This window comes from Barbatula barbatula (genome assembly GCF_947034865.1).
Source record: "Barbatula barbatula genome assembly, chromosome: 2".
NCBI classification, from domain to species: domain Eukaryota; kingdom Metazoa; phylum Chordata; class Actinopteri; order Cypriniformes; family Nemacheilidae; genus Barbatula; species Barbatula barbatula.
In genome coordinates, this window is record NC_136767.1 from 30,423,681 (window position 1) to 30,495,769 (window position 72,089).

Sequence of the window (72,089 nt, forward strand, 5' to 3'; positions counted from 1 at the left end):
GCGTATTCTCCTCCCCTCGCAGTGACAAAGATTGTTGCATTATACACCAGGGAATGTTATTCTAACTGTCAACGTCTGTGACACCCAGACAGAAAGTAAGAGTCCCCGGCATGGAGGAGAGAGCGTGGCGGAGGTCCTGCGGGCTCACGGGGTCAAATTCGTCTTTACGTTGGTGGGAGGACACATCTCGCCCATCCTGGTGGCCTGTGAGAAACTGGGCATCCGCATCGTCGATGCCGTGGCGAGACTTTCCGGTAAGAACAAATCTAAGAAAGCAAGAGAGTCCTTCGTGTTGCATGAGGATGTTAGATGGTGATAATCTAGTGTTTTGCCCCTGTAGGCACAGTGGGTGTGGCTGCAGTCACGGCCGGACCTGGACTGACCAACACTGTCACTGCGGTGAAGAACGCTCAGATGGCCGAATCTCCTCTGCTTCTCATCGGTGGTCCAGCTGCTACTCTACTGCAGGTCAGAAAGTTACTTCAAGGTTCACTTTACATACTCTCTGCTCAGCCTGGCGTGCTGGAACACCTCTGCCTTATCTGTTCCTCATATCGCTATTGGTGTGAGATTATATCAGGTAACTGTCCGTCACAGAGGTAACCCCCTGACCGCAACAGTGAGGCTCTGAAAGTAGAAATCATTTTATGAATTTAATTCTAAAACTTGAATATAATGTAATGGAAATTTTCTAGTCTAGCTTCTTGATGTGTCTATCTATATGTTTATGAAGTTTCTATCTATGTTTTCTTCTCTATGTTATCATGTTTTTCTCTATACGCGTCATACCACTCTGCCTTTGCCCTCGAGCAGAGGCCAAGATGTTCTGTTTGGAATAACGGGCATCACTTCTCGGAAACCAGCTCGGGATTCTGGCTAGGGGGCAAAGGGAGGGGGTTTTCACGTTTTAATATATAAACTCTGGGTGCAGGAGGAAAGAGTGCCTTTTCTCTGCACATGCTCATTGCTTATGATGCAGATTAAACGACAATAAAATACTTTGCAAAGTACCTGATGTCTCTGTATATTGCGTTTGTCAAAATTGACTCACCTTGATTAAGGAATAAGAAAATTCCACAACAATTTGGCGACGAGGTATGGGATCACAAGGCTGACGGAGAACGGACTAGAGTTGACTGATCATCCTGGACATAGCAAATCCAGCTCTAACCCCATACAGGGACGAGAGAACTCTACTCCGGACCCCAAGCTGACGTGATCCCAAAAGAACTCAGTGCAAGGCACAAAAAGGAAAAGTGGTGAGTCAGATAGATTTCTGAATAGTCTGGGAAGAAAGGGGAGACTACTTAGCGCTAAACAGTCTGAGGGGAGACTACTCAGAATCAAGATAGATTCTAAACAGTCTGGTTAAAGAGGGGAGACTACTCAGAATCAAGATAGATTCTAAACAGTCTGGAGGACTGCTTAAGACAGTTAAAGAGGGGAGACTACTCAGAATTATGGATAAACCAACATACAGAGAAATGAGGAAAAGGTGGGGAACGGGAAGTTTACAAGGTGTACCCTATTTAATAGAAAAAGCTAACTTTCCAGAAAACGGTACATTTAGTACCACAAAATTAGAGAAAATAAGAGAACACATGGGGAAAAAAGACATATTTAAAATGTCTACAAAAGAAAGGGAAAAATATGACGAAGCGTGTAAATGTTTAGAGTTATGGGAGAGGGAAGCTAATAGACGTGACTATGTTTTTAAAGAAATGGCATTGGAAGAACTGCCACCACCGAAAACTCCATTGTACCCTGTTTTGCTTGAATATAATGATTTAACCCCTCTGTCTTCTTTACCCCCATCTATGACTGAGTACAAACACCAACCGGAGGATGATTGTGTCCCTCCTCACCGACATCTGAACCCGATCGAGGCAGCTCCAGTGCCCCCACCAGTGTCTCCACCAGCACAAGTGCCGTCTCCACCACAGCCCGTGGTGCGTCAAAAGCAAGAAAGAGTGCATCCAGCACCGACAAACAAAGAACTTTTGACATTTTGCAAAGAATTCTCACCCTCAATGAAAGAATTAGAGAGACTGTTGAAAGTCAAACGGAAACCATCTGACCTGAGAAAGTTACAGGGTAAATGACCTGTGGAGGAAGTGTTTAAAGAACATTCTGGACTTCAACCTGATGCAGACGGACCGGACATTGGTCCGTTCGAAGGACATCTCAGATCCGCTTTTCTGCGGAACCTCAGAGAAGAGCTGAGACGAAAAGTGGAAAAATCATGCATCGAGCCAGATCGCGCGAGAATGAGCGAGATCATCCGTCATGCTGTAAACGCCGAAAGACAAACAGGCAAGAAAGAGCTTCAGAAGAAAAACACCCAAGATAAAGAACTCCACATGGCTCTAATGAATATCGGAGGAGAACACGGAAGAATAGGAAGATGGCGAGGGAGAGGAGGTTTTAAACCCTCTAGCACCTATGATCCAGAGAAATGTTTCAATTGTGGAAGAACGGGGCACTGGCGGAACGACTGTCCGAAGCCTCTGAGACCAATGGGGTCAGAGAAAAGGTAGATGGAAGTGAGGAGGTGAGGCATCATTCCGAGGGTGGTGAGTATGATTTCCCTTAGAATATGCAATGAAGAAATGCTTTTTCCTACTGTATGCAATGAAGATCTGCTTAGCTCACATTCCATGATGAATGAAACCGCTTTCTGAACTTTGCTAAAATGCACAATGCTTGTGTGCAACAAACCGCTTGAATTTTTGATAGATTCAGGGGCAACAAATAGCCTACTGTGATTCACAAGAAGTGTTTAAATTTGCCAGAGTCTAAACTAGCTGTGTTTTCCCTAAATGCTAGTGGCTCTAATGTAAAATAATTGGATGTCAAAAGGGTGCAATGTGAGTTGGGGAGTGTCAAATTTCAACACAGGTTTCTCATGTCTGACTGCTGCCCGATTCATTTGCTGGGCAGAGTCATAATGTGTATGATGACAGATTGAGCATGATATCAACACGACCCGAGTGCAGCGCTCGTACAGCTGTACGATGTAATATTGAATTATGTAAGTATGATGTAGAAAGTATTGCCTCACAGAGCCTCATGACGTTGATTACAATGGTGTGGGGAGCTGTGGGTGTTTTGCTGACAAATATGCGCACGCCATAGAATGGGTTAAAAGGGATGACGTGCAATATTCAAATTTGTTGCATGCCCATCGTGAAAATCATGCCTGTCTGTCAGCAACAAGGGGACTTGAAGTGTTTTCACACACAAAAAGATTAATGAAGAGTATTTACATACCAGAAATTTTGGGAAAGGTGCCCGTACAACTGTTGATAACAGGAAAATATTATGTTTGGTTGATTAGGAACTGTGAACCTGTTGTGTGATAAAGCCCAAGGGTAATTTTCGTCCACGCAAACAGCAATTCCCCCTCAAAACAGAAGCCTCAAACCAGAAGCCCTCAATGGCATAAGGCCAATATTTAATGAGTTTAAAAAGATTAAAAAAATAAAGGCATAGTTGTGCCATGCCCAAATTCACCTGTGCGCACACCTTTGTTTCCAGTTAAAAAGATCAGAGAAAAGGGAGCACCCGTTGAATGGCGGTTCGTACAAGATTTGCAAGCAGTTAATGCCGCAGTACAGCCACGAGCACCAAACGTACCCAACCCGTATACCATTCTCAGCCAAATTCCGCCTGAGACGAAATGGTATACGGTGATTGATTTGTCAAACGCGTTTTTCAGTGTGCCGGTAAACCCAGACTCACAATACTGGTTCGCCTTTTTATTTTGATGGCAGGCCATATACATTCACACGTCTATGCCAAGGGTACTGCGAATCACCGACCATTTACAACGGGGCACTGCGACAATCACTGGAGCCATTCCATCTCCCGAAGGGGGTGGCATTGCTTCAGTATGTGGATGACATTCTTTTATGTGCACCCACCAAAGCACAATGTGAAGAACACGGTACGACTGCTCACTCATTTGGCACACGAAGGACACAAAGTGAATATCTCCAAAGTCCAGCTGGCAAAACAATTTGTTCGTTTTTGGGTCACGAAATTACTGACCGCGGCAGACAGCTGTCCGCAAAGCGTGTCTGCAATTACAGACATCGCAAGTCCAAAAGCAAAGAAGCAATTGATATAATTTTTAGGGACCATTTCTCTGCTCAGACAGCAGAGCTCATTGCACTCACACGCGCATGCGAATTAGCAAAGAATAAAAATGTAGACATTCACACAGATAGTAGATATGCATTTGGTGTAACTCATGATTTTGGCACACTGTGGAAACACAGAAACTTTTTAAAAGCTGATGGTAAAAACATTCTTAATCAGACACCGGTTGCTGATATGCTATCTGCCATTCTTATCCCATCAGCCATTGTTGTGTGTGACTGACACACACACTTTTGTATCTGAAACTATTTTTTGCAGGAAGCCGACAAGCTGACCTTGCAGCAAAGCAAGCAACATCAGAGACAGACAGATTGTCTCCAGAAATCACTAACAAAACTTTTTCTCTTGCAGAGATGCAAACATTTTGCAGAACCAGCTGAGCGTGCATTCTGGAAGGAGTGCTCATGTAAATACACAGACAATGTTTGGGGGGGCCCAAATGGCCTCACCTGTTTGCCAAAACATTTTTTCCCTGCTTTTGCAATTTTGACACATGGTCTAGACCACGTGTCAAAAGGGGGGATGTTACAAGCAATGTGTTTTTGTGTTTTTTGCTCTCAAAATTTTTGTGCAGGTCAAAAGAGCAGTAGCAAATGGAGCTGACAAATCATTACACAGCTTCCAGGAAGTCGTGGGAAAGACACACCTCCCACTGCAAAAAGGTCCAAGGAGGGGCAACTCCATCCACAATGGCTCTTCGCAATGGTCGTGCTGACCAAGGGAATCAACTGTTCCAGTCGGGGACGCATCGAACCCCGAGAAATTAGAGATTATAGAATTTTTTTTGTGCAACACTATATTCCAAGTTTAATAAAATAGTATGGGGAGGGACAGTGTTACCCTAATTCTGCTAGGTACTGGGGAACAAATATGTATTTGTGTAGAGGTACGTGTACCTCAGGTGATGTTGTGGATAAGGCAACGAAATTTGAAAATGTGGGCCATTATGTCCCCTGGGACGGCTAAATAAAAAGGAAAGAGAGAAAGTTTTAGACTAGCTGTAACTCAGAAAAATTTTAGTTATGAGGGAAAGGGCGTTGCTCATCTTACGGGTCAAAGTATAAAGATTTTGGTTATCATATATGATAAAAGGGGGGAATGTAATGGACATTTTCTAGTCTAGCTTCTTGATGTGTCTATCTATATGTTTATGAAGTTTCTATCTATGTTTTCTTCTCTATGTTATCATGTTTTTCTCTATACGCGTCATACCACTCTGCCTTTGCCCTCGAGCAGAGGCCAAGATGTTCTGTTTGGAATAACGGGCATCACTTCTCGGAAACCAGCTCGGGATTCTGGCTAGGGGGCAAAGGGAGGGGGTTTTCACGTTTTAATATATAAACTCTGGGTGCAGGAGGAAAGAGTGCCTTTTCTCTGCACATGCTCATTGCTTATGATGCAGATTAAACGACAATAAAATACTTTGCAAAGTACCTGATGTCTCTGTATATTGCGTTTGTCAAAATTGACTCACCTTGATTAAGGAATAAGAAAATTCCACAACAATAACATTTCATGCGCAAGTTGTGAGTTTAATATTGAGTCTGTCAACAACTGTGTGTATAAGAATGCTTAACATGCTTTCTCTGCACTCATGAGATTGTGGTAGTGATGAAATTACAGGGTTTTATCTCCATGTATCTCTGACACAGTAAACTGGATGTGTATTCATCACCTCACCTCAAGGCTTATCTTAACTCTCCTGGTTCCTCCCGCCCAGTACAAGTGTACACACAGAGAGCAAATAAGTCAGCAATTACTTTTATATTATTATTGAACCGCTCTACCCGGGATCTTACGAAGCATGTTGAAGAGAAGAAACGCACTAGAAAGAAAATAACAAAGCAAATGATCTCATTTCAGTATGAACAGAAGAACAGGTGTACAGGGATGAAGCTTCAGGAACGGAGCTAAAGAAGAAACTTCAATGTTTGCTTCATTTTTTCTTAAGAATAAAATGACATGCTTTGTTTCTACTTGCCCGGTCAAGAGCTTACAGTATACTTATCTATCAAACCTTTCAGTGTAACAAGCACATCGCATTCTCATGTATATATTAACACGAAGTGTTGAGTGACATTAATGATCAATTATTGTGGAGGGATTCTTTCGCTCATAATTTAATATAGAGGAGTCTCTGACACCATTGTTTGCGCATAATATTTCCTTCTGGAAGACGTATGATGCCAAACAATAAGCTATTAAAAGTAAACTGTTAGCTAGCATTATGATGTTGTGAACACTTATTCTTGTATTATAAAGTCGTTACTTTATATTTGTCGGAATACTTGTGACATTCAATGTTTCGACTTGCTCTGAACAAGAATGTCATTATATCATCATCATTATATTCAAATGAAATTCCGCACTGCTAAAATAATTTTTATTTTTGACGAAAAAGGGTTTAAGCATAAAATAAATAAGTCTATTTATCACAAAAATCTATTTATCACATATAAAAAGAGAATAGTTACTTTCACACTAAATGCTAATGATTTGTAAAAAAAAAAATTCGGCCAATGGTCAATAATCTTTTTTACATATTTAAAGCACAATAAAATGTAAATGCTCCCCTAATTATTTTATATATTTTAATAAGTAAAATTCTGAATTTGTACATATTGTGTTACGCTGAATGACAATGTAACAGTATTTCAACCAAATTGTGACTTTATTGTCCAAGAAACTTTACGTTGTAAGTAAAAAGACATTTTACTTGCATTTAATGTGCTTTCTATGGACACAAAATCACTTTATCAATTTATGTCGACCCATGTATAAAACATCTGTGAAGCTATTCTAACTTCTGTTGATCTTTATGGCAAGAACATAAAACTCCTTTTTTTAAATAAAATTAGGATGTGGATATAAATATGTGAGTATTGTCCTCCTAAGAATGTGTTGTCAATCTGATCCCATAAATTCTCATTGGTGCTGAAAAGTTGCAGACATAGTATATCTTACTGTAAAATACATTTGATATGAACATTCTGTTGAGTCGTGTGTGTAACGTAGAAGAGATCCTAGCTTAAGACATTAATTGTTTATGTTAATACAGCGAACAGTAATATTTTAAGTGTGTGTCATATGTGATGGTTTTGTGATCTGTTATAAATATGAAAATCTACAATTTGTACAAGAATAACCCACCACTCTTCCTCTTGACATTCGATTTTTGTGTTTTTTAGGGTAGAGGAGCCCTGCAGGATATTGACCAGATGTCTCTCTTTAAACCCCTCTGTAAGTTCTGTGCTTCAGTGAGAACAGTGAGAGAAATCGTTCCTACTGTGAGAAAAGCATTGGCCGTGGCACAGTCTGGCACACCAGGTTATGCTGCGAATTACCATTTTTTCATTTAATCATTTATCATTTTTGTGAGTGATTGAAACATGTCACTTTTAAGTTAAGATATAGTGAATCACACTTTTTAGAGAGTACATGACCTGACTCTGTGTGCATAAGTACAGTTTGATGTGTATAACAATTTCACAGGCCCAGTGTTTATCGAGCTTCCCATAGACACGCTGTACCCTTTCCATGTGGTGGAAAAAGAGTTTGCCCCTAAAAACACTCCCAAAGGTCTTATGGGCAAAATCACTGCACGGTAAAACATTTCTCACTTTTTATTTCCTCCAATTTTCTTACGCTTTATTTCATTATTAAAGGAAAGGCAATCACTTTTACGTTGAAAGTGTTTTTGTTTGTTATCCGCCAGGTATCTTAAAAATCACTTATCTAACTTATTTGCTGGAGCTTGGGAAAACCGTGATCCCTCCCCACTTCCCGTTCACATCCCGCAGGCCACAGAGGATGAGGTGAGACCTGTCAATCATTTAATGGCCATTTGAGATGTATTATTAATTGCTTTTATGGTTGCGTCACATTAGATCTCATTTGATTCTCATCATCTTTGAATTGAACCATAACAGGGCAGAATGAAATGATCTAGAAAGCTGTGACTTTTACTTCAGACACGGCAGATTAGATCTTATTTGCATGACTCGGTATTCAAGTTGTTTCATTCATTTCCAGATTCAAAGATGTGTGGAACTGGTGAGCCGAGCCAAGAAACCCGTCATACTGTTGGGCAGCCAAGCAACCTTGCCGCCTACACCTGCAGATGATGTCAGGTCATTTAGCCATTCTGTCTTTACCCAGTTTGTGTCATACTCGTTCATGGAGTAGTTCATCAATCCCCTTCTGGATATTAAACCTATTGTCTTTGTGGTGCCAGTCTAGATATTTAAAGACAACCCTCCTTCATTAAACAGTAAACATTAAACATTTAATATTGACATATACTGGTTGACACCTTTACATTTTTTTAAATCATATCGTGAAAAAACCCGTTCTGCTACTTTAGACCTGCTTACTATTTATTTTTCTTTGCAATAAAGGGCATTAGAAGTATAAAATAACACTCAAAAAAAATCCTCTCAAAAAATTATATTCTCATGTGGTTCAAAACTTCTGGTTCATTTTTATGTGGAAAAGAAAATATGTTGAGAAATCATTTTGGGGCCAAGTCAATGGGGCGGTGTTGTTTGGCTACCAACAAATATCTTCTTTTGTATTCTGCAGAACAAATATTTATTTTTCTTACAAAAAAAGAGTTTAAATCTTGGTGTGAACTATCCCTTTAGGTCCGTAGTTCTCGAACGTTTTCCTTGTTGTACAGTGCATTTTCGACCCTCCCCAAAATAAAGTCGCATAATCCTAAACTAGAATTTTAAGAAACCAAAAACATATTCAGTTATACAATGCTGAAACATAAATAATTTTGGTTATTTTTCTAGTGTTTGATTGCGTGAAAAGTATGATACAAATTCCGTGTCCCCCTGGATCAATCTTGGGGCCCCCAGTTCGAGAACCACTGCTTTAGGTCCAAAGGGTTTTTATGCTCCATATGCAACCAACACAGTTACTGTATGTATTGAATAAATTGATCATATAGAATAATGCTTTAGTTGTGTAAGCATGAGCCAAAAACGGCAACAATTATTGATTTATAGCACCCGGACATGTAACTCATGGTTGAAGTTTGAACTCTCTTTTTGGATGTGTGTCTTACAGAAAGGCCCTAGAGTCTTTAGGCATTCCTTGCTTCCTGGGTGGGATGTCTCGGGGCATGCTGGGAAAGAACAGTCTACTGCACATCAGACAGAACAGGAGAGATGCCTTGAAAGATGCTGATCTTGTGCTGCTGGCAGGTGAGTAACAGCGCCATCTAGTGTCTTTTTATTTTCTATGGTTTTATACTGTTCGGAATGCTTAGAAAACTAAGCTATTCTTTTTCTAGATGTCAATACATGATTTGTTTTGGTTTGTAGGCACAGTGTGTGACTTCAGATTGGGTTATGGAAGGGTGCTGAACCGACGGAGTAAAATCATTGCAGTTAACAGAGACAGAAGTCAGCTATTGAAGAACTCGGACATGTTCTGGAAACCAACAGTGGCCATTCAAGGTGAAGAAGTGCAGTTTAATTTCTTTCCTGAATACATAATGTATAATACATTAATGAAAATAAAATTCTCTGTACTATAGTATTAACTATAGTATCTAACTAGTTTTAATTCATTAACTGTAATAGGCCTATACTTAATTGAACACCCTATACCGGAGTATCTTGACATTTTACTACAGTTTACTATAGTAAATATTATAGTATACTCTACTACAGTATTTTATCATTTGGGCACATCATTTACATTACACACTTACAATCTTGTGATCAATGTTTTGTAAAGAGACTGTACTTTATTGTGTATATTATATGTATATAAAATGTGTGGTCTTAAAGCACATGGGACATCTTTTGGGACCTTTTGAAGTTTAAAAAGCTCTGCACTAAATAAACTAGAATCAAAATCCATCTGTAGTGGACATGAAATGGTAAATGCGTCACATGATTTGGGAGGGGTCGTGAGATATGTAGGAAGTGGTTATCGGGCACCTGCTCACCTGTTGTGGGTCAGGAGGGGGTGAATGGGGAGTAAGTGTACTCTTTGTTGACCAGCAATTTATTTTTGCAACATGTTTGTGGAGTAATAATTGGAGTATTGGAAAGCTTTCTGTTTTTTGTATGTATGATGTCCTTTTTGATGCGTCACAAATACAGCACTCCCAGTTTAGCCGCTCAGCGGATTACAGCTACATCATATTTGTATAATTTAAGTTATAACCTGTGTATACATACAGTACATATACACTACTAAAAAAGGGGTTCTACACTGACAATTTGTTTTCCAAATGTTTCAGGCGATGCTGGCTCTTTCCTCCTGCGTCTCTCTAAAGCCCTCAAGGGACACAGATGCCCAGAGGAATGGCCTCAAAGTCTGAAAGAAGGAGATTACGTCAAAGAGAAAACTAAGAGGTGAACTTTCCCCACCTTTTCTATTCTTGCTTGCATGTCAGCTTTGTCTCAGGAGACTGAATGTGTAAACCTATGACCTATAACTCCCTTTAGTTTCATCTCGCTGCCTATTTGTTTATCTCAGAGCCAAAGCAGATGAGAAGACAGAGATGCATCTGAATCCTCTGAATGTTCTGCACCGGGTGGATGAGCTTTTGAATGAGGACAGCATCATAGTGGCCGCCGGGGGAGATTTTGTCGGCAGTGCTGCTTATATCATGAGGCCGCGGGGCCCGCTGCGCTGGCTAGGCCCAGTTTAGCAGGACTATCGATATTTTTTGACCTGTTTGTGAACATCTAAAGCACCGTTTTGAAGGAATTGATGATTCTGTTTTCTGCTATTCACTCCAGGAGCTTTTGGGACTCTGGGTGTTGGAGGAGGTTTTGCTCTGGGGGCCAAGCTCTGTCGACCTGACTCTGAGGTAAGACTGTAAAGAAGTTAAATTGTATTGAATGCTTTGATATTGATCTCTGTTTGACCAGAGGACCTAGCTGACCTGACTGTAGTGACATTTGCCCCAGTTATTGAAACAGCTTTTCCCACGTGGTGCGATGTGTGTGTTACAGGTTTGGATCATTTACGGTGATGGTTCCCTTGGATACAGTGTAGCTGAATTTGATACCTTTACACGCCACAAGGTGGGGAAAACACGGCCAAACCTCACATATAAATCCCTTTTATGTACTGGGGACAAAGTAGTTTACATATCTATTTAAAAGACAGGACAGGGCGTAATAGGGTTTTGGATTACATTTGATTTATTTACAAATGAATTAAAAAATCATAACATTTTTAACCCTTTCCATATGCGATCAACAGCAGATGAAGCATGTTATGTGATTGTCCCCATAGACTTATATTGTAAGTGCATAATGCATAAATGCAGTATATAAGCCAGAACGATTGTAAATGAGCTGTTTTTTCACGTCATGTCAGACACCAGTGATCGCTCTGGTCGGAAATGATGCCTGCTGGAGTCAGATCTCCAGAGAACAAGTGCCTTTGCTCGGGAGCAATGTAGCCTGTGGTCTCGCCTTCACAGGTGAGATGGTTTACTCTAATAATATTTTCAAAATGTTGTCATAAATGTAGGATTTAGCACGAGTTTGAAGTTTACAGTACACCTCCCGAGTCTTCAAAAAAATATGTGGATCAAGATGTTTTTCAGAAAAAGGATATTGTTGCATGTATGTTCTTTGACCTGTGATGTCATATTACTAACCAGGGAAATTATTTACTTGAATGTTGTTGTACCGTACAGTTCAACTACGTGTAAAATCGCTTTAAAAGAGAAGTCTGGGTCACAGTTATTTACCATTTTTGTTATTTAGTAATTTATTGTTGAGTCTTCCGTAGCACCTGTGACATTATAGGATTGCATAGTGTCCAGCAGTTGTACACTCAAGGAATACAGCAGCACTGACATTTGACTTTCTTCTATACATGTATTTGGATACAAAAGTATGAATTCGTTTTTTTCTTGTTTTCTGCTTGCAGATTATCACATCGTAGCTGATGGCTATGGGGGCAAGGGTTACCTGGTTGGGCGACAGGATGAGTCACAACTTGATGACATCATTAAAAAGGCACAGAAGGAAAGAAGAGAGCGAAAAGCCATTCTGTTAAACGTTCTGATTGGGAAAACCAACTTCAGGGAGGGCTCTATCTCCGTCTAAACAGCGACACTGTGCACGATCCTGCCTAGAAACCCAAAGTTCTCTTTTATGTTTTACATTTCAATTTTATGTTTTAATTTTAAAGCCTAATTAATTTATATGCGGTGCACATTTCAGTACATTTACAGACTGACTTGTTAAAACAAAAAGAAGTTAAGTTATTGGAATGGAAGCAGAGTATCAAATGTGTGCAACAACATACCAGATTGCAGCGGTGTTGTAACTAGGACAGTTTTTAAAGTTAAATTGGGTGAAACTCAGAAAAAGGACATGTTGTGGTCATCTTTCTCTCCACCAGAAATAAGACAATATTTCGCTCAAAGAGAGCTGATGTTTAATACATTTTTACATTGTGACATTATTTTATAAGTAAGCACATACATTTACCCAATGTCTCAGTGTTGTATTGGGGAAATAAGGCTTATTTTTTTCTTGTAATACTTAATTTGACAAGTACCATGTTGTAGAATTTGTTGTACTGGCTTTAATTTATGCTTATTTTATTTATATTACGTACTGTATTACAGTATGAGAATCACCATTTAGAATAATGAGAATTATTGAAACCTCCTATACAGGACCCATAACAATGAATTTTTTTGATTAATGTACTTAAAGTAGGTCACAATGTCACAATCGCAAAAAATTTTTATTTAAGAAAAATATAAGTTGTATACGGTGGCCTGGACATGTTTTTTTTCTTGAAGTTCACCCATTTCCTTAAGGAGCAGCAGTGCCTTAGTGTGTCGCTTTGGAAGATCAGAAATGTTGTGGTCCTTTCAATATTTATTTCATGTTTTCCAAGCACATTAATATATGACAATGAAGGACTGATCTGTGTGTTAGTGTGGCTGCTTGTGTGATATATGCAATAGTGTTGAATCTTTTTCATTCAACGGTGTGCCTGAAACTGAAGACCATGACTTTGCAGTTACAGTTATTGTGCATGCTTACTGTATGACGGAATCAGTGGATCATCAAATTGAAGTTTAGAAACATGTTAGTTTTAATCTAAGTATTACCGTAAAATATATTTATAAGAACCTCTGGAAATAAGTAGTCTGTATTTTTTCAATCTGAGACCTTTCTATATCACAGTTCTTTTCCTCAGGTTTGTGATTCACAGAATCATTTAGGTATTGTCATATAATTCATCAAGATGTTTTGATTGCAATAAAATCACGAAAGACTCATAAACATCATTGAGAACAGCATCTTATTTCACGCCTTCTGATATTCAGAAGCTTCTGGGGCTTGTGAGTGGGCTCCCAGTGGAGAAGATGATTCTGGTAAAGGTTGCTGGACAACCTGGTCTCCTTGGTCCGGCCTCAAGCTGAGTCTCTGGAGCATTTGAAGAAGCCGCTTTAGGACCAAAGGCCTTAACCAGGATCGCTTTAAAGCTGATTTAGGTCATAACCACCAAATGTGGATTTATAATCCCGCTTACTTTCTCCTTCCTCCATAGCATTACACTACTGCAAAGGTATTTTCATCTTCAAATAATGTCAAATTAAAAGATAAGATGGCCAAAACTGTGACTTGAGCACTAAAGGGCAAACCACTAAATGTTTCCATATGTTAACACTAGTATTGACAAGAACCAACGAAGCCCAAAAAATCAGAGACAAGTGTGTGAACGTTTCTTAGTTTTAATTAATAAGCACTCCATCTTCTTCACACTTGATCTTCATTTTCATCCTCCGCAGCACCTTCTGTAAAGCACACAAACAAAACACTTTAGCAGAGAGTTAATGCACACATAATACACCAACATAAGCTGAACTTCTGAGCTTTGTTTTGAGCATTGCTAAATGGACTGTAACGTCACTCGCATTGTTTTTTCAGCATAAAGACTTTTTTTAAAGCCACTACACCCAGTCTGACTGCTTTGAAAAGGCTTCGTACGCTCGATATCTGAAAGGTGCTGATGAGCCGCTTCCCGCAGATCAGCGATCACATCAGGAAAGCTCCTCTCAAGTTCCTGCAGCTTGTCCACAGACAAGGAAAAAAGTGTGCAGGAACTTAAGGCACGAAGTTGAGCAGGCTGCTGTCCTCCCAAGAGCAAACTGATCTCTGCAAAGACATAACAGAGAAATCCAAATAGAAAAAACATTCAATATATAAGCAAGAAACTTAACTACAAGCCAAATACGTCATAACACTTTAATAGAGTACGGCATTTCTCCATCAAATGATGAAAACAAGTAGATCTACAGTAAGTCAACATAAAAAGTAGACTGGCGGTACAGTATATACTGTATGTATATTTTCTTTTAAATATACCAATGGCACACTTAAAGGTTTTTCGGTCGTTTTCCAAGTTGTCCGAATTATGTCTGAATTCTTTCACACATTCTACCAGCTTCCTGTCAAAAGTAGGAAGTTCTTGGTAAAAATGATATGATGTGTGTCTCTGTAAAGTTCAAACTGAATTAAAGCAAGTTTCTCATACACCACCTCCAAAGTACTCTCCAGACAAGAGCTCCTGCTGGAAAGACTTGATCTCCTCGTGTACCCGTCCACGCTCGATGAAGAACATCCTGTCAGCAGGACCGTTCCGTTGGATGATGATGTCGCCTGTCTGGAAGATTTCGCACTCCAGCTTCATCAGAACGGCCTCGATCAGCGTGACATCGCCACTAGCAAACAGCCATCCCTTCATCAAGTTTGGGCACATGACTTTCATAACATCCTACAGTACGAAACATGAATGTCTTTTAGCTTTGAGCTCATGAATATGCTAATTTGCTCCTACACATGAACAAAATAAACGTTTAGAAGGTATACACATTTACACTCTTTTGATCGGTCAGTGACAACATTTGACAAAATGGTATAACTGCACACATCAGTTCATATTTTAAAAAATCTAACTTTCTCAATTTGACAAACCTTTTTTAGCGATTCTTGCAGGAGGCCAAGACAGCTCCTTTTCTGTTGCCATCTGTAGCCTGCAATGGCACGCTTGCGCAATGCCTTGGGCAGATGTTCGAAGTTTTTCAGCTACAGATGTAACATATCAAATATGCCATTATATTATCTGACGTACCTTCAGTTCATTTAATAAAAATGAGCAAATGTTACAAAAGAGCACCTCTTTTACGTTCGCATTGCTAGCTGCAAATGTTGCTATCTGCCATGCAACAAGTGCAATAAACATCGATCGGCCAATCACAATACTTATGATGGCGGCCCATTGTTCTTCAATACCTACAAATCAGAGAACCACATCCATGCAAACGCCATTATTGCATCTTTTTACATCCTTTTTGAGTGCTGCTTGCTTTTACTAGGTTGTGGTAAGTTTTATTGTTAAGGATTTGGTCAAAGCCCTGAGTTCGTCTAAATGCAAGCATCGCTGAATTTAAGTATTTCGAATGCATGTTGGAAGTGTGACGTACGTGTCGGAGGGTCAGAAGCTCCACATAGTGTCCCGGTCATTTGGCAGAATGTGTTAGGACTCTGTCCTTCCTGTCTTGAGATTTCTAGCTCCCTGGGCAGAGTCATGACATTGCCACGTCTTTCGGGTTTCTGTTGTGTTATGTGTGGAGACATGTGGCTTTATGTTGTTACTTAATGCCACGTGTCTTCCTGTTATGTCTCTCAGCCCCACCCTCCTATCTCCTGTAATTTTATTAGGGTTTCATTCCCATCGTCTGTTTTGTAATTCACCTCGTTAGGGTTTCATTCCCATCAGCTGTCACCACTCTCCCCATGTAATCACTCCTCGTTAGTGTCTCCCTTTATATGGTCTCAGTTTCTCTCTGTTCAGTGTTGGTGCATTGTCTTTTTCTACTGTCTTTGTCTTATATCTATTGTCTCTATGTCTCTATGTCCAACACGTATGCCTTGAGTGCACAGTATTATCCCCCTGTTATTGGATAACCTGGTTCCTGTTACAGTTTGTGGAATTATTATTTATCTTTGCTAAAGATTCTTGTTTTGTTTTTGTCCCCCTCGTGGAAGGTGTTTGTTTATAGTTTTTGTTTGCTAGTGTTTTTTGTGCTTGTTTTTCCCCATTGCGGGTGTTTTATTTATTAAACATTTATATTTAAACCTTCGTCTGCCTGCATCTGGGTTCTGTCCAAAACCATTTCGTGACAGAATGCACCAACCCATAAGAACCCAGCAGGTGGCGATTTTCCCTGCAAGGCCTCGCCAGCCTGGTCCTCTCTCCAGCATTCGCCAGGGGAACTTGGATCGGGACGAGTACCTGGACAGGTTCCTGGAAGCCGCAGTGGAGGAGCTCTTCGGGGAGGAAGAGGTGACGGCGGCGTTCAACAGCGGACTGAGGGTCCCCCTATCGCCTGCGGAGATGAGGAGGCTGAGACCGCTTGGCTTCGAGGGTGTGCTCCAGTTCGCCATGAGCCGACCGGAGCCCAGTGTCTCCGTCTGTCCGAGGTTGTCTTCTCCGTTGAGCCCCATCCCCGAGGATCACACCCTGGAGCTTGGGGTGGTGACCACCACCACACCATCAGCCTCGGACCCTGCAACCTCTTCACCACCTACCAGTCTTCAGGGCAAGCGTGGAAGGAGAGAGTCCTGGGGGTCCTCTTCGGAGGCCTCCAACGCGGAGCCAGCCCCGTCCTTCACCTCATTCCTCCAGCCGACTACCAGGAGATTGGCTCGGCAGAAGAGGAAGAGGCAACGGAGGGGGGCACGTAAACCAGCCCAGCCGGTTCTCCTGCCGGTTCTTCACCCGGTTTCACAGCCGGCCTTCCAGTGGGCGATCCAGCAGGCATCCAGTCCTGCCCTTCCGCAGGCGTCAGGACCTGCCTCTCCGCAGGCGTCAGGACCTGCCTTTCCGCAGGCGTCAGGACCTGCCTCTCCGCAGGCGTCAGGACCTGCCTCTCCGCAGGCGTCAGGACCTGCCTCTCAGCAGGCGTCAGGACCTGCCTCTCAGCAGGCGTCAGGACCTGCCTCTCAGCAGGCGTCAGGACCTGCCTCTCAGCAGGCGTCAGGACCTGCCTCTCAGCAGGCGTCAGGACCTGCCTCTCCGCAGGCGTCAGGACCTGCCTCTCAGCAGGCGTCAGGACCTGCCTCTCCGCAGGCGTCAGGACCTGCCTCTCCGCAGGCGTCAGGACCTGCCTCTCCGCAGGCGTCAGGACCTGCCTCTCCGCAGGCGTCAGGACCTGCCTCTCCGCAGGCGTCAGGACCTGCCTCTCCGCAGGCGTCAGGACCTGCCTCTCCGCAGGCGTCAGGACCTGCCTCTCCGCAGACGTCAGGACCTGCCTCTCCGCAGGCGTCAGGACCTGCCTTTCCGCAGGCGTCAGGACCTGCCTTTCCGCAGGCTTCAGGACCTGCCTTTCCGCAGGCTTCAGGACCTGCCCTTCCGCAGGCTTCAGGACCTGCCCATCAGCAGGCGTCCGGACCTGCCCATCAGCAGTTGTCCGGGCCTGCCCATCCGCAGGCGTCCAGGCCTGCCCTTCCGCAGGCGGACTTCCAGCCGGTGCCTCAGCCGGACTTCCAGCCGGTGCCTCAGCCAGTTCTCCGGCCGGCATCACCTCAAACTTTTTTCCCCCTTGGACACACACCTCTCCCTAGCCTTTTCAAGTCCCCGCCGGTCTCGTCCGGTTGTTTCAAGTCCCCGCCGGTCTCGTCCGGTTGTTTCAAGTCCCCGCCGGTCTCGTCCGGTTGTTTCAAGTCCCCGCCGGTCTCGTCCGGTTGTTTCAAGTCCCCGCCGGTCTCGTCCGGTTGTTTCAAGTCCCCGCCGGTCTCGTCCGGTTGTTTCAAGTCCCCGCCGGTCTCGTCCGGTTGTTTCAAGTCCCCGCCGGTCTCGTCCGGTTGTTTCAAGTCCCCGCCGGTCTCGTCCGGTTGTTTCAAGTCCCCGCCGGTCTCGTCCGGTTGTTTCAAGTCTCCTCAACCTGTCCCGTCCGGTTGTTTCAAGTCCCCGCCGGTCTCGTCCGGTTGTTTCAAGTCTCCTCAACCTGTCCCACCCTTTTCTGGTGTCCCCAAGGTTTGGTCTCCCATTCCCCCACCCCCCCTCCCATGTTTGTTGTTTTTGTTGACCCACCCGAACCCCTTCATAGCCTCCCTTATGTTCCCCTTAGTTTGTTCTGTGTTGTGCCTATGGTGTTTGTCTTTGTGCTTTGGTGTTTTGGCCCGCTGAAGTTTCTCCCTTGAGACGCCATGGGGCGTTTCTGGGGGCGGGGGTAATGTTAGGACTCTGTCCTTCCTGTCTTGAGATTTCTAGCTCCCTGGGCAGAGTCATGACATTGCCACGTCTTTCGGGTTTCTGTTGTGTTATGTGTGGAGACATGTGGCTTTATGTTGTTACTTAATGCCACGTGTCTTCCTGTTATGTCTCTCAGCCCCACCCTCCTATCTCCTGTAATTTTATTAGGGTTTCATTCCCATCGTCTGTTTTGTAATTCACCTCGTTAGGGTTTCATTCCCATCAGCTGTCACCACTCTCCCCATGTAATCACTCCTCGTTAGTGTCTCCCTTTATATGGTCTCAGTTTCTCTCTGTTCAGTGTTGGTGCATTGTCTTTTTCTACTGTCTTTGTCTTATATCTATTGTCTCTATGTCTCTATGTCCAACACGTATGCCTTGAGTGCACAGTATTATCCCCCTGTTATTGGATAACCTGGTTCCTGTTACAGTTTGTGGAATTATTATTTATCTTTGCTAAAGATTCTTGTTTTGTTTTTGTCCCCCTCGTGGAAGGTGTTTGTTTATAGTTTTTGTTTGCTAGTGTTTTTTGTGCTTGTTTTTCCCCATTGCGGGTGTTTTATTTATTAAACATTTATATTTAAACCTTCGTCTGCCTGCATCTGGGTTCTGTCCAAAACCATTTCGTGACAGAATGCACGAAAGAAAGAAGATGAGTACTTCTCTCCAATTGAGGCATTCTACGTAATGTGTCAAAAAAAGAATAAAACAGGCATTCAATTCACGTGACTTCTCACCATATTAAAAACCATGTACCATTTACCAGGAGGTGTTCTTGTGTGACCCAGCTATCAGGTGGAAATTCACCCAGCCCGGAGAGGAAAAACTGGATGCAGGCGTTCCAGTGCATAATAAGAAACAGCACCACTGCAACAAACAAGGTTCTAAAGAGTCTTCTCACTGCTACAAGCTGGATGTGTAAATCCTACAAGCACGTACGAAAACACCATGCAACCATTACAATCACACTCCATACAACAACAAAAATGTCTACTTTTGTATGCAAGAAACTGGCTATTCCTTACTTCTTCAAGTTCCAAGAAAAACCTGGTGAGTTTCGGGACACGGAGCAGACGTATCATGCTCAGAATCCTCACAAACATGAGGATCCTCATGATCTTTGAGGCCATCAGCGAGCTCGTGTCAACGTGATAGTTTTCCTGAAACAAATCAAATATGGTTTTATAGTAAGACGTCGAATAGTTGATATCATCAATGTGACTGATATTAATAAGGCCGAATAAGCAAACTCACCAAAATTATGATGAAGACATCCGCCGGAAACGCAGCCAGCAGGTCTGGAACAAACCACGAGCTTAGATAGTCTTTCTTTATCAGCTGAGGATCAAGAACGAGCACCTAGACGGAACAAAAAAGTGCGGACTGAAAATCTGTTTTGAATATAAAAACATAGACAGGTGCAGCTAAGTAAGATAATCATATTTACGTTGTTGTCATCAGTTAAACTGGACTATTTCTAAAAATGTGTGATTGGCATTATTAAGGCGTTCATCAGTAATCTGGCTAATGCAAAGGTTTAGTTTTCATTTCGTTTCTTGTTTTACACCCAGAACGCTGTTACGGCTGGTTTCCTACCTGACCATGTTCCTTGAAGAATCCCATTCGAAAGTTTATCAAGATGTCAAAACAGAACACTATGTCTGAGATGACATTTAAAGATAACCAAATCTTGTGTGAGCTTTTGTGGATATCCTCAGAAAAGGCCATGTCCAAAGGGATGGCAAACAAGTTGAAAGATGTAAGGATGATCATGAACAGCAGGTATACATTTCTGCGGAAAAAAAAAGGCTTTGAAACACAAAATCTATTGTATGTTGCTTGGTTAGCTAATTCACTCAAAGTCCCACCGCATTAAATAATGTGTCGTTGTGTCACTCATCTTTTAGCACTGAAATAGCATCTGTAAAAGGTTTTTTGCTGTGATTATGATTTATTCATGCCTTAAAAAGGCTGAAATGTAACATTTGTACTGTATACATAGATGCTTCATTTGACGTGTGAGCAGCGTGTGCTGGTGTTGCAGAAGCAGAGCTGAAACATCAGTGATGGTTATATACTGTATGTAGTATATGCACCATCCACATCTATGCCTCACATGAAGTTGTAAACAGAGGCAGTTTCAAACAGCATTTTATTAAACCGTCTTTGGTAAATATATGGAGAAAATACTCTACAATGGATTCAAGTATTGAAATTGCACACGGTTTATCTTAAAGCGTATATAAAAACACGATTATCAATTAATCGATTGTTCAAAAGAGGGAGTTTAACTCAAATTAAATTCCTTTATGATTTTGTTTTCACATTTTCCTTCATATGCAAAGATATTTCTAGTAACAGAAAGTCCAGGGCCCTTTTCCAGTGGAAGGAATGAATGCCTTTCATGATTTAACCTCCTCAAATAAGCATTAATACAAATGATTTGTACCCCGACCCCCAAAAACACAAGATTTTGGTTAAATGTGGTGGTGCATTATTAATAAAATGAGATTTTTCCGGTTACCTGGCCCGACTCCGCGGATGTATTATACAAGTCTCTTTGTCAGACGGTTCTCTGTATTTCAATGGCATCCTTCCTGTAAACAAGTTTCAGCGAAAGGTGAAAGACGATCTCTTCTGATGCTGGTCGTGAAGCGAAGTGTACAGTTGACCGTTGCTTCCGTTGTTTTTTAAATTGCATCGAGTGAATTTGAATGATGCAGATCATCGTCATATTCATGCCGCTCCACCAGCAGCGACTCGCCCATAGAGGGCGCTGGGGTGCCGACCTCCCTGCCAGTTTTTTATTTGTATTTAAAAAAAAAAATCTTTTAATAATCTCTCATTTTGAAAAATAATCTGTGTTAATTACATGATATTAATGGTTTTACTCTAGAATGTGTTTAGAACTCTCCAGAATGATATTTGGATGTTGGTGTAGTAGTAGTAGCCAATAGGCTGTCTTCCCTGGGCTCCAGTTCGCTCAGCCCTACAGTGCTGGAATTTAAGCCAATAGTTCCCCGGTTGCTACGCAAAAAAGTTTATATTTCGCCAATCATCGTCGTGTAATTTTAAGGTTTAGGGGCTCTGAAAATATCGCCTGTAGTACCAAGATTAGTGATGGGCGATACCACATTTTTTTGATGCGATACGATACCGATATTTTTTCTTTAAATTTAAGCGATACTGATACCGATACCGATACTGCTATCATTTTTAAAGTGTATGAGAATTTTTCATTTTTATAATAGAATATAATTACAATTAAAGACAAATTACGACTTGTACTGGCCATTAATAACATATTTATTATAAAAGGTTAATTTAACAAAAAATTTAAATGTTTAAACCACATTCTTCCAAAAATTATGATGAAATAACGTAAATCCTAAAAACATTAACTGTGCATTTTTTCACTGTCATTTTAAACAGGCCATTTTTCTTGAACTGTGTAACGGTCACCAGCTGGAGTGCCCTTGAAAACCACCAGAGGGCACTCCACATCAAACTTATCATTCACTCACAGACTACATTTCCCATAACGCACTACCCGGACTCATCAGCACTGATTTCACACACACCTGCATATCATTCACATTCACTCTATATATACCATGTGCACTTATTCACTCACTGCGAAGTCTTGTTAGCCTGTCTGCATTTCTGAGCGTTACCTGTGTCTATTCCCTGTCTTCTGGATTTGTGCCTTGTTCCCTGATTACCCTTTTGCCTCTGGTCCCTGCTTGTTTTGGTTTGTCTCTTTGTTTGGTTTGTTGCTTTGTTTGAACTGCCTGCCTGTGTATGACCCCTGCCCGTTATTTGGATTACGCCTTCGGATTACCCCCTAATAAAGCTGCAAGTGGATCTCACCTCTAAGTCTCGGAGCAGTTTCATGACAAACTGTTACACTTACTGTACAGAACTATTACTGAACTGTACTGAAGTTTCCTATCGCAAACTTTCATTTGTGTGCGCGCACAAACACACTTATTTTTATTTGCCTATTTGTACCAAGTGACAAGGGATTACACGTAATAGGTTAACTAATGACCAGCTCTTTGTACCTGGATACTTTTTGCCTCCCTGGAAAGTCTCCTGTAACGTCTTTTGTCGGACAGATGAAGACTGGGCAGAGGAAGACTGGGCACGGGCAGCTTGGTTTCGTTCAACCTCTTTATAAGTTTCAGGGTGTGTCGTTTGTAAATGTTTAAAAAGGTTGCTAGTATTATTGCTGTGTGCCACTTTTTTATCACATATATTGCATCGTGCAATATTGTAGAAAAATAGCACCACACCACGCTACTTTTCCTCTCTGCCATCGTGCCGCTCTGTTTAAAATGAATGCGTCGTCCACGTGACCACACAACTCGCGCTGCACCATCAAAATACACCCGCAGTGCATGCGGGTATGACATCAATTACGTATGGGTAAAGTCCACTACGTCATCGCGCTACAGACTGCACGCACGCACGCACAGCCGGCTGGAAAGTTTTAACATTATAAACACCGTCACCGATTGACATAAACACTGCACAGCTTTGATAACATTTAGTCATGCCTTAATTAAGATATCGATACTTTATATGAAATATCGATACCTAAACAGTAGCTTTCGAGTATCGATATATCGATACTATAGCATCGATGTGCACATCCCTAACCAAGATTAGAGCAGTGCACCACTTTTTACCTTTTACCTCAGAGCGGAGTGCGAGTGCAGTATGGCGGCGCCGGCGACGTTGAATATCAATAATGTAGTCGTGGGAGTTAATCTTGCCCCAAATTCAGTAAAATCTCTACACCTGTATCCATTCGAAAGAAGAACATTAGCGGAAAAACTAATTGTAAAAGAACTCGGACCAGACAAGCCAGAAGTGAATATAACGCAAAAGGCGCGAGAAAAGGAGAAAACCTACAAGAGAACCTTTTCCCGAGGTTGGTTCGATCGAAAGGTTTGGCTTACTAGCTGTGGTTACGCCAATGCAATCTTTTGCTTCCCTTGCTTACTGTTTAAAACAAGTGCTTGTGATAGCTGGTGGACACAGACAGGGGTGACAGACCTGAACATATGTCAGAACGCATTAAGAAACATGAACGGGCAAGAGTGCATATGTACAACTCTGTGAAGCTAGCCGTGCTAGGCCGAATTAGTATAGCCACACAGCTAGATGAGGGACACCGCATTGCCATAAGAAGGCACAACGAGGAGGTGGACAGGAATCGGCATATTTTGTCAAAGATCATTGATGCCGTGAAATGTTGTGGTGCCTTTGAACTTGCTTTGCGTGGTCACGATGAGAGTGACGCATCAGAAAACCCTGGCATTTTCCTGGGTCTAATTGATCTTATGGCCTCAATCGACTGTGAGTTGGAGGTGCACCTGGAGAACGCCACTGTTTTTAAAGGCACTTCGAAGACCGTGCAAAATGAACTGTTAGACTGCGTGTTGTCAGTTCTCAGAGACCGCATTCTGGAAGAGGTGAAACAGTCGGACTATATTGCCATTCAGGCAGACGAGACAACCGACATCTGCACTCATTGTCAGCTTGTGCTTGTGCTACGGTACATAGATGGCCACAACAACATTCAACAACGTTTTTTTGAGTTTATCGCGCTTCCAAATGCGACCGCTGATACGATTGCCACTGCATTATTGGAAAGGCTGAGCACCATCCTTCCTGCGGGACAAGAGAGAAAATTAATTGCCCAGGCCTATGATGGTGCCGCAGTGATGAGGGGTGCTACAGGTGGAGTGCAGCGTATAGTGCAAGACGTCTACGGGAGTGCATACTACGTTCACTGTTATGCGCATCAGTTGAACCTCATTATGCAGCAGGCAACATCCCACATCCCAAAGATCGGGCAGTTTTTTTCAGACATTGGGGGGTTTTCTACATTTTTTTCCAAGTCATTCAAACGAACGGCAGTGCTGGATGAAGTGGTGGCACACAGACTTCCAGGTGCTTCAACAACGCGATGGAACTTCCACAGTCGTGCTGTTAACACAGTTTACGAGCACAAAGATGAACTGGTTAAGTGCTTCCAAACCATTCGAGACAGAGGAGACTTTGATGCCATATCGAAGAGAGAGGCCGGGGGTTGTATGAGAATGTTGGAAGATGAGGTTTTCTGTTTCATCCTGGCGTTATTCCACAAAATCATGCCACATGTAGACATGCTGTTTAACCATCTGCAGAAGAGGAACATAGACTCTGTCTTCATCGCAGGGATCACCCAGAGGTTCACTCACAGCATACAGGTGATCAGGTAGGCTATGATTTTGCATATTGGCTAAAAACATGCTTATGCAGCCTAAACAATAAAAACATAAATCCACATGGCTTAGCACAACAGAACCTATCATAAATATTACAATTTCGCCACCATGTTAGACTAGTGAATTTATTTGTGATGAATCTAGATAACATTGACTAGGCCCAACACAGCAATAGCACATATTTTAATACAGTTTTATTAAAATTATGTTTATATCTCCAGCAAGTTGGTTTCTGATACAGTAATTTCAGGGTGGACAGTGACTTGTGAAACTTATTTTGGATCAGGGACTCCGTTCCTTCTCTAGTTGAGGATGAGGAGTATAGGGGACCCGTACAGGAACCACCCCCGAAGAGAAGGAGGGCAATGGGAGAAGAAACGCAACAGCATCTGGCAATAGAGGTAAGCAGTAACAGAAATTCTGTTTCTGTATTCTATAGCCTATATGTATTTGTGTTTGTTTGCACATTTTTGTATTCTGAATTGTCATTATTAGACATATTTATCTACTTTTTTTTCACATTTGTGATTTTATTAATTAGTGCTATATGGTGTGTATGTGTGAGTAAGCGAGAGAGAGAGTGATAGAGACCGCCAATAGAGCGAGCGAGTGAGTGAGTGAGAGCTAGTGTCTGTATTGTAATTAATAAAACTTACTTGCTCATAACAAAATTGTAACTGCTATGAATATGCTGATTTTATTGTATTGTTGAACTGAGAAATGTGAAAACTTAATGTTTTCTGTGCTTACTCTTCTACAATTATGTCTAATTTCATAGGTGTGTGATACCATTATGAGCCATGCCAAGGAGAGGTTTTCTTTCACCAATCATCTCATCAGTGCCACTCTGTTGCAAGGAGACTTGTTCCCACAACACAGCAGAAAGTTCCCAGATTCAGCACTAGGAACCACGGTGGAAGCCTATCCCATGTTGGACAAAGCCAGACTTAAAACAGAACTGTCCCTTATCTATGAAAATGAGGACTTCCAGGGTTGCAGTGGTGCACTGGCTCTCTTTCAGGTTGTAATGGAAAATAACCTTCAAGACACATTCACTGAAACTGTAAGTCTTCTCAAGATCCTCATCACCACACCAATGACAACAGCAGAATCAGAGAGGTGCTTCTCTACTTTAAAGAGGATCAAAACGTTCCTTAGGAACACTATGGCACAAGATCGCCTCAACGCTCTGGCTATACTCTCTATAGAGAAGAAACTCACACGGGACATTCCAGATTTCAACACAAGGGTCATTGAGAGATTTGCCACTCAGAAAGATAGACGAGCAAAGTTCCTGTACAAATAAGAGTTCTCCATCCCCTTCACTCACTCACCCCCCCCCCGCATTCACTCCATCTACCTCTCTCTCTCACACACACACACACACACACACCCCCCGCATTCACTCCATCTACCTCTCTCTCTCACACACACACACACACACACACACACCCCCCGCATTCACTCAATCTACCTCTCTCTCTCTCACACACACACACACACACACCCTCCCGCATTCACTCCATCTACCTCTCTCTCTCTCACACACACACACACACCCCCCCCGCATTCACTCCATCTACCTCTCTCTCTCTCACACACACACACACACACACCCCCCGCATTCACTCAATCTACCTCTCTCTCTCTCACACACACACACACACACACACACCCTCCCGCATTCACTCCATCTACCTCTCTCTCTCTCACACACACACACACACCCCCCCGCATTCACTCCATCTACCTCTCTCTCTCTCACACACACACACACACACACACACACCCTCCCGCATTCACTCCATCTACCTCTCTCATACACAAGTCTGTCACAGACACCATATCTTAGTCTCTCTCTACTCTTTACTCTCTCTTTTTCTCTCTCTCTCTCTCTCTCACACACACACACACACACACACACACACACACTCATCCTCCATCTATCTCTCCAACTCACTCACTTTGAAAGACACACACACACGCTATCATTCTCTTACTCACTCAGTCTCTCTCTCACTCACCACACCACATTTCACACACATTTGCCATTAAAATATTGATCTTAATAGTAATGTAACTATGCTTGCTTTGTTTTTTTTTTGTTCACTTTTTCCTATCTGGACACTGAGCGATGTAACTTGTTCATTATCATTACCTGTGAGACTTGATTTCTACATGGCAGTTCAATTAATATTGTCTTTTTAGACCATTGGTATTGACTGGTTTGAGTTCTTTTATTGGTATAGGCAAGGGACATGGACTAAAATGCACCAGAATGCAGGAAATCACATCTATGAAATTAAAAAATTTCTGGGGGAGGATCCCCCCAGATGCCCACACACACACACAAACAGCCCCACCTAAAATATTTTTCACCAGCCGCCACTGGTGACAGGTGTGCACGCGCAGCTCACTGCATCACAAGCCTTGCTGTCTTTGATCTCATGCGCCTATTTGACACTTAAGCATTCTTGTTGTATTGCCAACACTGCAAGTTTTTACTGCAACATTGCATGTAAACACGTTCGTGCAGAACACCTGTTTTGGCAGATATCCATAAATCAGGACAGGGAAACACCACTCCCACAATCCGACAATGTGTCTATTATTCTATTCTCTTGAGGCGTATTCTCCTCCCCTCGCAGTGACAAAGATTGTTGCATTATACACCAGGGAATGTTATTCTAACTGTCAACGTCTGTGACACCCAGACAGAAAGTAAGAGTCCCCGGCATGGAGGAGAGAGCGTGGCGGAGGTCCTGCGGGCTCACGGGGTCAAATTCGTCTTTACGTTGGTGGGAGGACACATCTCGCCCATCCTGGTGGCCTGTGAGAAACTGGGCATCCGCATCGTCGACACGCGGCACGAGGCCACGGCTGTGTTTGCAGCCGATGCCGTGGCAAGACTTTCCGGTAAGAACAAATCTAAGAAAGCAAGAGGGTCCTTCGTGTTGCATGAGGATGTTAGATGGTGATAATCTAGTGTTTTGCCCCTGTAGGCACAGTGGGTGTGGCTGCAGTCACGGCCGGACCTGGACTGACCAACACTGTCACTGCGGTGAAGAACGCTCAGATGGCCGAATCTCCTCTGCTTCTTATCGGTGGTGCAGCTGCTACTCTACTGCAGGTCAGAAAGTTACTTCAAGGTGCACTTTACATACTCTCTGCTCAGCCTGGCGTGCTGGAACACCTCTGCCTTATCTGTTCCTCATATCGCTATTGGTGTGAGATTATATCAGGTAACTGTCCGTCACAGAGGTAACCCCCTGACCGCAACAGTGAGGCTCTGAAAGTAGAAATCATTTTATGAATTTAATTCTAAAACTTGAATATAACATTTCATGCGCAAGTTGTGAGTTTAATATTGAGTCTGTCAACAACTGTGTGTATAAGAATGCTTAACATGCTTTCTCTGCACTCATGAGATTGTGGTAGTGATGAAATTACAGGGTTTTATCTCCATGTATCTCTGACACAGTAAACTGGATGTGTATTCATCACCTCACCTCAAGGCTTATCTTAACTCTCCTGGTTCCTCCCGCCCAGTACAAGTGTACACACAGAGAGCAAATAAGTCAGCAATTACTTTTATATTATTATTGAACCGCTCTACCCGGGATCTTACGAAGCATGTTGAAGAGAAGAAACGCACTAGAAAGAAAATAACAAAGCAAATGATCTCATTTCAGTATGAACAGAAGAACAGGTGTACAGGGATGAAGCTTCAGGAACGGAGCTAAAGAAGAAACTTCAATGTTTGCTTCATTTTTTCTTAAGAATAAAATGACATGCTTTGTTTCTACTTGCCCGGTCAAGAGCTTACAGTATACTTATCTATCAAACCTTTCAGTGTAACAAGCACATCGCATTCTCATGTATATATTAACACGATGTGTTGAGTGACATTAATGATCAATTATTGTGGAGGGATTCTTTCGCTCATAATTTAATATAGAGGAGTCTCTGACACCATTGTTTGCGCATAATATTTCCTTCTGGAAGACGTATGATGCCAAACAATAAGCTATTAAAAGTAAACTGCTAGCTAGCATTATGATGTTGTGAACACTTATTCTTGTATTATAAAGTCGTTACTTTATATTTGTCGGAATACTTGTGACATTCAATGTTTCGACTTGCTCTGAACAAGAATGTCATTATATCATCATCATTATATTCAAATGAAATTCCGCACTGCTAAAATAATTTATATTTTTGACGAAAAAGGGTTTAAGCATAAAATAAATAAGTCTATTTATCACAAAAATCTATTTATCACATATAAAAAGAGAATAGTTACTTTCACACTAAATGCTAATGATTTGTAAAAAAAAAAAATTCGGCCAATGGTCAATAATCTTTTTTACATATTTAAAGCACAATAAAATGTAAATGCTCCCCTAATTATTTTATATATTTTAATAAGTAAAATTCTGAATTTGTACATATTGTGTTACGCTGAATGACAATGTAACAGTATTTCAACCAAATTGTGACTTTATTGTCCAAGAAACTTTACGTTGTAAGTAAAAAGACATTTTACTTATATTTAATGTGCTTTCTATGGACACAAAATCACTTTATCAATTTATTTAGACCCATGTATAAAACATCTGTGAAGCTATTCTAACTTCTGATGATCTTTATGGCAAGAACATAAAACTCCTTTTTTTAAATAAAATTAGGATGTGGATATAAATATGTGAGTATTGTCCTCCTAAGAATGTGTTGTCAATCTGATCCCATAAATTCTCATTGGTGCTGAAAAGTTGCAGACATAGTATATCTTACTGTAAAATACATTTGATATGAACATTCTGTTGAGTCGTGTGTGTAACGTAGAAGAGATCCTAGCTTAAGACATTAATTGTTTATGTTAATACAGCGAACAGTAATATTTTAAGTGTGTGTCATATGTGATGGTTTTGTGATCTGTTATAAATATGAAAATCTACAATTTGTACAAGAATAACCCACCACTCTTCCTCTTGACATTCGATTTTTGTGTTTTTTAGGGTAGAGGAGCCCTGAAGGATATTGACCAGATGTCTCTCTTTAAACCCCTCTGTAAGTTCTGTGCTTCAGAGAGAACAGTGAGAGAAATCGTTCCTACTGTGAGAAAAGCATTGGCCGTGGCACAGTCTGGCACACCAGGTAATGCTGCGAATGACCATTTTTTCATTTAATCATTTATCATTTTTGTGAGTGATTGAAACATGTCACTTTTAAGTTAAGATATAGTGAATCACACTTTTTAGAGAGTACATGACCTGACTCTGTGTGCATAAGTACAGTTTGATGTGTATAACAATTTCACAGGCCCAGTGTTTATCGAGCTTCCCATAGACACGCTGTACCCTTTCCATGTGGTGGAAAAAGAGTTTGCCCCTAAAAACACTCCCAAAGGTCTTATGGGCAAAATCACTGCATGGTCAAACATTTCTCACTTTTTATTTCCTCCAATTTTCTTACGCTTTATTTCATTATTAAAGGAAAGGCAATCACTTTTACGTTGAAAGTGTTTTTGTTTGTTATCCGCCAGGTATCTTAAAAATCACTTATCTAACTTATTTGCTGGAGCTTGGGAAAACCGTGATCCCTCCCCACTTCCCGTTCACATCCCGCAGGCCACAGAGGATGAGGTGAGACCTGTCAATCATTTAATGGCCATTTGAGATGTATTATTAATTGCTTTTATGGTTGCGTCACATTAGATCTCATTTGATTCTCATCATCTTTAACATGAACCATAACAGGGCAGAATGAAATGATCTAGAAAGCTGTGACTTTTACTTCAGACACGGCAGATTAGATCTTATTTACATGACTCGGTATTCAAGTTGTTTCATTCATTTCCAGATTCAAAGATGTGTGGAACTGGTGAGCCGAGCCAAGAAACCCGTCATACTGTTGGGCAGCCAAGCAACCTTGCCGCCTACACCTGCAGATGATGTCAGGTCATTTAGCCATTCTGTCTTTACCCAGTTTGTGTCATACTCGTTCATGGAGTAGTTCATCAATCCCCTTCTGGATATTAAACCTATTGTCTTTGTGGTGCCAGTCTAGATATTTAAAGACAACCCTCCTTCATTAAACAGTAAACATTAAACATTTAATATTGACATATACTGGTTGACACCTTTACATTTTTTTAAATCATATCGTGAAAAAACCCGTTCTGCTACTTTAGACCTGCTTACTATTTATTTTTCTTTGCAATAAAGGGCATTAGAAGTATAAAATAACACTCAAAAAAAAATTTCTCAAAAAATTATATTCTCATGTGGTTCAAAACTTCTGGTTCATTTTTATGTGGAAAAGAAAATATGTTGAGAAATCATTTTGGGGCCAAGTCAATGGGGCGGTGTTGTTTGGCTACCAACAAATATCTTCTTTTGTATTCTGCAGAACAAATATTTATTTTTCTTACAAAAAAAGAGTTTAAATCTTGGTGTGAACTATCCCTTTAGGTCCGTAGTTCTCAAACGTTTTCCTTGTTGTACAGTGCATTTTCGACCCTCCCCAAAATAAAGTCGCATAATCCTAAACTAGAATTTTAAGAAACCAAAAACATATTCAGTTATACAATGCTGAAACATAAATAATTTTGGTTATTTTTCTAGTGTTTGATTGCGTGAAAAGTATGATACAAATTCCGTGTCCCCCTGGATCAATCTTGGGGCCCCCAGTTCGAGAACCACTGCTTTAGGTCCAAAGGGTTTTTATGCTCCATATGCAACCAACACAGTTACTGTATGTATTGAATAAATTGATCATATAGAATAATGCTTTAGTTGTGTAAGCATGAGCCAAAAACGGCAACAATTATTGATTTATAGCACCCGGACATGTAACTCATGGTTGAAGTTTGAACTCTCTTTTTGGATGTGTGTCTTACAGAAAGGCCCTAGAGTCTTTAGGCATTCCTTGCTTCCTGGGTGGGATGTCTCGGGGCATGCTGGGAAAGAACAGTCTACTGCACATCAGACAGAACAGGAGAGATGCCTTGAAAGATGCTGATCTTGTGCTGCTGGCAGGTGAGTAACAGCGCCATCTAGTGTCTTTTTATTTTCTATGGTTTTATACTGTTCGGAATGCTTAGAAAACTAAGCTATTCTTTTTCTAGATGTCAATACATGATTTGTTTTGGTTTGTAGGCACAGTGTGTGACTTCAGATTGGGTTATGGAAGGGTGCTGAACCGACGGAGTAAAATCATTGCAGTTAACAGAGACAGAAGTCAGCTATTGAAGAACTCGGACATGTTCTGGAAACCAACAGTGGCCATTCAAGGTGAAGAAGTGCAGTTTAATTTCTTTCCTGAATACATAATGTATAATACATTAATGAAAATAAAATTCTCTGTACTATAGTATTAACTATAGTATCTAACTAGTTTTAATTCATTAACTGTAATAGGCCTATACTTAATTGAACACCCTATACCGGAGTATCTTGACATTTTACTACAGTTTACTATAGTAAATATTATAGTATACTCTACTACAGTATTTTATCATTTGGGCACATCATTTACATTACACACTTACAATCTTGTGATCAATGTTTTGTAAAGAGACTGTACTTTATTGTGTATATTATATGTATATAAAATGTGTGGTCTTAAAGCACATGGGACATCTTTTGGGACCTTTTGAAGTTTAAAAAGCTCTGCACTAAATAAACTAGAATCAAAATCCATCTGTAGTGGACATGAAATGGTAAATGCGTCACATGATTTGGGAGGGGTCGTGAGATATGTAGGAAGTGGTTATCGGGCACCTGCTCACCTGTTGTGGGTCAGGAGGGGGTGAATGGGGAGTAAGTGTACTCTTTGTTGACCAGCAATTTATTTTTGCAACATGTTTGTGGAGTAATAATTGGAGTATTGGAAAGCTTTCTGTTTTTTGTATGTATGATGTCCTTTTTGATGCGTCACAAATACAGCACTCCCAGTTTAGCCGCTCAGCGGATTACAGCTACATCATATTTGTATAACTTAAGTTATAACCTGTGTATACATACAGTACATATACACTACTAAAAAAGGGGTTCTACACTGACAATTTATTTTCCAAATGTTTCAGGCGATGCTGGCTCTTTCCTCCTGCGTCTCTCTAAAGCCCTCAAGGGACACAGATGCCCAGAGGAATGGCCTCAAAGTCTGAAAGAAGGAGATTACGTCAAAGAGAAAACTAAGAGGTGAACTTTCTCCACCTTTTCTATTCTTGCTTGCATGTCAGCTTTGTCTCAGGAGACTGAATGTGTAAACCTATGACCTATAACTCCCTTTAGTTTCATCTCGCTGCCTATTTGTTTATCTCAGAGCCAAAGCAGATGAGAAGACAGAGATGCATCTGAATCCTCTGAATGTTCTGCACCGGGTGGATGAGCTTTTGAATGAGGACAGCATCATAGTGGCCGCCGGGGGAGATTTTGTCGGCAGTGCTGCTTATATCATGAGGCCGCGGGGCCCGCTGCGCTGGCTAGACCCAGATTAGCAGGACTATCGATATTTTTTGACCTGTTTGTGAACATCTAAAGCACCGTTTTGAAGGAATTGATGATTCTGTTTTCTGCTATTCACTCCAGGAGCTTTTGGGACTCTGGGTGTTGGAGGAGGTTTTGCTCTGGGGGCCAAGCTCTGTCGACCTGACTCTGAGGTAAGACTGTAAAGAAGTTAAATTGTATTGAATGCTTTGATATTGATCTCTGTTTGACCAGAGGACCTAGCTGACCTGACTGTAGTGACATTTGCCCCAGTTATTGAAACAGCTTTTCCCACGTGGTGCGATGTGTGTGTTACAGGTTTGGATCATTTACGGTGATGGTTCCCTTGGATACAGTGTAGCTGAATTTGATACCTTTACACGCCACAAGGTGGGGAAAACACGGCCAAACCTCACATATAAATAGTTTACATATCTATTTAAAAGACAGGACAGGGCGTAATAGGGTTTTGGATTACATTTGATTTATTTACAAATGAATTAAAAAATCATAACATTTTTAACCCTTTCCATATGCGATCAACAGCAGATGAAGCATGTTATGTGATTGTCCCCATAGACTTATATTGTAAGTGCATAATGCATAAATGCAGTATATAAGCCAGAACGATTGTAAATGAGCTGTTTTTTCACGTCATGTCAGACACCAGTGATCGCTCTGGTCGGAAATGATGCCTGCTGGAGTCAGATCTCCAGAGAACAAGTGCCTTTGCTCGGGAGCAATGTAGCCTGTGGTCTCGCCTTCACAGGTGAGATGGTTTACTCTAATAATATTTTCAAAATGTTGTCATAAATGTAGGATTTAGCACGAGTTTGAAGTTTACAGTACACCTCCCGAGTCTTCAAAAAAATATGTGGATCAAGATGTTTTTCAGAAAAAGGATATTGTTGCATGTATGTTCTTTGACCTGTGATGTCATATTACTAACCAGGGAAATTATTTACTTGAATGTTGTTGTACCGTACAGTTCAACTACGTGTAAAATCGCTTTAAAAGAGAAGTCTAGGTCACAGTTATTTACCATTTTTGTTATTTAGTAATTTATTGTTGAGTCTTCCGTAGCACCTGTGACATTATAGGATTGCATAGTGTCCAGCAGTTGTACACTCAAGGAATACAGCAGCACTGACATTTGACTTTCTTCTATACTGTATTTGGATACAAAAGTATGAATTCGTTTTTTTCTTGTTTTCTGCTTGCAGATTATCACATCGTAGCTGATGGCTATGGGGGCAAGGGTTACCTGGTTGGGCGACAGGATGAGTCACAACTTGATGACATCATTAAAAAGGCACAGAAGGAAAGAAGAGAGCGAAAAGCCATTCTGTTAAACGTTCTGATTGGGAAAACCAACTTCAGGGAGGGCTCTATCTCCGTCTAAACAGCGACACTGTGCACGATCCTGCCTAGAAACCCAAAGTTCTCTTTTATGTTTTACATTTCAATTTTATGTTTTAATTTTAAAGCCTAATTAATTTATATGCGGTGCACATTTCAGTACATTTACAGACTGACTTGTTAAAACAAAAAGAAGTTAAGTTATTGGAATGGAAGCAGAGTATCAAATGTGTGCAACAACATACCAGATTGCAGCGGTGTTGTAACTAGGACAGTTTTTAAAGTTAAACTGGGTGAAACTCAGAAAAAGGACATGTTGTGGTCATCTTTCTCTCCACCAGAAATAAGACAATATTTCGCTCAAAGAGAGCTGATGTTTAATACATTTTTACATTGTGACATTATTTTATAAGTAAGCACATACATTTACCCAATGTCTCAGTGTTGTATTGGGGAAATAAGGCTTATTTTTTTCTTGTAATACTTAATTTGACAAGTACCATGTTGTAGAATTTGTTGTACTGGCTTTAATTTATGCTTATTTTATTTATATTACGTACTGTATTACAGTATGAGAATCACCATTTAGAATAATGAGAATTATTGAAACCTCCTATACAGGACCCATAACAATGAGTTTTTTTGATTAATGTACTTAAAGTAGGTCACAATGTCACAATCGCAAAAATTATTTATTTAAGAAAAATATAAGTTGTATACGGTGGCCTGGACATGTTTTTTTTCTTGAAGTTCACCCATTTCCTTAAGGAGCAGCAGTGCCTTAGTGTGTCGCTTTGGAAGATCAGAAATGTTGTGGTCCTTTCAATATTTATTTCATGTTTTCCAAGCACATTAATATATGACAATGAAGGACTGATCTGTGTGTTAGTGTGGCTGCTTGTGTGATATATGCAATAGTGTTGAATCTTTTTCATTCAACGGTGTGCCTGAAACTGAAGACCATGACTTTGCAGTTACAGTTATTGTGCATGCTTACTGTATGACGGAATCAGTGGATCATCAAATTGAAGTTTAGAAACATGTTAGTTTTAATCTAAGTATTACCGTAAAATATATTTATAAGAACCTCTGGAAATAAGTAGTCTGTATTTTTTCAATCTGAGACCTTTCTATATCACAGTTCTTTTCCTCAGGTTTGTGATTCACAGAATCATTTAGGTATTGTCATATAATTCATCAAGATGTTTTGATTGCAATAAAATCACGAAAGACTCATAAACATCATTGAGAACAGCATCTTATTTCACGCCTTCTGATATTCAGAAGCTTCTGGGGCTTGTGAGTGGGCTCCCAGTGGAGAAGATGATTCTGGTAAAGGTTGCTGGACAACCTGGTCTCCTTGGTCCGGCCTCAAGCTGAGTCTCTGGAGCATTTGAAGAAGCCGCTTTAGGACCAAAGGCCTTAACCAGGATCTCTTTAAAGCTGATTTAGGTCATAACCACCAAATGTGGATTTATAATCCCGCTTACTTTCTCCTTCCTCCATAGCATTACACTACTGCAAAGGTATTTTCATCTTCAAATAATGTCAAATTAAAAGATAAGATGGCCAAAACTGTGACTTGAGCACTAAAGGGCAAACCACTAAATGTTTCCATATGTTAACACTAGTATTGACAAGAACCAACGAAGCCCAAAAAATCAGAGACAAGTGTGTGAACGTTTCTTAGTTTTAATTAATAAGCACTCCGTCTTCTTCACACTTGATCTTCATTTTCATCCTCCGCAGCACCTTCTGTAAAGCACACAAACAAAACACTTTAGCAGAGAGTTAATGCATACATAATACACCAACATAAGCTGAACTTCTGAGCTTTGTTTTGAGCATTGCTAAATGGACTGTAACGTCACTCGCATTGTTTTTTCAACATAAAGACTTTTTTTAAAGCCACTACACCCAGTCTGACTGCTTTGAAAAGGCTTCGTACGCTCGATATCTGAAAGGTGCTGATGAGCCGCTTCCCGCAGATCAGCGATCACATCAGGAAAGCTCCTCTCAAGTTCCTGCAGCTTGTCCACAGACAAGGAAAAAAGTGTGCAGGAACTTAAGGCACGAAGTTGAGCAGGCTGCTGTCCTCCCAAGAGCAAACTGATCTCTGCAAAGACATAACAGAGAAATCCAAATAGAAAAAACATTCAATATATAAGCAAGAAACTTAACTACAAGCCAAATACGTCATAACACTTTTATAGAGTACGGCATTTCTCCATCAAATGATGAAAACAAGTAGATCTACAGTAAGTCAACATAAAAAGTAGACTGGCGGTACAGTATATACTGTATGTATATTTTCTTTTAAATATACCAATGGCACACTTAAAGGTTTTTCGGTCGTTTTCCAAGTTGTCCGAATTATGTCTGAATTCTTTCACACATTCTACCAGCTTCCTGTCAAAAGTAGGAAGTTCTTGGTAAAAATGATATGATGTGTGTCTCTGTAAAGTTCAAACTGAATTAAAGCAAGTTTCTCATACACCACCTCCAAAGTACTCTCCAGACAAGAGCTCCTGCTGGAAAGACTTGATCTCCTCGTGTACCCGTCCACGCTCGATGAAGAACATCCTGTCAGCAGGACCGTTCCGTTGGATGATGATGTCGCCTGTCTGGAAGATTTCGCACTCCAGCTTCATCAGAACGGCCTCGATCAGCGTGACATCGCCACTAGCAAACAGCCATCCCTTCATCAAGTTTGGGCACATGACTTTCATAACATCCTACAGTACGAAACATGAATGTCTTTTAGCTTTGAGCTCATGAATATGCTAATTTGCTCCTACACATGAACAAAATAAACGTTTAGAAGGTATACACATTTACACTCTTTTGATCGGTCAGTGACAACATTTGACAAAATGGTATAACTGCACACATCAGTTCATATTTTAAAAAATCTAACTTTCTCAATTTGACAAACCTTTTTTAGCGATTCTTGCAGGAGGCCAAGACAGCTCCTTTTCTGTTGCCATCTGTAGCCTGCAATGGCACGCTTGCGCAATGCCTTGGGCAGATGTTCGAAGTTTTTCAGCTACAGATGTAACATATCAAATATGCCATTATATTATCTGACGTACCTTCAGTTCATTTAATAAAAATGAGCAAATGTTACAAAAGAGCACCTCTTTTACGTTCGCATTGCTAGCTGCAAATGTTGCTATCTGCCATGCAACAAGTGCCATAAACATCGATTGGCCAATCACAGTACTTATGATGGCGGCCCATTGTTCTTCAATACCTACAAATCAGAGAAACACATCCATGCAAACGCCATTATTGCATCTTTTTACATCCTTTTTGAGTGCTGCTTGCTTTTACTAGGTTGTGGTAAGTTTTATTGTTAAGGATTTGGTCAAAGCCCTGAGTTCGTCTAAATGCAAGCATCGCTGAATTTAAGTATTTCGAATGCATGTTGGAAGTGTGACGTACGTGTCGGAGGGTCAGAAGCTCCACATAGTGTCCCGGTCATTTGGCAGAATGCACGAAAGAAAGAAGATGAGTACTTCTCTCCAATTGAGGCATTCTACGTAATGTGTCAAAAAAAGAATAAAACAGGCATTCAATTCACGTGACTTCTCACCATATTAAAAACCATGTACCATTTACCAGGAGGTGTTCTTGTGTGACCCAGCTATCAGGTGGAAATTCACCCAGCCCGGAGAGGAAAAACTGGATGCAGGCGTTCCAGTGCATAATAAGAAACAGCACCACTGCAACAAACAAGGTTCTTCTCACTGCTACAAGCTGGATGTGTAAATCCTACAAGCACGTACGAAAACACCATGCAACCATTACAATCACACTCCATACAACAACAAAAATGTCTACTTTTGTATGCAAGAAACTGGCTATTCCTTACTTCTTCAAGTTCCAAGAAAAACCTGGTGAGTTTCGGGACACGGAGCAGACGTATCATGCTCAGAATCCTCACAAACATGAGGATCCTCATGATCTTTGAGGCCATCAGCGAGCTCGTGTTAACGTGATAGTTTTCCTGAAACAAATCAAATATGGTTTTATAGTAAGACGTCGAATAGCTGATATCATCAATGTGACTGATATTAATAAGGCAGAATAAGCAAACTCACCAAAATTATGATGAAGACATCCGCCGGAAACGCAGCCAGCAGGTCTGGAACAAACCACGAGCTTAGATAGTCTTTCTTTATCAGCTGAGGATCAAGAACGAGCACCTAGACGGAACAAAAAAGTGCGGACTGAAAATCTGTTTTGAATATAAAAACATAGACAGGTGCAGCTAAGTAAGATAATCATATTTACGTTGTTGTCATCAGTTAAACTGGACTATTTCTAAAAATGTGTGATTGGCATTATTAAGGCGTTCATCAGTAATCTGGCTAATGCAATGGTTTAGTTTTCATTTCGTTTCTTGTTTTTCACCCAGAACGCTGTTACGGCTGGTTTCCTACCTGACCATGTTCCTTGAAGAATCCCATTCGAAAGTTTATCAAGATGTCAAAACAGAACACTATGTCTGAGATGACATTTAAAGATAACCAAATCTTGTGTGAGCTTTTGTGGATATCCTCAGAAAAGGCCATGTCCAAAGGGATGGCAAACAAGTTGAAAGATGTAAGGATGATCATGAACAGCAGGTATACATTTCTGCGGAAAAAAAAAAGGCTTTGAAACACAAAATCTATTGTATGTTGCTTGGTTAGCTAATTCACTCAAAGTCCCACCGCATTCAATAATGTGTCGTTGTGTCACTCATCTTTTAGCACTGAAATAGCATCTGTAAAAGGTTTTTTGCTGTGATTATGATTTATTCATGCCTTAAAAAGGCTGAAATGTAACATTTGTACTGTATACATAGATGCTTCATTTGACGTGTGAGCAGCGTGTGCTGGTGTTGCAGAAGCAGAGCTGAAACATCAGTGATGGTTATATACTGTATGTAGTATATGCACCATCCACATCTATGCCTCACATGAAGTTGTAAACAGAGGCAGTTTCAAACAGCATTTTATTAAACCGTCTTTGGTAAATATATGGAGAAAATACTCTACAATGGATTCAAGTATTGAAATTGCACACGGTTTATCTTAAAGCGTATATAAAAACACGATAATCGATTAATCGATTGTTCAAAAGAGGGAGTTTAACTCAAATTAAATTCCTTTATGATTTTGTTTTCACATTTTCCTTCATATGCAAAGATATTTCTAGTAACAAAAAGTCCAGGGCCCTTTTCCAGTGGAAGGAATGAATGCCTTTCATGATTTAACCTCCTCAAATAAGCATTAATACAAATGATTTGTACCCCGACCCCCAAAAACACAAGATTTTGGTTAAATGTGGTGGTGCATTATTAATAAAATGAGATTTTTCCGGTTACCTGGCCCGACTCCGCGGATGTATTATACAAGTCTCTTTGTCAGACGGTTCTCTGTATTTCAATGGCATCCTTCCTGTAAACAAGTTTCTGCGAAAGGTGAAAGACGATCTCTTCTGATGCTGGTCGTGAAGCGAAGTGTACAGTTGACCGTTGCTTCCGTTGTTTTTTAAATTGCATCGAGTGAATTTGAATGATGCAGATCATCGTCATATTCATGCCGCTCCACCAGCAGCGGCTCGCCCATAGAGGGCGCTGGGGTGCCGACCTCCCTTACAGTTTTTTATTTGTATTTAAAAAAAAAATCTTTTAATAATCTCTCATTTTGAAAAATAATCTGTGTTAATTACATGATATTAATGGTTTTACTCTAGAATGTGTTTAGAACTCTCCAGAATGATATTTGGATGTTGGTGTAGTAGTAGTAGCCAATAGGCTGTCTTCCCTGGGCTCCAGTTCGCTCAGCCCTACAGTGCTGGAATTTAAGCCAATGGTTCCCCGGTTGCTACGCAAAAAAGTTTATATTTCGCCAATCATCGTCGTGTAATTTTAAGGTTTAGGGGCTCTGAAAATATCGCCTGTAGTACCAAGATTAGTGATGGGCGATACCACATTTTTTTGATGCGATACGATACCGATATTTTTTCTTTAAATTTAAGCGATACTGATACCGATACCGATACTGCTATCATTTTTAAAGTGTATGAGAATTTTTCATTTTTATAATAGAATATAATTACAATTAAAGACAAATTACGACTTGTACTGGCCATTAATAACATATTTATTATAAAAGGTTAATTTAACAAAAAATTTAAACGTTTAAACCACATTCTTCCAAAAATTATGATGAAATAACGTAAATCCTAAAAACATTAACTGTGCATTTTTTCACTGTCATTTTAAACAGGCCATTTTTCTTGAACTGTGTAACGGTCACCAGCTGGAGTGCCCTTGAAAACCACCAGAGGGCACTCCACATCAAACTTATCATTCACTCACAGACTACATTTCCCATAACGCACTACCCGGACTCATCAGCACTGATTTCACACACACCTGCATATCATTCACATTCACTCTATATATACCATGTGCACTTATTCACTCACTGCGAAGTCTTGTTAGCCTGTCTGCATTTCTGAGCGTTACCTGTGTCTATTCCCTGTCTTCTGGATTTGTGCCTTGTTCCCTGATTACCCTTTTGCCTCTGGTCCCTGCTTGTTTTGGTTTGTCTCTTTGTTTGGTTTGTTGCTTTGTTTGGTTTGTTGCTTTGTTTGAACTGCCTGCCTGTGTATGACCCCTGCCCGTTATTTGGATTACGCCTTCGGATTACCCCCTAATAAAGCTGCAAGTGGATCTCACCTCTAAGTCTCGGAGCAGTTTCATGACAAACTGTTACACTTACTGTACAGAACTATTACTGAACTGTACTGAAGTTTCCTATCGCAAACTTTCATTTGTGTGCGCGCACAAACACACTTATTTTTATTTGCCTATTTGTACCAAGTGACAAGGGATTACACGTAATAGGTTAACTAATGACCAGCTCTTTGTACCTGGATACTTTTTGCCTCCCTGGAAAGTCTCCTGTAACATCTTTTGTCGGACAGATGAAGACTGGGCAGAGGAAGACTGGGCACGGGCAGCTTGGTTTCGTTCAACCTCTTTATAAGTTTCAGGGTGTGTCGTTTGTAAATGTTTAAAAAGGTTGCTAGTATTATTGCTGTGTGCCACTTTTTTATCACATATATTGCATCGTGCAATATTGTAGAAAAATAGCACCACACCACGCTACTTTTCCTCTCTGCCATCGTGCCGCTCTGTTTAAAATGAATGCGTACTACGTCATCGTGCTACAGACTGCACGCACGCACGCACAGCCGGCTGGAAAGTTTTAACATTATAAACACCGCCACCGATTGACATAAACACTGCACAGCTTTGATAACATTTAGTCATGCCTTAATTAAGATATCGATACTTTATATGAAATATCGATACCTAAACAGTAGCTTTCGAGTATCGATATATCGATACTATAGCATCGATGTGCACATCCCTAACCAAGATTAGAGCAGTGCACCACTTTTTACCTTTTACCTCAGAGCGGAGTGCGAGTGCAGTATGGCGGCGCCGGCGACGTTGAATATCAATAATGTAGTCGTGGGAGTTAATCTTGCCCCAAATTCAGTAAAATCTCTACACCTGTATCCATTCGAAAGAAGAACATTAGCGGAAAAACTAATTGTAAAAGAACTCGGACCAGACAAGCCAGAAGTGAATATAACGCAAAAGGCGCGAGAAAAGGAGAAAACCTACAAGAGAACCTTTTCCCGAGGTTGGTTCGATCGAAAGGTTTGGCTTACTAGCTGTGGTTACGCCAATGCAATCTTTTGCTTCCCTTGCTTACTGTTTAAAACAAGTGCTTGTGATAGCTCGTGGACACAGACAGGGGTGACAGACCTGAAACATATGTCAGAACGCATTAAGAAACATGAACGGGCAAGAGTGCATATGGACAACTCTGTGAAGCTAGCCATGCTAGGCCGAATTAGTATAGCCACACAGCTAGATGAGGGACACCGCATTGCCATAAGAAGGCACAACGAGGAGGTGGACAGGAATCGGCATATTTTGTCAAAGATCATTGATGCCGTGAAATTTTGTGGTGCCTTTGAACTTGCTTTGCGTGGTCACGTTGAGAGTGACGCATCAGAAAACCCTGGCATTTTCCTGGGTCTAATTGATCTTATGGCCTCAATCGACCGTGAGTTGGAGGTGCACCTGGAGAACGCCACTGTTTTTAAAGGCACTTCGAAGACCGTGCAAAATGAACTGTTAGACTGCGTGTTGTCAGTTCTCAGAGACCGCATTCTGGAAGAGGTGAAACAGTCGGACTATATTGCCATTCAGGCAGACGAGACAACCGACATCTGCACTCATTGTCAGCTTGTGCTTGTGCTACGGTACATAGATGGCCACAACAACATTCAACAACGTTTTTTTGAGTTTATCGCGCTTCCAAATGCGACCGCTGATACGATTGCCACTGCATTATTGGAAAGGCTGAGCACCATCCTTCCTGCGGGACAAGAGAGAAAATTAATTGCCCAGGCCTATGATGGTGCCGCAGTGATGAGGGGTGCTACAGGTGGAGTGCAGCGTATAGTGCAAGACGTCTACGGGAGTGCATACTACGTTCACTGTTATGCGCATCAGTTGAACCTCATTATGCAGCAGGCAACATCCCAAAGATCGGGCAGTTTTTTTCAGACATTGGGGGGTTTTCTACATTTTTTTCCAAGTCATTCAAACGAACGGCAGTGCTGGATGAAGTGGTGGCACACAGACTTCCAGGTGCTTCAACAACGCGATGGAACTTCCACAGTCGTGCTGTTAACAGAGTTTACGAGCACAAAGATAAACTGGTTAAGTGCTTCCAAACCATTCGAGACAGAGGAGACTTTGATGCCATATCGAAGAGAGAGGCCGGGGGTTGTATGAGAATGTTGGAAGATGAGGTTTTCTGTTTCATCCTGGCGTTATTCCACAAAATCATGCCACATGTAGACATGCTGTTTAACCATCTGCAGAAGAGGAACATAGACTCTGTCTTCATCGCAGGGATCACCCAGAGGTTCACTCACAGCATACAGGTGATCAGGTAGGCTATGATTTTGCATATTGGCTAAAAACATGCTTATGCAGCCTAAACAATAAAAACATAAATCCACATGGCTTAGCACGACAGAACCTATCATAAATATTACAATTTCGCCACCATGTTAGACTAGTGAATTTATTTGTGATGAATCTAGATAACATTGACTAGGCCCAACACAGCAATAGCACATATTTTAATACAGTTTTATTAAAATTATGTTTATATCTCCAGCAAGTTGGTTTCTGATACAGTAATTTCAGGGTGGACAGTGACTTGTGAAACTTATTTTGGATCAGGGACTCCGTTCCTTCTCTAGTTGAGGATGAGGAGTATAGGGGACCCGTACAGGAACCACCCCCGAAGAGAAGGAGGGCAATGGGAGAAGAAACGCAACAGCATCTGGCAATAGAGGTAAGCAGTAATAGAAATTCTGTTTCTGTATTCTATAGCCTATATGTATTTGTGTTTGTTTGCACATTTTTGTATTCTGAATTGTCATTATTAGACATATCTATCTACTTTTTTTTCACATTTGTGATTTTATTAATTAGTGCTATATGGTGTGTATGTGTGAGTAAGCGAGAGAGAGAGTGATAGAGACCGCCAATAGAGCGAGCGAGTGAGTGAGTGAGAGCTAGTGTCTGTATTGTAATTAATAAAACTTACTTGCTCATAACAAAATTGTAACTGCTATGAATATGCTGATTTTATTGTATTGTTGAACTGAGAAATGTGAAAACTTAATGTTTTCTGTGCTTACTCTTCTACAATTATGTCTAATTTCATAGGTGTGTGATACCATTATGAGCCATGCCAAGGAGAGGTTTTCTTTCACCAATCATCTCATCAGTGCCACTCTGTTGCAAGGAGACTTGTTCCCACAACACAGCAGAAAGTTCCCAGATTCAGCACTAGGAACCACGGTGGAAGCCTATCCCATGTTGGACAAAGCCAGACTTAAAACAGAACTGTCCCTTATCTATGAAAATGAGGACTTCCAGGGTTGCAGTGGTGCACTGGCTCTCTTTCAGGTTGTAATGGAAAATAACCTTCAAGACACATTCACTGAAACTGTAAGTCTTCTCAAGATCCTCATCACCACACCAATGACAACAGCAGAATCAGAGAGGTGCTTCTCTACTTTAAAGAGGATCAAAACGTTCCTTAGGAACACTATGGCACAAGATCGCCTCAACGCTCTGGCTATACTCTCTATAGAGAAGAAACTCACACGGGACATTCCAGATTTCAACACAAGGGTCATTGAGAGATTTGCCACTCAGAAAGATAGACGAGCAAAGTTCCTGTACAAATAAGAGTTCTCCATCCCCTTCACTCACTCACCCCCCCCCCGCATTCACTCCATCTACCTCTCTCTCTCACACACACACACACACACACCCCCCGCATTCACTCCATCTACCTCTCTCATACACAAATCTGTCACAGACACCATATCTTAGTCTCTCTCTACTCTTTACTCTCTCTCTCTACTCTTTACTCTCTCTCTCTACTCTTTACTCTCTCTCTCTACTCTTTACTCTCTCTCTCTCTCTCTCTACTCTTTACTCTCTCTCTCTCTCTCTCTCACACACACACACACACACCCCCCCGCATTCACTCCATCTACCTCTCTCTCTCACACACACACACACACACACACACACACCCCCCCCCGCATTCACTCCATCTACCTCTCTCTCTCACACACACACACACACACACCCTCCCGCATTCACTCCATCTACCTCTCTCTCTCACACACACACACACACACACACACCCCCCCCCCGCATTCACTCCATCTACCTCTCTCTCTCACACACACACACACACACCCTCCCGCATTCACTCCATCTACCTCTCTCTCTCACACACACACACACACCCTCCCGCATTCACTCCATCTACCTCTCTCTCTCTCACACACACACACACACCCTCCCGCATTCACTCCATCTACCTCTCTCTCTCTCACACACACACACACACCCTCCCGCATTCACTCCATCTACCTCTCTCTCTCTCTCTCTCTCTCTCTCTCTCTCACACACACACACACACACCCTCCCGCATTCACTCCATCTACCTCTCTCTCTCTCACACACACACACACCCTCCCGCATTCACTCCATCTACCTCTCTCTCTCTCACACACACACACACCCTCCCGCATTCACTCCATCTACCTCTCTCTCTCTCTCTCTCTCTCTCTCTCTCTCTCACACACACACACACACCCTCCCGCATTCACTCCATCTACCTCTCTCTCTCTCACACACACACACACACCCTCCCGCATTCACTCCATCTACCTCTCTCTCTCTCTCTCACACACACACACACACACCCTCCCGCATTCACTCCATCTACCTCTCTCTCTCACACACACACACACACATCCTCCCGCATTCACTCCATCTACCTCTCTCATACACAAATCTGTCACAGACACCATATCTTAGTCTCTCTCTACTCTTTACTCTCTCTTTTTCTCTCTCTCTCTCACACACACACACACACACACACTCACCCTCCATCTATCTCTCCAACTCACTCACTTTGAAAGACACACACACACACACGCTATCGTTCTCTTACTCACTCAGTCTCTCTCTCACTCACCACACCACATTTCACACACATTTGCCATTAAAATATTGATCTTAATAGTAATGTAACTATGCTTGCTTTGTTTTTTTTTGTTCACTTTTTCCTATCTGGACACTGAGCGATGTAACTTGTTCATTATCATTACCTGTGAGACTTGATTTCTACATGGCAGTTCAATTAATATTGTCTTTTTAGACCATTGGTATTGACTGGTTTGAGTTCTTTTATTGGTATAGGCAAGGGACATGGACTAAAATGCACCAGAATGCAGGAAATCACATCTATGAAATAAAAAAAATTCTGGGGGAGGATCCCCCCAGATGCCCACACACACACACAAACAGCCCCACCTAAAATATTTTTCACCAGCCGCCACTGGTGACAGGTGTGCACGCGCAGCTCACTGCATCACAAGCCTTGCTGTCTTTGATCTCATGCGCCTATTTGACACTTAAGCATTCTTGTTGTATTGCCAAAAATGCAAGTTTTTACTGCAACATTGCATGTAAACACGTTCGTGCAGAACACCTGTTTTGGCAGATATCCATAAATCAGGACAGGGAAACACCACTCCCACAATCCGACAATGTGTCTATTATTCTATTCTCTTGAGGCGTATTCTCCTCCCCTCGCAGTGACAAAGATTGTTGCATTATACACCAGGGAATGTTATTCTAACTGTCAACGTCTGTGACACCCAGACAGAAAGTAAGAGTCCCCGGCATGGAGGAGAGAGCGTGGCGGAGGTCCTGCGGGCTCACGGGGTCAAATTCGTCTTTACGTTGGTGGGAGGACACATCTCGCCCATCCTGGTGGCCTGTGAGAAACTGGGCATCCGCATCGTCGATGCCGTGGCGAGACTTTCCGGTAAGAACAAATCTAAGAAAGCAAGAGAGTCCTTCGTGTTGCATGAGGATGTTAGATGGTGATAATCTAGTGTTTTGCCCCTGTAGGCACAGTGGGTGTGGCTGCAGTCACGGCCGGACCTGGACTGACCAACACTGTCACTGCGGTGAAGAACGCTCAGATGGCCGAATCTCCTCTGCTTCTCATCGGTGGTCCAGCTGCTACTCTACTGCAGGTCAGAAAGTTACTTCAAGGTTCACTTTACATACTCTCTGCTCAGCCTGGCGTGCTGGAACACCTCTGCCTTATCTGTTCCTCATATCGCTATTGGTGTGAGATTATATCAGGTAACTGTCCGTCACAGAGGTAACCCCCTGACCGCAACAGTGAGGCTCTGAAAGTAGAAATCATTTTATGAATTTAATTCTAAAACTTGAATATAACATTTCATGCGCAAGTTGTGAGTTTAATATTGAGTCTGTCAACAACTGTGTGTATAAGAATGCTTAACATGCTTTCTCTGCACTCATGAGATTGTGGTAGTGATGAAATTACAGGGTTTTATCTCCATGTATCTCTGACACAGTAAACTGGATGTGTATTCATCACCTCACCTCAAGGCTTATCTTAACTCTCCTGGTTCCTCCCGCCCAGTACAAGTGTACACACAGAGAGCAAATAAGTCAGCAATTACTTTTATATTATTATTGAACCGCTCTACCCGGGATCTTACGAAGCATGTTGAAGAGAAGAAACGCACTAGAAAGAAAATAACAAAGCAAATGATCTCATTTCAGTATGAACAGAAGAACAGGTGTACAGGGATGAAGCTTCAGGAACGGAGCTAAAGAAGAAACTTCAATGTTTGCTTCATTTTTTCTTAAGAATAAAATGACATGCTTTGTTTCTACTTGCCCGGTCAAGAGCTTACAGTATACTTATCTATCAAACCTTTCAGTGTAACAAGCACATCGCATTCTCATGTATATATTAACACGAAGTGTTGAGTGACATTAATGATCAATTATTGTGGAGGGATTCTTTCGCTCATAATTTAATATAGAGGAGTCTCTGACACCATTGTTTGCGCATAATATTTCCTTCTGGAAGACGTATGATGCCAAACAATAAGCTATTAAAAGTAAACTGTTAGCTAGCATTATGATGTTGTGAACACTTATTCTTGTATTATAAAGTCGTTACTTTATATTTGTCGGAATACTTGTGACATTCAATGTTTCGACTTGCTCTGAACAAGAATGTCATTATATCATCATCATTATATTCAAATGAAATTCCGCACTGCTAAAATAATTTTTATTTTTGACGAAAAAGGGTTTAAGCATAAAATAAATAAGTCTATTTATCACAAAAATCTATTTATCACATATAAAAAGAGAATAGTTACTTTCACACTAAATGCTAATGATTTGTAAAAAAAAAAATTCGGCCAATGGTCAATAATCTTTTTTACATATTTAAAGCACAATAAAATGTAAATGCTCCCCTAATTATTTTATATATTTTAATAAGTAAAATTCTGAATTTGTACATATTGTGTTACGCTGAATGACAATGTAACAGTATTTCAACCAAATTGTGACTTTATTGTCCAAGAAACTTTACGTTGTAAGTAAAAAGACATTTTACTTGCATTTAATGTGCTTTCTATGGACACAAAATCACTTTATCAATTTATGTCGACCCATGTATAAAACATCTGTGAAGCTATTCTAACTTCTGTTGATCTTTATGGCAAGAACATAAAACTCCTTTTTTTAAATAAAATTAGGATGTGGATATAAATATGTGAGTATTGTCCTCCTAAGAATGTGTTGTCAATCTGATCCCATAAATTCTCATTGGTGCTGAAAAGTTGCAGACATAGTATATCTTACTGTAAAATACATTTGATATGAACATTCTGTTGAGTCGTGTGTGTAACGTAGAAGAGATCCTAGCTTAAGACATTAATTGTTTATGTTAATACAGCGAACAGTAATATTTTAAGTGTGTGTCATATGTGATGGTTTTGTGATCTGTTATAAATATGAAAATCTACAATTTGTACAAGAATAACCCACCACTCTTCCTCTTGACATTCGATTTTTGTGTTTTTTAGGGTAGAGGAGCCCTGCAGGATATTGACCAGATGTCTCTCTTTAAACCCCTCTGTAAGTTCTGTGCTTCAGTGAGAACAGTGAGAGAAATCGTTCCTACTGTGAGAAAAGCATTGGCCGTGGCACAGTCTGGCACACCAGGTTATGCTGCGAATTACCATTTTTTCATTTAATCATTTATCATTTTTGTGAGTGATTGAAACATGTCACTTTTAAGTTAAGATATAGTGAATCACACTTTTTAGAGAGTACATGACCTGACTCTGTGTGCATAAGTACAGTTTGATGTGTATAACAATTTCACAGGCCCAGTGTTTATCGAGCTTCCCATAGACACGCTGTACCCTTTCCATGTGGTGGAAAAAGAGTTTGCCCCTAAAAACACTCCCAAAGGTCTTATGGGCAAAATCACTGCACGGTAAAACATTTCTCACTTTTTATTTCCTCCAATTTTCTTACGCTTTATTTCATTATTAAAGGAAAGGCAATCACTTTTACGTTGAAAGTGTTTTTGTTTGTTATCCGCCAGGTATCTTAAAAATCACTTATCTAACTTATTTGCTGGAGCTTGGGAAAACCGTGATCCCTCCCCACTTCCCGTTCACATCCCGCAGGCCACAGAGGATGAGGTGAGACCTGTCAATCATTTAATGGCCATTTGAGATGTATTATTAATTGCTTTTATGGTTGCGTCACATTAGATCTCATTTGATTCTCATCATCTTTGAATTGAACCATAACAGGGCAGAATGAAATGATCTAGAAAGCTGTGACTTTTACTTCAGACACGGCAGATTAGATCTTATTTGCATGACTCGGTATTCAAGTTGTTTCATTCATTTCCAGATTCAAAGATGTGTGGAACTGGTGAGCCGAGCCAAGAAACCCGTCATACTGTTGGGCAGCCAAGCAACCTTGCCGCCTACACCTGCAGATGATGTCAGGTCATTTAGCCATTCTGTCTTTACCCAGTTTGTGTCATACTCGTTCATGGAGTAGTTCATCAATCCCCTTCTGGATATTAAACCTATTGTCTTTGTGGTGCCAGTCTAGATATTTAAAGACACCCCTCCTTCATTAAACAGTAAACATTAAACATTTAATATTGACATATACTGGTTGACACCTTTACATTTTTTTAAATCATATCGTGAAAAAACCCGTTCTGCTACTTTAGACCTGCTTACTATTTATATTTCTTTGCAATAAAGGGCATTAGAAGTATAAAATAACACTCAAAAAAAATTCTCTCAAAAAATTATATTCTCATGTGGTTCAAAACTTCTGGTTCATTTTTATGTGGAAAAGAAAATATGTTGAGAAATCATTTTGGGGCCAAGTCAATGGGGCGGTGTTGTTTGGCTACCAACAAATATCTTCTTTTGTATTCTGCAGAACAAATATTTATTTTTCTTACAAAAAAAGAGTTTAAATCTTGGTGTGAACTATCCCTTTAGGTCCGTAGTTCTCAAACGTTTTCCTTGTTGTACAGTGCATTTTCGACCCTCCCCAAAATAAAGTCGCATAATCCTAAACTAGAATTTTAAGAAACCAAAAACATATTCAGTTATACAATGCTGAAACATAAATAATTTTGGTTATTTTTCTAGTGTTTGATTGCGTGAAAAGTATGATACAAATTCCGTGTCCCCCTGGATCAATCTTGGGGCCCCCAGTTCGAGAACCACTGCTTTAGGTCCAAAGGGTTTTTATGCTCCATATGCAACCAACACAGTTACTGTATGTATTGAATAAATTGATCATATAGAATAATGCTTTAGTTGTGTAAGCATGAGCCAAAAACGGCAACAATTATTGATTTATAGCACCCGGACATGTAACTCATGGTTGAAGTTTGAACTCTCTTTTTGGATGTGTGTCTTACAGAAAGGCCCTAGAGTCTTTAGGCATTCCTTGCTTCCTGGGTGGGATGTCTCGGGGCATGCTGGGAAAGAACAGTCTACTGCACATCAGACAGAACAGGAGAGATGCCTTGAAAGATGCTGATCTTGTGCTGCTGGCAGGTGAGTAACAGCGCCATCTAGTGTCTTTTTATTTTCTATGGTTTTATACTGTTCGGAATGCTTAGAAAACTAAGCTATTCTTTTTCTAGATGTCAATACATGATTTGTTTTGGTTTGTAGGCACAGTGTGTGACTTCAGATTGGGTTATGGAAGGGTGCTGAACCGACGGAGTAAAATCATTGCAGTTAACAGAGACAGAAGTCAGCTATTGAAGAACTCGGACATGTTCTGGAAACCAACAGTGGCCATTCAAGGTGAAGAAGTGCAGTTTAATTTCTTTCCTGAATACATAATGTATAATACATTAATGAAAATAAAATTCTCTGTACTATAGTATTAACTATAGTATCTAACTAGTTTTAATTCATTAACTGTAATAGGCCTATACTTAATTGAACACCCTATACCGGAGTATCTTGACATTTTACTACAGTTTACTATAGTAAATATTATAGTATACTCTACTACAGTATTTTATCATTTGGGCACATCATTTACATTACACACTTACAATCTTGTGATCAATGTTTTGTAAAGAGACTGTACTTTATTGTGTATATTATATGTATATAAAATGTGTGGTCTTAAAGCACATGGGACATCTTTTGGGACCTTTTGAAGTTTAAAAAGCTCTGCACTAAATAAACTAGAATCAAAATCCATCTGTAGTGGACATGAAATGGTAAATGCGTCACATGATTTGGGAGGGGTCGTGAGATATGTAGGAAGTGGTTATCGGGCACCTGCTCACCTGTTGTGGGTCAGGAGGGGGTGAATGGGGAGTAAGTGTACTCTTTGTTGACCAGCAATTTATTTTTGCAACATGTTTGTGGAGTAATAATTGGAGTATTGGAAAGCTTTCTGTTTTTTGTATGTATGATGTCCTTTTTGATGCGTCACAAATACAGCACTCCCAGTTTAGCCGCTCAGCGGATTACAGCTACATCATATTTGTATAATTTAAGTTATAACCTGTGTATACATACAGTACATATACACTACTAAAAAAGGGGTTCTACACTGACAATTTGTTTTCCAAATGTTTCAGGCGATGCTGGCTCTTTCCTCCTGCGTCTCTCTAAAGCCCTCAAGGGACACAGATGCCCAGAGGAATGGCCTCAAAGTCTGAAAGAAGGAGATTACGTCAAAGAGAAAACTAAGAGGTGAACTTTCCCCACCTTTTCTATTCTTGCTTGCATGTCAGCTTTGTCTCAGGAGACTGAATGTGTAAACCTATGACCTATAACTCCCTTTAGTTTCATCTCGCTGCCTATTTGTTTATCTCAGAGCCAAAGCAGATGAGAAGACAGAGATGCATCTGAATCCTCTGAATGTTCTGCACCGGGTGGATGAGCTTTTGAATGAGGACAGCATCATAGTGGCCGCCGGGGGAGATTTTGTCGGCAGTGCTGCTTATATCATGAGGCCGCGGGGCCCGCTGCGCTGGCTAGACCCAGGTTAGCAGGACTATCGATATTTTTTGACCTGTTTGTGAACATCTAAAGCACCGTTTTGAAGGAATTGATGATTCTGTTTTCTGCTATTCACTCCAGGAGCTTTTGGGACTCTGGGTGTTGGAGGAGGTTTTGCTCTCGGGGCCAAGCTCTGTCGACCTGACTCTGAGGTAAGACTGTAAAGAAGTTAAATTGTATTGAATGCTTTGATATTGATCTCTGTTTGACCAGAGGACCTAGCTGACCTGACTGTAGTGACATTTGCCCCAGTTATTGAAACAGCTTTTCCCACGTGGTGCGATGTGTGTGTTACAGGTTTGGATCATTTACGGTGATGGTTCCCTTGGATACAGTGTAGCTGAATTTGATACCTTTACACGCCACAAGGTGGGGAAAACACGGCCAAACCTCACATATAAATCCCTTTTATGTACTGGGGACAAAGTAGTTTACATATCTATTTAAAAGACAGGACAGGGCGTAATAGGGTTTTGGATTACATTTGATTTATTTACAAATGAATTAAAAAATCATAACATTTTTAACCCTTTCCATATGCGATCAACAGCAGATGAAGCATGTTATGTGATTGTCCCCATAGACTTATATTGTAAGTGCATAATGCATAAATGCAGTATATAAGCCAGAACGATTGTAAATGAGCTGTTTTTTCACGTCATGTCAGACACCAGTGATCGCTCTGGTCGGAAATGATGCCTGCTGGAGTCAGATCTCCAGAGAACAAGTGCCTTTGCTCGGGAGCAATGTAGCCTGTGGTCTCGCCTTCACAGGTGAGATGGTTTACTCTAATAATATTTTCAAAATGTTGTCATAAATGTAGGATTTAGCACGAGTTTGAAGTTTACAGTACACCTCCCGAGTCTTCAAAAAAATATGTGGATCAAGATGTTTTTCAGAAAAAGGATATTGTTGCATGTATGTTCTTTGACCTGTGATGTCATATTACTAACCAGGGAAATTATTTACTTGAATGTTGTTGTACCGTACAGTTCAACTACGTGTAAAATCGCTTTAAAAGAGAAGTCTGGGTCACAGTTATTTACCATTTTTGTTATTTAGTAATTTATTGTTGAGTCTTCCGTAGCACCTGTGACATTATAGGATTGCATAGTGTCCAGCAGTTGTACACTCAAGGAATACAGCAGCACTGACATTTGACTTTCTTCTATACATGTATTTGGATACAAAAGTATGAATTCGTTTTTTTCTTGTTTTCTGCTTGCAGATTATCACATCGTAGCTGATGGCTATGGGGGCAAGGGTTACCTGGTTGGGCGACAGGATGAGTCACAACTTGATGACATCATTAAAAAGGCACAGAAGGAAAGAAGAGAGCGAAAAGCCATTCTGTTAAACGTTCTGATTGGGAAAACCAACTTCAGGGAGGGCTCTATCTCCGTCTAAACAGCGACACTGTGCACGATCCTGCCTAGAAACCCAAAGTTCTCTTTTATGTTTTACATTTCAATTTTATGTTTTAATTTTAAAGCCTAATTAATTTATATGCGGTGCACATTTCAGTACATTTACAGACTGACTTGTTAAAACAAAAAGAAGTTAAGTTATTGGAATGGAAGCAGAGTATCAAATGTGTGCAACAACATACCAGATTGCAGCGGTGTTGTAACTAGGACAGTTTTTAAAGTTAAATTGGGTGAAACTCAGAAAAAGGACATGTTGTGGTCATCTTTCTCTCCACCAGAAATAAGACAATATTTCGCTCAAAGAGAGCTGATGTTTAATACATTTTTACATTGTGACATTATTTTATAAGTAAGCACATACATTTACCCAATGTCTCAGTGTTGTATTGGGGAAATAAGGCTTATTTTTTTCTTGTAATACTTAATTTGACAAGTACCATGTTGTAGAATTTGTTGTACTGGCTTTAATTTATGCTTATTTTATTTATATTACGTACTGTATTACAGTATGAGAATCACCATTTAGAATAATGAGAATTATTGAAACCTCCTATACAGGACCCATAACAATGAATTTTTTTGATTAATGTACTTAAAGTAGGTCACAATGTCACAATCGCAAAAAATTTTTATTTAAGAAAAATATAAGTTGTATACGGTGGCCTGGACATGTTTTTTTTCTTGAAGTTCACCCATTTCCTTAAGGAGCAGCAGTGCCTTAGTGTGTCGCTTTGGAAGATCAGAAATGTTGTGGTCCTTTCAATATTTATTTCATGTTTTCCAAGCACATTAATATATGACAATGAAGGACTGATCTGTGTGTTAGTGTGGCTGCTTGTGTGATATATGCAATAGTGTTGAATCTTTTTCATTCAACGGTGTGCCTGAAACTGAAGACCATGACTTTGCAGTTACAGTTATTGTGCATGCTTACTGTATGACGGAATCAGTGGATCATCAAATTGAAGTTTAGAAACATGTTAGTTTTAATCTAAGTATTACCGTAAAATATATTTATAAGAACCTCTGGAAATAAGTAGTCTGTATTTTTTCAATCTGAGACCTTTCTATATCACAGTTCTTTTCCTCAGGTTTGTGATTCACAGAATCATTTAGGTATTGTCATATAATTCATCAAGATGTTTTGATTGCAATAAAATCACGAAAGACTCATAAACATCATTGAGAACAGCATCTTATTTCACGCCTTCTGATATTCAGAAGCTTCTGGGGCTTGTGAGTGGGCTCCCAGTGGAGAAGATGATTCTGGTAAAGGTTGCTGGACAACCTGGTCTCCTTGGTCCGGCCTCAAGCTGAGTCTCTGGAGCATTTGAAGAAGCCGCTTTAGGACCAAAGGCCTTAACCAGGATCTCTTTAAAGCTGATTTAGGTCATAACCACCAAACGTGGATTTATAATCCCGCTTACTTTCTCCTTCCTCCATAGCATTACACTACTGCAAAGGTATTTTCATCTTCAAATAATGTCAAATTAAAAGATAAGATGGCCAAAACTGTGACTTGAGCACTAAAGGGCAAACCACTAAATGTTTCCATATGTTAACACTAGTATTGACAAGAACCAACGAAGCCCAAAAAATCAGAGACAAGTGTGTGAACGTTTCTTAGTTTTAATTAATAAGCACTCCATCTTCTTCACACTTGATCTTCATTTTCATCCTCCGCAGCACCTTCTGTAAAGCACACAAACAAAACACTTTAGCAGAGAGTTAATGCACACATAATACACCAACATAAGCTGAACTTCTGAGCTTTGTTTTGAGCATTGCTAAATGGACTGTAACGTCACTCGCATTGTTTTTTCAACATAAAGACTTTTTTTAAAGCCACTACACCCAGTCTGACTGCTTTGAAAAGGCTTCGTACGCTCGATATCTGAAAGGTGCTGATGAGCCGCTTCCCGCAGATCAGCGATCACATCAGGAAAGCTCCTCTCAAGTTCCTGCAGCTTGTCCACAGACAAGGAAAAAAGTGTGCAGGAACTTAAGGCACGAAGTTGAGCAGGCTGCTGTCCTCCCAAGAGCAAACTGATCTCTGCAAAGACATAACAGAGAAATCCAAATAGAAAAAACATTCAATATATAAGCAAGAAACTTAACTACAAGCCAAATACGTCATAACACTTTAATAGAGTACGGCATTTCTCCATCAAATGATGAAAACAAGTAGATCTACAGTAAGTCAACATAAAAAGTAGACTGGCGGTACAGTATATACTGTATGTATATTTTCTTTTAAATATACCAATGGCACACTTAAAGGTTTTTCGGTCGTTTTCCAAGTTGTCCGAATTATGTCTGAATTCTTTCACACATTCTACCAGCTTCCTGTCAAAAGTAGGAAGTTCTTGGTAAAAATGATATGATGTGTGTCTCTGTAAAGTTCAAACTGAATTAAAGCAAGTTTCTCATACACCACCTCCAAAGTACTCTCCAGACAAGAGCTCCTGCTGGAAAGACTTGATCTCCTCGTGTACCCGTCCACGCTCGATGAAGAACATCCTGTCAGCAGGACCGTTCCGTTGGATGATGATGTCGCCTGTCTGGAAGATTTCGCACTCCAGCTTCATCAGAACGGCCTCGATCAGCGTGACATCGCCACTAGCAAACAGCCATCCCTTCATCAAGTTTGGGCACATGACTTTCATAACATCCTACAGTACGAAACATGAATGTCTTTTAGCTTTGAGCTCATGAATATGCTAATTTGCTCCTACACATGAACAAAATAAACGTTTAGAAGGTATACACATTTACACTCTTTTGATCGGTCAGTGACAACATTTGACAAAATGGTATAACTGCACACATCAGTTCATATTTTAAAAAATCTAACTTTCTCAATTTGACAAACCTTTTTTAGCGATTCTTGCAGGAGGCCAAGACAGCTCCTTTTCTGTTGCCATCTGTAGCCTGCAATGGCACGCTTGCGCAATGCCTTGGGCAGATGTTCGAAGTTTTTCAGCTACAGATGTAACATATCAAATATGCCATTATATTATCTGACGTACCTTCAGTTCATTTAATAAAAATGAGCAAATGTTACAAAAGAGCACCTCTTTTACGTTCGCATTGCTAGCTGCAAATGTTGCTATCTGCCATGCAACAAGTGCCATAAACATCGATTGGCCAATCACAGTACTTATGATGGCGGCCCATTGTTCTTCAATACCTACAAATCAGAGAAACACATCCATGCAAACGCCATTATTGCATCTTTTTACATCCTTTTTGAGTGCTGCTTGCTTTTACTAGGTTGTGGTAAGTTTTATTGTTAAGGATTTGGTCAAAGCCCTGAGTTCGTCTAAATGCAAGCATCGCTGAATTTAAGTATTTCGAATGCATGTTGGAAGTGTGACGTACGTGTCGGAGGGTCAGAAGCTCCACATAGTGTCCCGGTCATTTGGCAGAATGCACGAAAGAAAGAAGATGAGTACTTCTCTCCAATTGAGGCATTCTACGTAATGTGTCAAAAAAAGAATAAAACAGGCATTCAATTCACGTGACTTCTCACCATATTAAAAACCATGTACCATTTACCAGGAGGTGTTCTTGTGTGACCCAGCTATCAGGTGGAAATTCACCCAGCCCGGAGAGGAAAAACTGGATGCAGGCGTTCCAGTGCATAATAAGAAACAGCACCACTGCAACAAACAAGGTTCTAAAGAGTCTTCTCACTGCTACAAGCTGGATGTGTAAATCCTACAAGCACGTACGAAAACACCATGCAACCATTACAATCACACTCCATACAACAACAAAAATGTCTACTTTTGTATGCAAGAAACTGGCTATTCCTTACTTCTTCAAGTTCCAAGAAAAACCTGGTGAGTTTCGGGACACGGAGCAGACGTATCATGCTCAGAATCCTCACAAACATGAGGATCCTCATGATCTTTGAGGCCATCAGCGAGCTCGTGTTAACGTGATAGTTTTCCTGAAACAAATCAAATATGGTTTTATAGTAAGACGTCGAATAGCTGATATCATCAATGTGACTGATATTAATAAGGCAGAATAAGCAAACTCACCAAAATTATGATGAAGACATCCGCCGGAAACGCAGCCAGCAGGTCTGGAACAAACCACGAGCTTAGATAGTCTTTCTTTATCAGCTGAGGATCAAGAACGAGCACCTAGACGGAACAAAAAAGTGCGGACTGAAAATCTGTTTTGAATATAAAAACATAGACAGGTGCAGCTAAGTAAGATAATCATATTTACGTTGTTGTCATCAGTTAAACTGGACTATTTCTAAAAATGTGTGATTGGCATTATTAAGGCGTTCATCAGTAATCTGGCTAATGCAAAGGTTTAGTTTTCATTTCGTTTCTTGTTTTTCACCCAGAACGCTGTTACGGCTGGTTTCCTACCTGACCATGTTCCTTGAAGAATCCCATTCGAAAGTTTATCAAGATGTCAAAACAGAACACTATGTCTGAGATGACATTTAAAGATAACCAAATCTTGTGTGAGCTTTTGTGGATATCCTCAGAAAAGGCCATGTCCAAAGGGATGGCAAACAAGTTGAAAGATGTAAGGATGATCATGAACAGCAGGTATACATTTCTGCGGAAAAAAAAAAGGCTTTGAAACAAAATCTATTGTATGTTGCTTGGTTAGCTAATTCACTCAAAGTCCCACCGCATTCAATAATGTGTCGTTGTGTCACTCATCTTTTAGCACTGAAATAGCATCTGTAAAAGGTTTTTTGCTGTGATTATGATTTATTCATGCCTTAAAAAGGCTGAAATGTAACATTTGTACTGTATACATAGATGCTTCATTTGACGTGTGAGCAGCGTGTGCTGGTGTTGCAGAAGCAGAGCTGAAACATCAGTGATGGTTATATACTGTATGTAGTATATGCACCATCCACATCTATGCCTCACATGAAGTTGTAAACAGAGGCAGTTTCAAACAGCATTTTTTAAACCGTCTTTGGTAAATATATGGAGAAAATACTCTACAATGGATTCAAGTATTGAAATTGCACACGGTTTATCTTAAAGCGTATATAAAAACACGATTATCGATTAATCGATTGTTCAAAAGAGGGAGTTTAACTCAAATTAAATTCCTTTATGATTTTGTTTTCACATTTTCCTTCATATGCAAAGATATTTCTAGTAACAAAAAGTCCAGGGCCCTTTTCCAGTGGAAGGAATGAATGCCTTTCATGATTTAACCTCCTCAAATAAGCATTAATACAAATGATTTGTACCCCGACCCCAAAAAACACAAGATTTTGGTTAAATGTGGTGGTGCATTATTAATAAAATGAGATTTTTCCGGTTACCTGGCCCGACTCCGCGGATGTATTATACAAGTCTCTTTGTCAGACGGTTCTTTGCATTTCAATGGCATCCTTCCTGTAAACAAGTTTCAGCGAAAGGTGAAAGACGATCTCTTCTGATGCTGGTCGTGAAGCGAAGTGTACAGTTGACCGTTGCTTCCGTTGTTTTTTAAATTGCATCGAGTGAATTTGAATGATGCAGATCATCGTCATATTCATGCCGCTCCACCAGCAGCGGCTCGCCCATAGAGGGCGCTGGGGTGCCGACCTCCCTTACAGTTTTTTATTTGTATTTAAAAAAAAAAATCTTTTAATAATCTCTCATTTTGAAAAATAATCTGTGTTAATTACATGATATTAATGGTTTTACTCTAGAATGTGTTTAGAACTCTCCAGAATGATATTTGGATGTTGGTGTAGTAGTAGTAGCCAATAGGCTGTCTTCCCTGGGCTCCAGTTCGCTCAGCCCTACAGTGCTGGAATTTAAGCCAATGGTTCCCCGGTTGCTACGCAAAAAAGTTTATATTTCGCCAATCATCGTCGTGTAATTTTAAGGTTTAGGGGCTCTGAAAATATTGCCTGTAGTACCAAGATTAGTGATGGGCGATACCACATTTTTTTGATGCGATACGATACCGATATTTTTTCTTTAAATTTAAGCGATACTGATACCGATACCGATACTGCTATCATTTTTAAAGTGTATGAGAATTTTTCATTTTTATAATAGAATATAATTACAATTAAAGACAAATTACGACTTGTACTGGCCATTAATAACATATTTATTATAAAAGGTTAATTTAACAAAAAATTTAAACGTTTAAACCACATTCTTCCAAAAATTATGATGAAATAACGTAAATCCTAAAAACATTAACTGTGCATTTTTTCACTGTCATTTTAAACAGGCCATTTTTCTTGAACTGTGTAACGGTCACCAGCTGGAGTGCCCTTGAAAACCACCAGAGGGCACTCCACATCAAACTTATCATTCACTCACAGACTACATTTCCCATAACGCACTACCCGGACTCATCAGCACTGATTTCACACACACCTGCATATCATTCACATTCACTCTATATATACCATGTGCACTTATTCACTCACTGCGAAGTCTTGTTAGCCTGTCTGCATTTCTGAGCGTTACCTGTGTCTATTCCCTGTCTTCTGGATTTGTGCCTTGTTCCCTGATTACCCTTTTGCCTCTGGTCCCTGCTTGTTTTGGTTTGTCTCTTTGTTTGGTTTGTTGCTTTGTTTGAACTGCCTGCCTGTGTATGACCCCTGCCCGTTATTTGGATTACGCCTTCGGATTACCCCCTAATAAAGCTGCAAGTGGATCTCACCTCTAAGTCTCGGAGCAGTTTCATGACAAACTGTTACACTTACTGTACAGAACTATTACTGAACTGTACTGAAGTTTCCTATCGCAAACTTTCATTTGTGTGCGCGCACAAACACACTTATTTTTATTTGCCTATTTGTACCAAGTGACAAGGGATTACACGTAATAGGTTAACTAATGACCAGCTCTTTGTACCTGGATACTTTTTGCCTCCCTGGAAAGTCTCCTGTAACGTCTTTTGTCGGACAGATGAAGACTGGGCAGAGGAAGACTGGGCACGGGCAGCTTGGTTTCGTTCAACCTCTTTATAAGTTTCAGGGTGTGTCGTTTGTAAATGTTTAAAAAGGTTGCTAGTATTATTGCTGTGTGCCACTTTTTTATCACATATATTGCATCGTGCAATATTGTAGAAAAATAGCACCACACCACGCTACTTTTCCTCTCTGCCATCGTGCCGCTCTGTTTAAAATGAATGCGTACTACGTCATCGCGCTACAGACTGCACGCACGCACGCACAGCCGGCTGGAAAGTTTTAACATTATAAACACCGCCACCGATTGACATAAACACTGCACAGCTTTGATAACATTTAGTCATGCCTTAATTAAGATATCGATACTTTATATGAAATATCGATACCTAAACAGTAGCTTTCGAGTATCGATATATCGATACTATAGCATCGATGTGCACATCCCTAACCAAGATTAGAGCAGTGCACCACTTTTTACCTTTTACCTCAGAGCGGAGTGCGAGTGCAGTATGGCGGCGCCGGCGACGTTGAATATCAATAATGTAGTCGTGGGAGTTAATCTTGCCCCAAATTCAGTAAAATCTCTACACCTGTATCCATTCGAAAGAAGAACATTAGCGGAAAAACTAATTGTAAAAGAACTCGGACCAGACAAGCCAGAAGTGAATATAACGCAAAAGGCGCGAGAAAAGGAGAAAACCTACAAGAGAACCTTTTCCCGAGGTTGGTTCGATCGAAAGGTTTGGCTTACTAGCTGTGGTTACGCCAATGCAATCTTTTGCTTCCCTTGCTTACTGTTTAAAACAAGTGCTTGTGATAGCTCGTGGACACAGACAGGGGTGACAGACCTGAACATATGTCAGAACGCATTAAGAAACATGAACGGGCAAGAGTGCATATGGACAACTCTGTGAAGCTAGCCATGCTAGGCCGAATTAGTATAGCCACACAGCTAGATGAGGGACACCGCATTGCCATAAGAAGGCACAACGAGGAGGTGGACAGGAATCGGCATATTTTGTCAAAGATCATTGATGCCGTGAAATTTTGTGGTGCCTTTGAACTTGCTTTGCGTGGTCACGATGAGAGTGACGCATCAGAAAACCCTGGCATTTTCCTGGGTCTAATTGATCTTATGGCCTCAATCGACCGTGAGTTGGAGGTGCACCTGGAGAACGCCACTGTTTTTAAAGGCACTTCGAAGACCGTGCAAAATGAACTGTTAGACTGCGTGTTGTCAGTTCTCAGAGACCGCATTCTGGAAGAGGTGAAACAGTCGGACTATATTGCCATTCAGGCAGACGAGACAACCGACATCTGCACTCATTGTCAGCTTGTGCTTGTGCTACGGTACATAGATGGCCACAACAACATTCAACAACGTTTTTTTGAGTTTATCGCGCTTCCAAATGCGACCGCTGATACGATTGCCACTGCATTATTGGAAAGGCTGAGCACCATCCTTCCTGCGGGACAAGAGAGAAAATTAATTGCCCAGGCCTATGATGGTGCCGCAGTGATGAGGGGTGCTACAGGTGGAGTGCAGCGTATAGTGCAAGACGTCTACGGGAGTGCATACTACGTTCACTGTTATGCGCATCAGTTGAACCTCATTATGCAGCAGGCAACATCCCAAAGATCGGGCAGTTTTTTTCAGACATTGGGGGGTTTTCTACATTTTTTTCCAAGTCATTCAAACGAACGGCAGTGCTGGATGAAGTGGTGGCACACAGACTTCCAGGTGCTTCAACAATGCGATGGAACTTCCACAGTCGTGCTGTTAACACAGTTTACGAGCACAAAGATAAACTGGTTAAGTGCTTCCAAACCATTCGAGACAGAGGAGACTTTGATGCCATATCGAAGAGAGAGGCCGGGGGTTGTATGAGAATGTTGGAAGATGAGGTTTTCTGTTTCATCCTGGCGTTATTCCACAAAATCATGCCACATGTAGACATGCTGTTTAACCATCTGCAGAAGAGGAACATAGACTCTGTCTTCATCGCAGGGATCACCCAGAGGTTCACTCACAGCATACAGGTGATCAGGTAGGCTATGATTTTGCATATTGGCTAAAAACATGCTTATGCAGCCTAAACAATAAAAACATAAATCCACATGGCTTAGCACAACAGAACCTATCATAAATATTACAATTTCGCCACCATGTTAGACTAGTGAATTTATTTGTGATGAATCTAGATAACATTGACTAGGCCCAACACAGCAATAGCACATATTTTAATACAGTTTTATTAAAATTATGTTTATATCTCCAGCAAGTTGGTTTCTGATACAGTAATTTCAGGGTGGACAGTGACTTGTGAAACTTATTTTGGATCAGGGACTCCGTTCCTTCTCTAGTTGAGGATGAGGAGTATAGGGGACCCGTACAGGAACCACCCCCGAAGAGAAGGAGGGCAATGGGAGAAGAAACGCAACAGCATCTGGCAATAGAGGTAAGCAGTAACAGAAATTCTGTTTCTGTATTCTATAGCCTATATGTATTTGTGTTTGTTTGCACATTTTTGTATTCTGAATTGTCATTATTAGACATATTTATCTACTTTTTTTTCACATTTGTGATTTTATTAATTAGTGCTATATGGTGTGTATGTGTGAGTAAGCGAGAGAGAGAGTGATAGAGACCGCCAATAGAGCGAGCGAGTGAGTGAGTGAGAGCTAGTGTCTGTATTGTAATTAATAAAACTTACTTGCTCATAACAAAATTGTAACTGCTATGAATATGCTGATTTTATTGTATTGTTGAACTGAGAAATGTGAAAACTTAATGTTTTCTGTGCTTACTCTTCTACAATTATGTCTAATTTCATAGGTGTGTGATACCATTATGAGCCATGCCAAGGAGAGGTTTTCTTTCACCAATCATCTCATCAGTGCCACTCTGTTGCAAGGAGACTTGTTCCCACAACACAGCAGAAAGTTCCCAGATTCAGCACTAGGAACCACGGTGGAAGCCTATCCCATGTTGGACAAAGCCAGACTTAAAACAGAACTGTCCCTTATCTATGAAAATGAGGACTTCCAGGGTTGCAGTGGTGCACTGGCTCTCTTTCAGGTTGTAATGGAAAATAACCTTCAAGACACATTCACTGAAACTGTAAGTCTTCTCAAGATCCTCATCACCACACCAATGACAACAGCAGAATCAGAGAGGTGCTTCTCTACTTTAAAGAGGATCAAAACGTTCCTTAGGAACACTATGGCACAAGATCGCCTCGACGCTCTGGCTATGCTCTCTATAGAGAAGAAACTCACACGGGACATTCCAGATTTCAACACAAGGGTCATTGAGAGATTTGCCACTCAGAAAGATAGACGAGCAAAGTTCCTGTACAAATAAGAGTTCTCCATCCCCTTCACTCACTCACCCCCCCCCCGCATTCACTCCATCTACCTCTCTCTCACACACACACACACACACACACACCCCCCGCATTCACTCCATCTACCTCTCTCTCTCACACACACACACACACACACACACACCCCCCGCATTCACTCAATCTACCTCTCTCTCTCTCACACACACACACACACACACCCTCCCGCATTCACTCCATCTACCTCTCTCTCTCTCACACACACACACACACCCCCCCGCATTCACTCCATCTACCTCTCTCTCTCTCACACACACACACACACACCCTCCCGCATTCACTCCATCTACCTCTCTCTCTCTCACACACACACACACACCCTCCCGCATTCACTCCATCTACCTCTCTCTCTCTCTCTCTCTCTCTCTCTCTCACACACACACACACACACACCCTCCCGCATTCACTCCATCTACCTCTCTCTCTCTCACACACACACACACCCTCCCGCATTCACTCCATCTACCTCTCTCTCTCTCACACACACACACACACCCTCCCGCATTCACTCCATCTACCTCTCTCTCTCTCTCTCTCTCTCTCTCTCTCACACACACACACACACACACCCTCCCGCATTCACTCCATCTACCTCTCTCTCTCTCACACACACACACACCCTCCCGCATTCACTCCATCTACCTCTCTCTCTCTCACACACACACACACACCCTCCCGCATTCACTCCATCTACCTCTCTCTCTCTCTCTCTCTCTCTCTCTCTCACACACACACACACACACACCCTCCCGCATTCACTCCATCTACCTCTCTCTCTCACACACACACACACACCCTCCCGCATTCACTCCATCTACCTCTCTCTCTCTCTCTCTCTCTCTCACACACACACACACACACACACCCTCCCGCATTCACTCCATCTACCTCTCTCTCTCACACACACACACACACATCCTCCCGCATTCACTCCATCTACCTCTCTCATACACAAATCTGTCACAGACACCATATCTTAGTCTCTCTCTACTCTTTACTCTCTCTTTTTCTCTCTCTCTCTCACACACACACACACACACACACACACACACACACTCACCCTCCATCTATCTCTCCAACTCACTCACTTTGAAAGACACACACACACACACGCTATCGTTCTCTTACTCACTCAGTCTCTCTCTCACTCACCACACCACATTTCACACACATTTGCCATTAAAATATTGATCTTAATAGTAATGTAACTATGCTTGCTTTGTTTTTTTTTGTTCACTTTTTCCTATCTGGACACTGAGCGATGTAACTTGTTCATTATCATTACCTGTGAGACTTGATTTCTACATGGCAGTTCAATTAATATTGTCTTTTTAGACCATTGGTATTGACTGGTTTGAGTTCTTTTATTGGTATAGGCAAGGGACATGGACTAAAATGCACCAGAATGCAGGAAATCACATCTATGAAATTAAAAAATTCTGGGGGAGGATCCCCCCAGATGCCCACACACACACACAAACAGCCCCACCTAAAATATTTTTCACCAGCCGCCACTGGTGACAGGTGTGCACGCGCAGCTCACTGCATCACAAGCCTTGCTGTCTTTGATCTCATGCGCCTATTTGACACTTAAGCATTCTTGTTGTATTGCCAAAAATGCAAGTTTTTACTGCAACATTGCATGTAAACACGTTCGTGCAGAACACCTGTTTTGGCAGATATCCATAAATCAGGACAGGGAAACACCACTCCCACAATCCGACAATGTGTCTATTATTCTATTCTCTTGAGGCGTATTCTCCTCCCCTCGCAGTGACAAAGATTGTTGCATTATACACCAGGGAATGTTATTCTAACTGTCAACGTCTGTGACACCCAGACAGAAAGTAAGAGTCCCCGGCATGGAGGAGAGAGCGTGGCGGAGGTCCTGCGGGCTCACGGGGTCAAATTCGTCTTTACGTTGGTGGGAGGACACATCTCGCCCATCCTGGTGGCCTGTGAGAAACTGGGCATCCGCATCGTCGATGCCGTGGCGAGACTTTCCGGTAAGAACAAATCTAAGAAAGCAAGAGAGTCCTTCGTGTTGCATGAGGATGTTAGATGGTGATAATCTAGTGTTTTGCCCCTGTAGGCACAGTGGGTGTGGCTGCAGTCACGGCCGGACCTGGACTGACCAACACTGTCACTGCGGTGAAGAACGCTCAGATGGCCGAATCTCCTCTGCTTCTCATCGGTGGTCCAGCTGCTACTCTACTGCAGGTCAGAAAGTTACTTCAAGGTTCACTTTACATACTCTCTGCTCAGCCTGGCGTGCTGGAACACCTCTGCCTTATCTGTTCCTCATATCGCTATTGGTGTGAGATTATATCAGGTAACTGTCCGTCACAGAGGTAACCCCCTGACCGCAACAGTGAGGCTCTGAAAGTAGAAATCATTTTATGAATTTAATTCTAAAACTTGAATATAACATTTCATGCGCAAGTTGTGAGTTTAATATTGAGTCTGTCAACAACTGTGTGTATAAGAATGCTTAACATGCTTTCTCTGCACTCATGAGATTGTGGTAGTGATGAAATTACAGGGTTTTATCTCCATGTATCTCTGACACAGTAAACTGGATGTGTATTCATCACCTCACCTCAAGGCTTATCTTAACTCTCCTGGTTCCTCCCGCCCAGTACAAGTGTACACACAGAGAGCAAATAAGTCAGCAATTACTTTTATATTATTATTGAACCGCTCTACCCGGGATCTTACGAAGCATGTTGAAGAGAAGAAACGCACTAGAAAGAAAATAACAAAGCAAATGATCTCATTTCAGTATGAACAGAAGAACAGGTGTACAGGGATGAAGCTTCAGGAACGGAGCTAAAGAAGAAACTTCAATGTTTGCTTCATTTTTTCTTAAGAATAAAATGACATGCTTTGTTTCTACTTGCCCGGTCAAGAGCTTACAGTATACTTATCTATCAAACCTTTCAGTGTAACAAGCACATCGCATTCTCATGTATATATATATTAACACGAAGTGTTGAGTGACATTAATGATCAATTATTGTGGAGGGATTCTTTCGCTCATAATTTAATATAGAGGAGTCTCTGACACCATTGTTTGCGCATAATATTTCCTTCTGGAAGACGTATGATGCCAAACAATAAGCTATTAAAAGTAAACTGTTAGCTAGCATTATGATGTTGTGAACACTTATTCTTGTATTATAAAGTCGTTACTTTATATTTGTCGGAATACTTGTGACATTCAATGTTTCGACTTGCTCTGAACAAGAATGTCATTATATCATCATCATTATATTCAAATGAAATTCCGCACTGCTAAAATAATTTTTATTTTTGACGAAAAAGGGTTTAAGCATAAAATAAATAAGTCTATTTATCACAAAAATCTATTTATCACATATAAAAAGAGAATAGTTACTTTCACACTAAATGCTAATGATTTGTAAAAAAAAAAATTCGGCCAATGGTCAATAATCTTTTTTACATATTTAAAGCACAATAAAATGTAAATGCTCCCCTAATTATTTTATATATTTTAATAAGTAAAATTCTGAATTTGTACATATTGTGTTACGCTGAATGACAATGTAACAGTATTTCAACCAAATTGTGACTTTATTGTCCAAGAAACTTTACGTTGTAAGTAAAAAGACATTTTACTTGCATTTAATGTGCTTTCTATGGACACAAAATCACTTTATCAATTTATGTCGACCCATGTATAAAACATCTGTGAAGCTATTCTAACTTCTGTTGATCTTTATGGCAAGAACATAAAACTCCTTTTTTTAAATAAAATTAGGATATGGATATAAATATGTGAGTATTGTCCTCCTAAGAATGTGTTGTCAATCTGATCCCATAAATTCTCATTGGTGCTGAAAAGTTGCAGACATAGTATATCTTACTGTAAAATACATTTGATATGAACATTCTGTTGAGTCGTGTGTGTAACGTAGAAGAGATCCTAGCTTAAGACATTAATTGTTTATGTTAATACAGCGAACAGTAATATTTTAAGTGTGTGTCATATGTGATGGTTTTGTGATCTGTTATAAATATGAAAATCTACAATTTGTACAAGAATAACCCACCACTCTTCCTCTTGACATTCGATTTTTGTGTTTTTTAGGGTAGAGGAGCCCTGCAGGATATTGACCAGATGTCTCTCTTTAAACCCCTCTGTAAGTTCTGTGCTTCAGAGAGAACAGTGAGAGAAATCGTTCCTACTGTGAGAAAAGCATTGGCCGTGGCACAGTCTGGCACACCAGGTTATGCTGCGAATTACCATTTTTTCATTTAATCATTTATCATTTTTGTGAGTGATTGAAACATGTCACTTTTCAGACAAGTTAAGATATAGTGAATCACACTTTTTAGAGAATACATGACCTGACTCTGTGTGCATAAGTACAGTTTGATGTGTATAACAATTTCACAGGCCCAGTGTTTATCGAGCTTCCCATAGACACGCTGTACCCTTTCCATGTGGTGGAAAAAGAGTTTGCCCCTAAAAACACTCCCAAAGGTCTTATGGGCAAAATCACTGCACGGTAAAACATTTCTCACTTTTTATTTCCTCCAATTTTCTTACGCTTTATTTCATTATTAAAGGAAAGGCAATCACTTTTACGTTGAAAGTGTTTTTGTTTGTTATCCGCCAGGTATCTTAAAAATCACTTATCTAACTTATTTGCTGGAGCTTGGGAAAACCGTGATCCCTCCCCACTTCCCGTTCACATCCCGCAGGCCACAGAGGATGAGGTGAGACCTGTCAATCATTTAATGGCCATTTGAGATGTATTATTAATTGCTTTTATGGTTGCGTCACATTAGATCTCATTTGATTCTCATCATCTTTGAATTGAACCATAACAGGGCAGAATGAAATGATCTAGAAAGCTGTGACTTTTACTTCAGACACGGCAGATTAGATCTTATTTGCATGACTCGGTATTCAAGTTGTTTCATTCATTTCCAGATTCAAAGATGTGTGGAACTGGTGAGCCGAGCCAAGAAACCCGTCATACTGTTGGGCAGCCAAGCAACCTTGCCGCCTACACCTGCAGATGATGTCAGGTCATTTAGCCATTCTGTCTTTACCCAGTTTGTGTCATACTCGTTCATGGAGTAGTTCATCAATCCCCTTCTGGATATTAAACCTATTGTCTTTGTGGTGCCAGTCTAGATATTTAAAGACACCCCTCCTTCATTAAACAGTAAACATTAAACATTTAATATTGACATATACTGGTTGACACCTTTACATTTTTTTAAATCATATCGTGAAAAAACCCGTTCTGCTACTTTAGACCTGCTTACTATTTATTTTTCTTTGCAATAAAGGGCATTAGAAGTATAAAATAACACTCAAAAAAAATCCTCTCAAAAAATTATATTCTCATGTGGTTCAAAACTTCTGGTTCATTTTTATGTGGAAAAGAAAATATGTTGAGAAATCATTTTGGGGCCAAGTCAATGGGGCGGTGTTGTTTGGCTACCAACAAATATCTTCTTTTGTATTCTGCAGAACAAATATTTATTTTTCTTACAAAAAAAGAGTTTAAATCTTGGTGTGAACTATCCCTTTAGGTCCGTAGTTCTCGAACGTTTTCCTTGTTGTACAGTGCATTTTCGACCCTCCCCAAAATAAAGTCGCATAATCCTAAACTAGAATTTTAAGAAACCAAAAACATATTCAGTTATACAATGCTGAAACATAAATAATTTTGGTTATTTTTCTAGTGTTTGATTGCGTGAAAAGTATGATACAAATTCCGTGTCCCCCTGGATCAATCTTGGGGCCCCCAGTTCGAGAACCACTGCTTTAGGTCCAAAGGGTTTTTATGCTCCATATGCAACCAACACAGTTACTGTATGTATTGAATAAATTGATCATATAGAATAATGCTTTAGTTGTGTAAGCATGAGCCAAAAACGGCAACAATTATTGATTTATAGCACCCGGACATGTAACTCATGGTTGAAGTTTGAACTCTCTTTTTGGATGTGTGTCTTACAGAAAGGCCCTAGAGTCTTTAGGCATTCCTTGCTTCCTGGGTGGGATGTCTCGGGGCATGCTGGGAAAGAACAGTCTACTGCACATCAGACAGAACAGGAGAGATGCCTTGAAAGATGCTGATCTTGTGCTGCTGGCAGGTGAGTAACAGCGCCATCTAGTGTCTTTTTATTTTCTATGGTTTTATACTGTTCGGAATGCTTAGAAAACTAAGCTATTCTTTTTCTAGATGTCAATACATGATTTGTTTTGGTTTGTAGGCACAGTGTGTGACTTCAGATTGGGTTATGGAAGGGTGCTGAACCGACGGAGTAAAATCATTGCAGTTAACAGAGACAGAAGTCAGCTATTGAAGAACTCGGACATGTTCTGGAAACCAACAGTGGCCATTCAAGGTGAAGAAGTGCAGTTTAATTTCTTTCCTGAATACATAATGTATAATACATTAATGAAAATAAAATTCTCTGTACTATAGTATTAACTATAGTATCTAACTAGTTTTAATTCATTAACTGTAATAGGCCTATACTTAATTGAACACCCTATACCGGAGTATCTTGACATTTTACTACAGTTTACTATAGTAAATATTATAGTATACTCTACTACAGTATTTTATCATTTGGGCACATCATTTACATTACACACTTACAATCTTGTGATCAATGTTTTGTAAAGAGACTGTACTTTATTGTGTATATTATATGTATATAAAATATGTATATCTTTTGGGACCTTTTGAAGTTTAAAAAGCTCTGCACTAAATAAACTAGAATCAAAATCCATCTGTAGTGGACATGAAATGGTAAATGCGTCACATGATTTGGGAGGGGTCGTGAGATATGTAGGAAGTGGTTATCGGGCACCTGCTCACCTGTTGTGGGTCAGGAGGGGGTGAATGGGGAGTAAGTGTACTCTTTGTTGACCAGCAATTTATTTTTGCAACATGTTTGTGGAGTAATAATTGGAGTATTGGAAAGCTTTCTGTTTTTTGTATGTATGATGTCCTTTTTGATGCGTCACAAATACAGCACTCCCAGTTTAGCCGCTCAGCGGATTACAGCTACATCATATTTGTATAACTTAAGTTATAACCTGTGTATACATACAGTACATATACACTACTAAAAAAGGGGTTCTACACTGACAATTTATTTTCCAAATGTTTCAGGCGATGCTGGCTCTTTCCTCCTGCGTCTCTCTAAAGCCCTCAAGGGACACAGATGCCCAGAGGAATGGCCTCAAAGTCTGAAAGAAGGAGATTACGTCAAAGAGAAAACTAACAGGTGAACTTTCCCCACCTTTTCTATTCTTGCTTGCATGTCAGCTTTGTCTCAGGAGACTGAATGTGTAAACCTATGACCTATAACTCCCTTTAGTTTCATCTCGCTGCCTATTTGTTTATCTCAGAGCCAAAGCAGATGAGAAGACAGAGATGCATCTGAATCCTCTGAATGTTCTGCACCGGGTGGATGAGCTTTTGAATGAGGACAGCATCATAGTGGCCGCCGGGGGAGATTTTGTCGGCAGTGCTGCTTATATCATGAGGCCGCGGGGCCCGCTGCGCTGGCTAGGCCCAGTTTAGCAGGACTATCGATATTTTTTGACCTGTTTGTGAACATCTAAAGCACCGTTTTGAAGGAATTGATGATTCTGTTTTCTGCTATTCACTCCA

At 40.7% G+C, this 72,089-nt stretch overlaps 1 protein-coding gene across 1 annotated transcript; it reads left to right on the forward strand.

The window, feature by feature from the left end:
- Positions 1–414: 414 nt before the first annotated feature.
- Positions 415–34,598, forward strand: LOC306903174 (2-hydroxyacyl-CoA lyase 2-like; the record flags this gene model as incomplete). Its single annotated transcript, XM_079472147.1, has 15 exons — positions 415–468; positions 27,419–27,620; positions 27,707–27,834; positions 29,723–29,861; positions 30,027–30,138; positions 30,250–30,349; positions 30,567–30,664; positions 31,608–31,744; positions 31,865–31,999; positions 32,794–32,908; positions 33,033–33,202; positions 33,299–33,369; positions 33,515–33,586; positions 33,860–33,965; positions 34,420–34,598. The coding sequence occupies 15 exons, from the start codon at positions 415–417 to the stop codon at positions 34,596–34,598; spliced, it is 1,818 nt and encodes a 605-aa protein (XP_079328273.1).
- Positions 34,599–72,089: the final 37,491 nt, after the last annotated feature.